General features: G+C 43.6%; 1 protein-coding gene and 1 non-coding gene across 3 annotated transcripts; both read right to left on the bottom strand.

Moving 5' to 3' along the window:
- Positions 1–3985: 3985 nt before the first annotated feature.
- On the bottom strand, positions 3986–4111 carry LOC132892231 (small nucleolar RNA SNORA71). Its single transcript, XR_009655414.1, has one exon. It is a non-coding gene; the product is annotated as a small nucleolar RNA SNORA71 (small nucleolar RNA).
- Positions 4112–10256: 6145 nt separating this feature from the next.
- Positions 10257–50538, bottom strand: asb18 (ankyrin repeat and SOCS box containing 18). 2 transcript variants are annotated; one of them, XM_060928621.1, is made up of 5 exons: positions 50334–50538; positions 16205–16472; positions 13005–13518; positions 10533–10646; positions 10257–10442 (listed from the first exon to the last, which is right to left on the bottom strand). In XM_060928621.1, the coding sequence occupies exons 1-5, from the start codon at positions 50536–50538 to the stop codon at positions 10257–10259; spliced, it is 1287 nt and encodes a 428-aa protein (XP_060784604.1). The 2 variants fall into 2 exon arrangements, with proteins under 2 accessions (XP_060784604.1, XP_060784603.1); XM_060928620.1 differs by lacking the exon at positions 50334–50538 and adding an exon at positions 21494–21776.
- Between the last annotated feature and the right edge of the window lie 15624 nt (positions 50539–66162).

Raw genomic sequence — 66162 nt, 5'->3', positions numbered from 1 at the left:
AATACTGTTTAGCCTACTTCTTGTCCTTGGGCAAAAGCTTTTTCATCTGAAACACAGTACAGAAAAAGAATGACAGAAAGAACGGCTCCCCCAGCTCGAGACTCGGTTCTCATCGTTCATGCCTAGGAGCCGTTCAAAAGAATCGGTTCGTTCACGAACGTCACAACACTAGTAGACAGGAGTTCAAAATGCTTATCTGGTTCAAATACGGGATAGGCCTACTACCACTTGCCCCTGAAATGCTGTTTATCAAAATTTCGCCCGTATCCTCCATTATTCACTCCAGAAAAGTACAAGAGACGCACGTTTAATAATTACAAACACAGACATGCGCATTCACACGGGACTTGTATTACCACTGGACGTCTGTGTTTTGCCGAAACACAGTAGGTAATTCGCGGCGGAATTATTACTTGGCAAATTACGGACATGGCGCATTTGCATGGGACTAAGAACTCAGACATTCTCTGCAATTATTCCGAATTACCAGAGGTCCACAGGTAATACTTATCCCGTGCGAATAGGGCTTAAGACATCATTTATCAGCCACCTACAATGCAGTCCTTGGCACACTTCCCAGACAACTGAATGCACACCAAAACCCAGCTGTTTTCAGTGACTCACAGGAGGACAGAGAGAACCAACAATCCATTGATCACCCCAACGACTCTCTAGGCCTTTCACACCCAGCCCCCAGTGACCCACACCAACAGGATGACTCAACGACACCTTAGGATTACTTTTCATCCATGAGAGGATAAATACCTGATACTCCCTATTAGTCAGAGAGAACTGAAGAAGCCTTTCGAATGAGAGGTGAAACGTCTTCAAGAATCTTCAAGCAAGTCCAGTTGCTCTCTTTTACCACCCACACTTTACTATGACCTGGATAACTGAGAATCTTCATAGACAAAATTCCAACAATAAAGCATTATGCTATGACAGAATATATACATAGTACCAGTCAAAAGTTTGGACACACCTTCTAATTCAGTTTTTTTTTTTTTTTATTAATTAAAAGTCGGGCGGCACTGTAGTGGTTAGCACTGTCGCCTCACAGCAAGAAGGTCCTGGGTTTGAGTCCAGTGGCCGGCGAGGGCCTTTCTGTGCGGAGTTTGCATGTTCTCCCCGTGTCTGCATGGGTTTCCTCCGGGTGCTCCGGTTTCCCCCACAGTCCAAAGACATGCAGGTTAGGCTAATTGGTGGCTCCAAATTGACCGTAGGTGTGAATGTGAGTGTGAATGGTTGTTTGTGTCTGTGTCAGTCCTGTGATAACCTGGTGACTTTTCCAGGGTGTACGGGTACCCCGCCTCTCGCCCATAGTCAGCTGGGATAGGCTCTAGCTTGCCTGCGACCCTGTTGAATAGGATAAGTGGCTACAAATAATGGATGGATTAATTAAAAGTCGGGCGGCACTGTAGTGGTTAGCACTGTCGCCTCACAGCAAGAAGGTCCTGGGTTTGAGCCCAGCAGCCAGCAAGGGCCTTTCTGTGTGGAGTTTGCATGTTCTCCCCGTGTCTGCGTGGGTTTCCTCCGGGTGCTCCGGTTTCCCCCACAATCCAAAGACATGCAGGTTAGGTTAATTGGTGGCTCTAAATTGACCGTAGGTGTGAATGTGAGTGTGAATGGTTGTTTGTTTCTGTGTCAGCCCTGCGATGGTGTACCTCGCAGGGTGTACCCCGCCTTTCGCCCATAGTCAGCTGGGATAGGCTCCAGCTTGCCTGCGACCCTGTAGAACAGGATAAGTGGCTACAAATATGATCCATATGTTATGTCATAGTTTTGATGTCTTCAGTATTGTGATACAATGTAGAAAATAGTCAAAATACAGAAAACCTATGAATGAGTGGGGTGTACAAACATTTGACTGGTATTGTATATGGCAGTATACATATTGATGGATAATTAAAAGTCATTTCCTGTCTTAAAGTAACGATGGATGTCATTTCTCTTTACTTAGTCGAGCAGTTCTTGATATAATATGGATTACTACAGTTGTGGAATCGGGCTATTTACTGTATTTTTATTATTTACTATTTACTGTTTGATCTCAAATGCATTACGAAGGCAAGAAGTTGCACTAATTAACTTTTGATGAGGCATACCTGTTAATTGAAAAGCATTCCAGGTGACTACCTCATGAAGCTGGTTAAGATAATGCCAATAGTGTGCAAAGCGTCATCAAGGTAAACGCTGGCCACTTTGAATAATCTAAAATATCAAACATATTTTGTTTTTTTAACACTTTTTTGTTTCCCACATAATTCCATATATGATCCATATGTTATGTCATAGTTTTGATGTCTTCAGTATTGTGATACAATGTAGAAAATCATCAAAATACAGAAAACCTATGAATGAATGGGGGTGTACAAACTTTTGACTGGTCCTGTATATGGCACATTTTGCGTTCTCATACGGTATATGTATATCCATGTGCAGCTATTCTCCTGTCAGAAACACTTCATCATCATATTTATATTTATTAAGTTCAGGTAGTTTCTCATGCACATCCAGAAGTTTTCTATTTACTTTTCCTTTACACATGTCCCTTTAGGGCCTCTGTATTCTGGCACATCGGCAGCAGATTATCATTAATATTAGAACTTTGAAAATTTCTTAAGATAATCGAGAAGAAAGGAAATGGTCTCTTTTGTTGGAGAGGAAATTGCAGGCAGTGGTGGATGGCACAACACGGCATGTGGACTTGGCGTCAGGCTTCAGGGTTTTTTTTAAACATAATTCAGATCATTGTAATTGTCATTCTGTTATCAAAAAAGAAGGGGAGAAAACATGACGTGATTGGGGTTGAATGCACTAAGCTGAAGAACTAGCTTTTTATGCATGCCTATAGCTGCTTTATTGGGTCTTTCATTTTCTGATCCATCAGTGTTTTCCCATCATACCTCACAATGTCCATTGCCTTCACATTCCTCTGACACTTAGGAAGGAGGTTTTTGGTTTAGCTGCAGCTTGGGGAAATGTGTAGACATGGGAGTTTTATTTCTGCATTGTTTCAGAAAGTCACAATGCTGATGTGCCTTCCTCATGACTGGGAGGGTCTGTTACTGCCTGTGCCGGACTTTCAACATCGCTACTGGTACTGGCGATGGGCCCTGGGGGCTCACGTAGCTGTTGGCTTTATTCCTGCCATTTCTGTCATGCACTGACCCAGGTGTTCCCCACATCTGTCAGGAGGAGACAGAGATTAGGGATGCAAGGAGGGGACATGAATTAATGCTGTAGCTTTAGCTTGGTGAGTGTTCTCCACCTAGTAGGAGATGTACAGCACTGTTGCGTCCATGTGTGGGTTGCGGTATAGGGTCCAGTGCATAGTGTACCCCAGAGAGTTCCAGGGTATGAATCTTGGGACCCTTTGCATCCTCTGATCCTCTCTTATGGGTGCCTTGCTATACCTTCTTTTTGGCATGCAGCAACATGTAACCCTTCGATCAAGCTGTCAGCTGTCATTGATGATATCCTTTATAAGCTCCAGCTTGCTCCCTTCTGCCATAACCTAAATGTGCTAATGTTTGAGAATATTCCTGCGATTCCTTTTTGTATGGTGAAAGACATAACTTGGGAAGTTATCAAATGACAAATAAAAATAATTACTAGTTAGATCTAAATCCTGATCCAACATACTTTTTTTGGGGGGGTTGTTTGGTAACAGTGTCTGTATGTATTTTGTTTCATCACCCCTACAACCCACCCACTTTGAAGCCAACCCACAGCAAGTCCTGACCAGGCATTTGATTGGAACGGACACTTCCAAACTCCTGTCTATGTGAAATAGGAGCCAAAGCGATGTGTTGGATTTATGGTGGCCGCAGCAGACCACATTCCTCAAGTGTCAGGACCTTTTTCTCCACAGTCATTGGTCACAACTCCTGGCAAACAAGTTGCCCCATTTGTTGCCTTTTACAATCAGCAAGGGGTTTTAGTGGCCTATTCTGTCCTGGGTCCCTGGGGGGGCACTAATATATGTGTGAACAATACAGGGTTTGACAAGAACAAGCAATCCTCCAAACACAGGAGAGACTTTCAGCTTTCTTTTCCTGTTGTATCAATGACCTAGCAAACAGAGACCTTGGTCACTCTTGGTACAGGGGGATTTACCTCAGAAGTAGCATCCTGAACTTGTACAGGCGATTGTTTGGTGTCATAACTACGTAATGTCGCTGGTATGATTTCAATATGACTACCAACATATTCTTTTCACTGTCATAAGATTTTTCACTCAAAATTAACATGATGTAATTGTATTGCTAATTTATACAGTATTTAGGAGACAAAAGTAAAAAAATCATAAAAACTTTTTATTCAATCCAATTAAATCAAGGGTCAAGTTTCAGCCACTTTAAAATGGTCTTTTCATGTCAACACATAGCTATCAGTACAGAGTGTGCTGGACTTTGCTCACAGCAGAAATTACATGATCATGTTACTGATTTTTTTATTTTTTATTTTTATTTTTTACTGGGATATTTATTTTAACTGGGAACCAAAATCAAGTATAGGGCTACCTATTTGAAATTGGTAGTCCACCAACTGAATACATATCATTTAAAGTATATTACATTATGCTGACAATAAAATTATGAGATCAGTGTCACTGAGTTTTATAATTATTGGCTAATGGCCTTTACACACAGGATATGACATGAAATTGTGATCCAAAAATGCAAAAATTATGTGTGTGAAATTTTTGCACAGAAAGTATGCACAACTAAGTCCAATGTGATTTTTTTAATATGTCATGCTCTATTTCATGCTCGTTTCATGCTGGTTTCACGTCGTGATTTTCAGTATTGTCCTGAGTGAATGAGATCGTCATCTAGCAGTGATGAAAACAATAATTATTGACATGCCCTTGAGAAAGAGAACATTTTAAGTACAAATGGCAACAGGGAGAGTTTCATAATCTCATAAAAGAGAAGAAATTGAGAGACGGGATGTGGGACAACAAGAAAGAAAGAAATGCTCATGGTGTTGTGTGTTCATTGGGTGAAATAATATAGAGTTTTATTTCTATCTTTAATTGAGAGCATGGTCTTTCAATTTGAAAGCAGTATTTATTTATTTCATGTTCAGACTTTGGGGCAGCACGGTGGTGTAGTGGTTAGCACTGTCGCCTCACAGCAAGAAGGTCCTGGGTTCTAGCCCAGTGGCCAACAAGGGCCTTTCTGTGTGGAGTTTGCATGCTCTCCCTGTGTCCACGTGGGTTTCCTCCGGGTGCTCCGGTTTCCCCCACAGTCCAAAGGCATGCAGGTTAGGCTAACTGGTGGCTCTAAAGTGAGTGTGAATGGTTGTTTTTCTCTATGTGCTAGCCCTGCGATAACCTGGTGACTTGTCAAGTTTATTTGTATAGCGCTTTTAACAATAAACATTGTCGCAAAGCAGCTTTACAGAATTTGAACAACTTAAAACATGAGCTAATTTTATCCCTAATCTGTCCCCAATGAGCAAGCCTGTGGCGACGGTGGCAAGGAAAAACTCCCTCAGATGACATGAGGAAGAAACCTCAAGAGGAACCAGACTCAAAAGGGAACCCATCCTCATTTGGGCAACAACAGACAGCCTGGGGGCGTCGTGGCTCAGGTGGTTGGGGCGCCGTGCCATGGATGCGGGCGGCCCGGGTTCGGTTCCGGCCCGAGGTCGTTTCCCGATCCCTTCCCGTCTCTCTCTCCCGCTCGTTTCCTGTCTCTGCACTGTCCTATCCAATAAAGGTGCAAAAAGCCCAAAAAAATATCTAAAAAAAAAAAACAACAGACAGCCTGACTATAATATTAACAGTTTTAACATGAGGACAGTTTCGTTGATGTTATAACTCTTCATTGTTGGAAACTTGAGTGCAAAATTGATTCATGATAACTGCAGTCCTAAAGTTAGCAAGACAACTTTAGTCCTCAGTCATAAAAGCATTACTGTAAGAGTCAAGAGCATCCTCCAGGTATAACCCTCAACTATCCTCATGGGGCCGTCCTTCACAGGAGCGATGCGATAAAACTCCGACCAGACACAGGGCACCATGATGGATCAAGCAGGTCCGAGGGGCAGAAGAGGCCAGCATCTCAATCCCAGGACCAACATGTAACTCAGAGGGACAGATTGGGGGGGAAGAGAGAGAGAAAGAAAACACATGTTGTTAGGTATGCCCTAAAAATGACAAGTATTAAATCTGTGTGGTAGGCTCGCAGAGACGAGAGTCTTGACATCAGGCATAACACACAACAATGGCATGTTAATATGGTAAAAAATATATCATGACCTGCTCTGGCTGGATGCTTGATTGGGTGATGGGAGCACACTCCTCAGCAATGATGAGATGCAGATGGGACCCTTAGGGCTGGCCAAGGTGTACCCCACCTTTCACCCATAGTCAGCTGGGATAGGCTCCAGCTTGTCTGCGATCCTGTAGAACAGGATAAGTGGCTACAGATAATGTATGGCTGTTCAGATTTTGCAATGCCCCCCCCCCAATAGTCCCTACTCATGCTCAGACTGCTTTTATGCACTTGTGGAACTTCTGCTCACAGATTTCTGCATTCTCACAGATTTGGGTGAAACGACCCTATCACCATTCACCAACCAATAGAATGCAAGATATGACATTGACCACTGAAATTGTCACTGCCTCTTAATGTGTTCACTAGGAATAAAACTCCACAGAAATATAGCTGCTCAGCTCCCGGAGTGAGGCTGGAGCATAGCAGAGGCTCGCTGCTACATTTGAGGCTGTTTTGCTGTCTGTCTCCTATGTCAATCACATGATGTCTGTTCCACACAATGTGATTGGTTGATGCCTTTATTTTGCAGTGTGAAAGCTCAGAAAAATTGACCTCAGTGTGAAAAAAGTCACTTTTTCGCTGTGTAAAAATCACATTCTCTGTGGAAGTATTCATGACAAAAAAACAACAGTTTGAAAAAATATATATTGACATGTAAATTAACTGCACACACAAAAAAAAAAACACCCCAGGGTGTAAAGGCCTTTAAAGATTTTTGGACATACAGTGTGATGTGAATAAATGATGTGAAAGTGAGAAAAATCATTGAAGAATTTAATGCAACATTAATATTCATGTTAATTCTCAACATTTAGAGCAAGGGTGTCAAATATATCAGGGGTTCTCAACCTTTTTGCTTTGAGGCCCACCTATTCATACTCACGACAAAACTGAAATTTTTCTTCTTGGCACAAAATCCACACTATCCAAAGTTGACAGTTTCTCCATCACAATCAACAGCTCCTTAGTTTCCCCCTCCCCTCAGGTTAAGAGTCTGGGTGTCATCCTTGATAGCTCAATATCTTTTCAATCTCACATCAGTAATATAACCCGGTCTGCATATTTCCATCTTCGTAATATTAATCGTCTCCGCCCCTCCCTCACCCCCCATACCACATCTATCCTTGTTCATAGCCTTGTCACCTCCCGTATTGATTATCGTAATTCTCTCCTTTTTGGCCTCCCTCACAAATCCCTCCATAAGCTTCAACTGGTCCAGAATGCAGCCGCTCGCATTATCTCCAAAACTCCCTCATTCCACCACATTACCCCTGTCCAACAACAATTCCACTGGCTCCCAGTTAAGTACAGAATTGATTTAAAATTTCTCCTTTACACATTCAAGGCCATCCACAATCTTGCCCCCCCCTTATCTGTCAAATCTCCTCCATATCGCAACTTCCACCCGTTCACTCAGATCCTCCTCTTCCACTCATCTCACCGTGCCCTCTGCCCGCCTTAGCACCATGGGGAGCAGAGCTTTCAGACGCTCTGCTCCCAAACTCTGGAACTCCCTCCCACCCGATATCCATAACATTGACTCTCTTCCTCTTTTCAAATCTAGACTCAAAACTCACCTGTTCAAAATAACCTATTCTTTGTAATTTGCATTGTTTTTCTCTGTTTTTTCTCATTTTTGCTGTTTAGTTTCTATCTGCTGTTTAGCTTATTCCCTGTAAATTGCATTTTTTCTCTTCTTTCCATTTAATATTGTGTAGTTTTTATCTGTTCTTTATTTTATCTGTTTTATTCTTGTAAAGTGTCCTTGAGTGTCATGAAAGGCGCTTATAAAGAAAATGTATTATTATTGTTATGAGTTGGTAAATTATCCATCCGTTGATTTCCCCAACATCTCAAACTACCTGGTGCTGCAGACATCATTCTACATGGACACACAGATGAAAACCTGGAAGATCATGGAGGCGTACAACTTTTTATATGTGGCTGGGCTAAAGATATGGGGATCAAAACACGACAAGATAAATCCTGGATTGTTTTTGCCTGGGTAAATAGGAGTTTCTGGGCTTTTTGTACCTGTCTTTGTTATTGTTGCTAGGACGCTACAAGTTTTAGTATCAGGTGTAAACAAACCACAGCTGTTCGATTCTCAATCCTCCCTGCTCTTCTCTTCCAGTAGGCATCACAGATCCATATAATTTACCCACAAACTTATTTATTTATTCTGCGTGTGCGTTCTGTGTGTGTATGTGTGCGTACGTGCAGAAAGGTTAAATGCAAAGGAGGAATGTGACAATAATAAAGACTCGTTCTTAATTTACCCACAAATGTATTTATTCCACTTGAAAGGCGTACGTCAAACCAGCTACCGGATTTGGGACACTATGACATCCTGAACTATTTAGTATTTGACTTCAAATTTGAAAAAAATTCGTGGCCCACTAGATGGTGCCCAGTGGTTGAGAAACACTGAAATATATGACATGCAGGCCTGGACTGCTTCAGTAAAGGCTCTAATCTGGCCCACAAAATGAATTTCCAACCTCTCTTCTACAAGGCACTTCCAATGTTGTCATCTTTCTGTGTGTGTTTGTAGATACTATTAGCATTAACACACTTGGAGTGAGCAGTTTTCCATGTTAGCAAAGGTGACTACAATGTAAAAGGCCTTATGTCATCCTGCAGAGTCCATCTGCAATAGCTGTACAAAAATTAGTCTAAGATAAAGCATGCACATAGAACCACAAACATATCCACTGACTGGCAGTTTGCTTTATTTCTGTGCAGGCAAGATAAGAAATACAGAAATAAATGAAATAAATGCAATGTGCTTACATTTTTACACACATTTTACAGTTTACTCAAAAGTCGCTTCTAATTGAAGTCATCACTGGGGCAGTTATCAAGTGCCCCAACAACTTTCTATAATTTCTTTTCTCATTACAGGTAAACATGACAAAATTCTTGTCTCTGATAATCATACCAAAGCTATGTGGTGGATAAGCACTACAATATTGATTCAATTGTAATTTTAACGAGAATCCTAATAGCCAACTGTGATAATTTCATCAGAAATATTATTACAGCCATATTATTTGGTATACCTATCAGATTTTGCAGGTCAACAATTGCTAACTGTAGAATGTAATAAATAAATAAATGTGAAAAAGGGTATAGGGCTGTACGGTGGTGTAGTGGTTAGCATTGTCACCTCACAGCAAGAAGGTCCTGGGTTCGAGCTCAGTGGTCAACAAGGGCCCTTCTGTGTGGAGTTTGTATGTTCTCCCCTTGTCTGCGTGGGTTTCCTCCGGATGCTCCGGTTTCCCCCACAGTCGAAAGACATGCAGGTTAGGTTAACTGGTGGCTCTAAATTGACCGTAGGTGCGAATGGTTGTTTGTCTCTGTGTCAGCTCTGCAATAACCTGGTGACTTGTCCAGGGTGTACCCTGCCTCTTGCCCATAGTCAGCTGGGATAGGCTCCAGCTTGCCTGCGACCCTGTAGAACAGGATAAGTGGCTACAGATAATGGATGGAAAAAGGGTATTCAAAAATCTAATCCAAAAGACAAAACAGAAAACAGAGATGTCACAGTTTTAATTTTATGGTACCCTTAAGATATTTTAAGTGTTAACCCCCACTTTAAGTTCATTTTCAGAATCTTATCCTGCTTTTTACAAATGTCACGCATTGTTAGAGGAAAATCTCAAATAGATTTATTGATCAGAACAGTCATCTGTTTAGCAGTAAACAAGCTGTGGCTCAAAAAAGACATCTTCCACTCCAGCACAATCTTAAAAATGAACAGTCTTATGCATACAGAATTAGTATTAAATGATGTGACAAATCCACTATAAAAACAAACTCTATTATATACAGAGTCAGAAAGAGAAATAATCATAGTTCTTGGTTGGCTGGTTAAAGTAAAGGCATGACAACAGTTTTATGATAAAAATACAATTTTAATCAGTATCAGTGAATGATTTTGGATTTTTGTTAACCTTCATTCTTCTAGTTGATGTAGCCTTCAGGTTTCAAAAGGAGATAGTCTTGTAGCCTCTTTGGGACAGGAAGCTGAGGGATAAGTAGGTAACAGTATTTCCCAAACTGCTTTCTTAGTGCAGATCGACACAGGTGCTGCAGGCAGCGTGGTTTATATTCCAGAGCAAAAAGAGAGTCGTAAAATGACCTGTGAAGCTAGAGACATTCATAAAAGTGTTTAATTTAGTGGCAGAATCAACTCAATAATACATACTGAAGAGTTCTTGAATTCTGGAAAGTACCTACTTTGAAAATGTCTTCAGGTATAGCTTCAGCCCATTTATATGTTATGGGAACAAGCGTGTAAGAGTTGAACAGAATTTCCACAGTTTTTGGAGCAGCTGCACAGGCTGTTAATACCTTTAAAAGCAAGATAAACACAAATAAAGCATGTCTAGTATTAATTATATATTTAAAAGTGCTGACTGCAAAGTCATCTGAAAATTTTCAAAAATTTTTTATTGTGCATGACATTTTCCTATGTCTCACAAGAACAATATCATGTGAACGAAATACATTTATTTTGATGTCCTGAGGGTCGCTTTTCTCCATTTTGGGACTGAATATCCTACCTCTTGAGGTAAACAGTATGGCCCTATGGAAACAGCCGAACGTGAGGATCTTTAACTAATTAGCGTAACTATGGAACTGCGTCACGCCAAGATGGCGACACACAGAAAACACTGTGACTCTGCATTGACCTCGGAGAGTTCTGAGTCGCAGGTACGTAATTTGTGGTTGACATTTGCAAATAGATCCATGAAACAAAAGACGAATATATCTTTTCTCTGCTTCTGCTTTTGTGTTATTGTTTCTTTCTCTGTAAGATCAAAACATTAGGTGTATAACGCCATACTTGCTACCGTGGAGTCGCACCCATGCATTCTAAGGCTAAGAGAGCTAAGTGCTAGCTAGAACGATTTAGTTATCTGTCCAGAAAAATGACATGTCATCGAACCTTGCTCTATCTTGCAGTTGCACTCACTGGGCAGGCTTTCCTTTTCTTTTCTGCTGGGTTTTAGCTGGTGGGAGAGCAGAGTCCACCATGTTTGCCCACACCGACTTGTTTTGGTTAAAAGTAGGTCAAACACGACCCACGGTGGTCGCATGCTACTGTTGCTCGCTTGCTTTAGCAATCTCCAGAATTGTAAAATGCAGGACACTTTTTATCTCAGCAAAACATTTACACATAAGATACATGGTGTGTGTAGCAGTGAAACATCTCGAAACCCCAACAGCTATCGACATTGAACATTTTGCCCAGAATTCAACTTTGCAGTCAGAACCTTTAACCATTATTCACCAAAGACGAGGTGAATATTAGTGAATAATAACTGAGATTAAGTTGAGGTTATTATTCACCGATATTCACTGAGCCTGAAGTGGATAATTGCTTTTGTATAAATACACAGGTGATTAGTTTTTAAAAATCATATAAAAAAAATTTATTTCAAACTTCAAAAGCGGCATGCAAATGTAATAACGGTGTGGCGCAGACTTGTATCCAGAGCATTTTTTAAGGATTTTCCACTAGGAGACCAACTGGTCTGGGCAATACAATCACAGGCCCCAGAGTCCATGCGGCTGCACCGCTGCGGCATATTCTGTGATGCAAAATGGTTCACCAATCACCATACAGACAAACACACTACAGTGACTACACAGCTATCAAGAGCAATTATCAAGCACAAATGTTATGTCAAAGACACTCAAAGTTACACAGTAATGACATCGGATTCTGACATCAGCCATCTCAGTAACCAAATTTTAGTTTTGTTTTTCTTAACCAACATGATCTTGTGTGTATATCTTATAACATAGATCTTCGTTTTCCTTGTTAAATGTATACTTACATGGCACTTGGTTAATTAATTGCAACTGATTGAACCAAATGATAAGACATAACTTGGTTTAACTTTGGTGACTGACCCCTTGAAAATGGTTCCTCCAGGAACCATGACGTTTCAGTTGTCAAGACAACAGAAAAACTAAAATACAAATACAAATACAAGAGCATTTTGTTTTGTGCACAAGAGCATTGTGACGTATCTTTCTGTTTTTGTATTTTAGTTTTTCCGTTGTCTTGACAACTGAAACGTCATCGTTCCTGGAGGAACCATTTTCAAGGGGTCAGTCACCAAAGGGTTAAAATTTGGTCTCCCAGTGAAGCTGGTTTGGCATTGACTAGGAGACCAAATCTGGCCACTGGGAGACCAAATGGTCTCCCAGTAACTATGTTAAAAAATGCTCTGCTTGTATCACTTATCTATGCAGAATCACATAAAATGCTTTGTTTTGAAAATAACACAAAACAAGTAATAAATTACAAAATTGTGATTAATTCAATTTAATTCATAAATCACATAAATTCCACCTTACCTTTGAATAGTTTTATACCACATGTTATAGCATCTTTAGTGCTTTTAGGAACAGCATTTTCTTTCATAATTTGTAATTCTTCCTCACTTACAGTGACAAAGCTATTGGCTGCCATTTTGCCGAGTCACTCGAGGTGATTATCAAGAAACAGTGAAATTTCTTGACCAATCAATGTGTGCAATTTTCTATAATCACCTGTGTATTTATAATAATAACTATTATAGTGAAAACTATTTATTTTTTGAAAGTTTCAGGAAGGAAGAGAATCTTTGTTCACAAATGAAGTAGATGCAGAAACAAGTATTGTATTAAATACCATCTGAATTACAGGGTACCAACCTTGTGCAATGCCTGTGGCCATAGTTTAATGGATCCGCGGTTTAACAGGGTCTGAACCACAACGTCTGGCTGCCATTCTTGATGTAATATAGCATTTTGGAGCACATTTGATAATGGTGAAGAACCATTGTAATCAATGGCATTGATATCCGCCCCATGGTCCAGAAGAAGCTGTACCAAGCTGATCTGGGCATTACGGGCTGCCTTATGAAGAGGAGTGCGTCTTTCATTGTCAGCTATATGCACATTAGCTCCATAACTCAAAAGAAATCTGCAGACTTGAAAGTGTTCCTCATGCTGATCTTCTACAAGCTTTTGCTGATCAGCCAAACAGGCAGCACCTAATGCCGTTTCTCCTGAGCTGCTGGTGTGGTTGACGTTTGCTCCGTATCGCAGGAACAGCTGGACATGGTGTAGCAGGCCATGTCTTGCAGCCACAAGTAATGGAGTTTCCTCTTCTTCCTCAGAAGGAAGGTCTACGTTGGCACCATGACGCACCAGGGCCTTGGCACAGCTGTTTTAGATGAATGATCATATCAGTTTGATCATGGTCAGTAAGTCATTCCAATATGTAGTACTGTGTAACAAAAAATAGTGTGTCTTCTGGTCTAAAATGTTTGCAGTCATGTATTGACCAAAAATAACGACATTTTAGATGCATGCTTTAATTTCTCTACATGAAGCCAAGAGTATTCTGTGCAATTAATTGAGTATTAAAACAGTTTTGAGGTCCCCCTGAAGTTGGGTGCAGAATGTACCATGTGTGAAAGCAACATGTTCCTGGGACTGAGCCTCAGAAATGCATTTTGTTCAATTTGTCACTTCTTTTTTCAAATTGTCTGGTATATTGTGTTTCAAGTTTTTCTAAATGGGTAGGTGGGATTAATGGACCTGATGACATGCTTCCTTGATTTCTGGGCTGAAGAAAGCATTAAAACATAAGTGATTACGGTGATTATTTCATAAAAATATGAAGGAGTTTTGAATACAAGTGAGCAACTTCAACAAGTTGAAAAAGTTGAAGTTACATACAATTCACCTGACCCAGAAACTAATATTCAACAAAAAACACTAATAAAATAACATATGATAGACACACTAACATGAACAATAAAGTTGTGTCCTGTTTTGCAAAGATTTTGTGCACAGTAGAAGTGATAAATCACAACTGATAAATCATTTTAAACATTTTTTTTTTGAGAAACACAAAACTTTGATAAAGACACAGGACATGAGTTCAGACTCCATTTCAGCTAAAGATTTGAGCATTCAGGTCAAGTACACTGCATGGCCAAAAAAGGGTCACCACTTGGATTTAAATAAGCAAATACATAAGAGCCTTTGACTGGATAGCTACTGCAGTGATTAATGTGTTTTAGCTGCAACAATTCTTTTAACCCTAACTGATGCAGTGGAGCAGCTTCTCATTTCTTAAACAAACATGTCGGAAGACGGATCCTGTGGTCATGGAAAAGATTTTACGGTGTTTCAGAAGGTCAAATTATTGGCCTGCATCAAGCAAAGAAAACAACTAAGGAGATTTGAGCTGAAATGACTGGAATTGGGTTAAGAGCTGTCCAACTCATTATTAAAACTTGGAAGGATTGTGGTGAACTGTCAACTCTGTGGAAAAAAAAAATGTGGTTGGGAAAAGATCCTGACTGACCATGATCAGAGATCAGTTAAACACTTAGTGAAGTCTCATCTCATCTCATTATCTCTAGCCACTTTATCCTGTTCTACAGGGTTGCAGGCAAGCTGGAGCCTATCCCAGCTGACTACGGGCGAAAGGCGGGGTACACCCTGGACAAGTCGCCAGGTCATCACAGGGCTGACACATAGACACAGACAACCATTCACACTCACATTCACACATACGGTCAATTTAGAGTCACCAGTTAACCTAACCTGCATGTCTTTGGACTGTGGGGGAAACCGGAGCACCCGGAGGAAACCCACGCGGACATGGGGAGAACATGCAAACTCCGCACAGAAAGGCCCTCACCGGCCACGGGGCTTGAACCCGGACCTTCTTGCTGTGAGGCGACAGCGCTAACCACTACACCACCGTGCCGCCCCTTAGTGAAGTCAAATCATTAAAAAAAATCAACAGTAGAACTCATGGCTATGTTTAATTGTGAAATTAAGAGCATTTCCACACTCACAATGTGATGAGAACTCACAGGATTGGGACTAGACAGCTGTGTGTCCATAAGAAAACCACTTGTTAGTGAGATTCATCAGGATAAAAGGCTTCAATTTGCTAGAGAGGATAAAGATTAGACTCTGAAGCAATGGAAAAAGGTCATGTGGTCTGATGTATCCACATTGACTCTATTCCTGAATGATGGGTGTGTCAGGGTAAGAAGGGAAGCTCATGAAGCGATACATCATCATGCATAGTGGCCACTGTACAAGCCTCTGGAGACAGTGTTATGATCTGGGGTTGCTTCAGTTGGTCAGGTCGAGGCTCAGCAACATTATGGGGCAATAAAATGAAGTCAGCTGATGACCTGAATGTACTGAATGAGCAGGTTATCATCACATCAATGAATTTTTTCTTCCCTGATGGGCTGGGCATAAAATTAGGCCTCAGACTGTGAAAGAGTGCTTCAGGAAGCATGAGGAATCATTTACACACATGAATTAACCACCACAGACTCCTGACCTTAACCCCATTGAGAATCTTTGGGATGTGTTGGAGAAGACTTTACGCAGTGGTTCGACTCTCCCATCCTCAACACAAGATCTCGGTAAAACATTCATATGACTCTGGACTGAAATAAATGTTGTGACATTGCATACGTTTATCGAAAAAATGCCACAGAGAATGCATGCTGTAATCAAAGCAAAAGGCGGTCCAACAAAATATTAGAGTGCGCAACCTTTTTTTTTGGCAGGTCAGTGTATGTAAACTCACTGAGAAATTATTTTTATGAACATTAAATAGCATGAGGAAGTTAGTTAATAATGACTCTTAAACTTTATAAATTAGTAGATGTAGTACATTAGAAAAAGTTATGGAGTACTTTGTGCTTTAAGTGGAATATGATATCTATGGCTGCTTAAATAGATAGATGAGGTATAAAGAAACTCTGCATCAGACCACTGTACAAGATTATACCACAATGACCTGTTAAATGCTTAAAAGATGAATTGAAAGCAAATTTTTGAATGCTTAGAAATGAATGAACTCATACCGGAGTGATTGAGGTGTCCTGCACATATGTAAAGGTGCCAGCCCATCCTCTGACAGCTGATTGGGATTGGCTCCATGCTCCAGGAGTAGCTCTGTACATTCAGTGTTGCTATTTGTGCATGCCTCATGAAGTGCTGCCTTTCCTCCTGCACTGAGATTAGGATGTGCCCCATGCTCAAGCAGGTACAGTAGGCAGGCAGTAAAACCCTGTGCTGCAGCAATGCACAGTGGACTCGTCAGCTCCCGCTTGTATTCCAAAGACCAGAGGCCTATAAAGGGGTGTAATTATTTTCTGTCAGTTCATGTGTCTCAGTTATGCAAGATTCTGAACTTGGACTTCGGTGCAATTTTGTTGCATGATATAAACGTAAGCAAGGAGCAGGACTGAGTCAATTTGATTACGATTGCAGCTTTGCCCTCGTTTGCATGACTTTAAGAACATGCCCTGCATCTAGACCTCTGCCTCATACACGACACCTGAGTTATGCAGCAGTGTATGAAATATAATATGGGCAGAAATAATCATATAATCATGATGAAAGAAGTGAATTTTATAGGGGCATGAGAGTGTGCAAGCATTGAGTGTTAGCTTCCAGATAAGATGTGGGTGGTAAAAGAGAGCAACTGGACTTGCTTGAAGATTCTTGAAGACGTTTCACCTCTCATCCGAAAGGCTTCTTCAGTTCTGTCTGACTGGTAGGGAGCATCAGGTATTTATCCTCTCATAGATGCAAAGCTCATCTAAGGTGTCATTGAGTCATCCTGTTGGTGTGGGTCACTGGGGGCTGGTTGTGAACGGCCTCGAGAGTCGTTAGGATGATTGCCCGTTAAGGTGATCAGTGGAATGCTGATTCTCTCTGTCCTCCTGTGGGTCACTGAAAACAACTGGGTTTTGGTGTGCATTCAGTTGTCTGGGAAGTGTGCCAAGGACTGCATTGTAGGTGGCTGATAAATGATGTCTTAGTCCCCCACCTCTGTTCAGTGATGGCTATTCCAGGTTGACAAAAATGGCTTCTTTAACTCCTCGCTCATACCAACGATCCTCTCTGGCTAAAATGCGTACGTTGCAATCCTGAAATGAGTGTCCTTTGTTGTTAAGATGAAGGTAGACAGCAGAGTCCTGGCCTGAGGAACTGGCTCTCCTATGTTGAGCCATGCGCCTGTGAAGCAGTTGTTTTGTCTCCCCAATATATGAGTCCGTGCATTCCTCACTGCACTGAATGGCATACACTATGTTGTCCTGTTTGTGTCTGGGTATTCTGTCCTTAGGGTGGACCAGTTTCTGCTTCAGAGTGTTACTGGGTCTGAAATGTACCGGAATGTTGTGTTTGTAGAAGATCCTCCTGAGTTTCTCAGATAGACCAGAAATGTAGGGAATGGCAATGTTTTTGCGTTTGTTCCTGTTATCCTCCTTGTCCGTTCTGTTCCTACAGATTGCACCCTGGGGAAGCCGTTCCTCTCATATACGGACTCCCCAAGATTCACAAGGAAGGAGCTTCACTCAGACCTATCATCATCAGTATAAACTCTGTTACTTACAACATTGCCAAACACCTAGCCACCATCCTGGCTCCTCTCATTGGGAATACGCCACATCACATCAAAAACTCCCAAGATTTTGCTACTAAAGTTGCAGACCTCAAACTAGACGCAGATGAAACCATGGTTTCCTACAACGTCACTTCTCTGTTCACCTGCATTCCCACCACAGAAGCAGTTGAATCTGTTAGAAAACAACTCCTTCAAGACAGCACCTTATTGGATAGAACCAGATTTGCACCCTGCTTGACCTCTGCCTGACTACCACTTATTTCCAGTTTAATGAAAGTTTCTACAGACAGAAGCATGGATGTGCCATGGGCTCACCAGTATCCCCTATTGTAGCCAATCTTTACATGGAGGAAGTGGAACATAAAGCTTTGACCACTTTTTCAGGAGTTGCTCCCAGCCACTGGTTCAGATATGTGGATGACACCTGGGTTAAAATCAAAACCCATGAGGTGGAAGCCTTCTCTAAGCACATCAATGCAGTGGATATTAACATCAACTTCATTCGGGAGGACGTCAGTGGGAATAATCTAGCCTTCTTGGATTGTGATGTACACATTACACAAGACAGAAGCCTGAGCATCGAGGTCTACCGGAAACCCACACACACAGACCAGTACCTACTCTTTGATTCTCACCACCCACTGGAACACAAATTGGGGGTCATTAGGACCTTGCAACACAGGGCTCAGAATATCCCTACAACAATAGAGGGAAAAGAGAAGGAGCAGAATCACATCAAGAAAGCACTTCAGAACTGCGGGTATCCCAACTGGTCTTTCCTCAAGAGCAGAAAAAGGAACAGAATGGACAAGGAGGATAACAGGAACAAACGCAAGAACATTGTCATTTCCTACATTTCTGGTCTGTCTGAGAAACTCAGGAGGATCTTCTACAAACACAACATTCCGGTACATTTCAGACCCAGTAACACTCTGAAGCAGAAACTGGTCCACCCTAAGGACAGAATACCCAGACACAAACAGGACAACGTAGTGTATGCCATTCAGTGCAGTGAGGAATGCACGGACTCGTATATTGGAGAGACAAAATAACTGCTTCACAGGCGCATGGGTCAACACAAGAGAGCCAGTTCCTCAGGCCAGGACTCTGCTGTCTACCTTCATCTTAACAACAAAGGACACTCATTTCAGGATTGCAACATATGCATTTTAGCCAGAGAGGATCGTTGGTATGAGCGAGGAGTTAAAGAAGCCATTTTTGTCAACCTGGAACGACCATCACTGAACAGAGGTGGGGGTCTAAGACATCATTTATCAGCCACCTACAATGCAGTCCTTGGCACACTTCCCAGACAACTGAATGCACACCAAAACCCAGCTGTTTTCAGTGACCCACAGGAGGACAGAGAGAATCAGCATTCCATTGATCACCTTAACGGGCAATCCATTGATCATCCTAATGACTCTCGAGGCCGTTCACAACCAGCCCCCAGTGATCCACACCAACAGGATGACTCAGGCTACGTTTACATTAGACCGTATCTGTCTCGTTTTCTTCGCGGATGCACTGTCCGTTTACATTAAACCGCCTGGAAACGCCGGGAAACGGGAATCCGCCAGCGTCCACGTATTCAATCCAGATCGTGTCAGCTCCGGTGCTGTGTAGACATTGAGAATACGCGGATACGCGGATACGCTGTGCTGAGCTCTAGCTGGCGTCTCATTGGACAACATCACTGTGACATCCACCTTCCTGATTCGCTGGCATTGGTCATGTGACGCGACTGCTGAAAAATGGCGCGGACTTCCGCCTTGTATCACCTTTCATTAAAGAGTATAAAAGTATGAAAATACTGCAAATACTGATGCAAATACTGCCCATTGTGTAGTTATGATTGTCTTTAGGCTTGCCATCCTTCCACTTGCAAGTGGTAAGTGATGTGCGCTGGGATCACACACACAGCGGCTCAGTCCCGAAAACACTGCTAGTGTGCTTCACTCGCGTGCTCTGTGAGCTGCGCAAGGCCAGAGTGCGCACCCTCCAGAGGGCACTCGCTGTTCAGGGTGGAGTGATTTGGAGCGCAGGATGCCTGCGGAGCCGAGCGTATCCGTGTATTGGTATTGCTGTGTGCACACAAATCGTGTATTGGCATTGCTGTGTGCACACTAATTGTTTTAAAAACGTTAATCTGATGATCCGCTGATATGGTTTAATGTAAACATGGGCTCAATGACACCTTAGATGAGCTTTTCATCCATGAGAGGATAAATACCTGATGCTCCCTACCAGTCAGACAAAACTAAAGAAGCCTTTCGGATGAGAGGTGAAACGTCTTCAAGAATCTTCAAGCAAGTCCAGTTGCTCTCTTTTACTACCCACAGTTTACCATGACCTGGATGACTGAGAATCTTCACAGACATGTTTCCAGATAAGATCTATAAGAACTATTAAAGATGCTATGCCATTTGAATTTTTACGCAATTATAATAAAAGGAAGTGAAAGTTTGTATTCAGGAAGCAGTATGATTGAAAAGAAAAAGTATGTAATTGATTCATTGTGACTTCAGTGATGCACACTTTCCAGATAAAGGGCTTCCACTATCTTCTAATCTATTCCATAATTAATCTTTGCACCAGTAATGATTTCACATTTGATCACCTTGTTATCACATTTTACTTCAATATCAATTGATTAACCCTTTTATGCATAAATTATTTAAAAACATATCCAGATTTTTTTTAGATGTTTTTATTTACTTAAACTTTCATGTATTTTTAAAATGTTTCTTATATGTAATGGATTGTCCACAGTAGACCTGAAAAAAATCTTTCAGTGTGTTTAGAAAAAAAAATTAACATTTAGTAAACAGTAAATGTTAATGAATAAAATGACATAAAATATTGTTTTCACAAAGGGATTTCATAAAGAAATTGGACACAACTTTATTTTTATTTAAATTGGAAACTTGTACAGAAAGTTTGTCTTATATTTTCTTATATTGTCTGATATTTTCCTTAAATCAGCCTTAAATTGACTCTCCATAAAAGTGGACACTGTGTATGAAAGGGTTAACCAGACCATGGGAACACCATCACCCTCTTGCTTCAAAAGTTATACTGGCTCATTGGTAGTTTCTGTATACAGTAAAAATAATACTTCTGATGTCTTATTGAAATCTTGCTCCCAAGCAACTTCCTAGTCTCCTTCCTTGTCATTTTTTCATGCTTACTGTACTTGCATGCACTCATAGAGTAGATACTCAGCTGCTCACACCCAGTGACACCCAGTGGCTGTATACTGCCTGCGTCGGAGGACGTAGGGCTTTTAATGTCACTACCCCAAAATCTGTTGAACACTCTTCCTCCACACCTGCACCTGCTTTCCCATTTTAAAACACAACCATTCAAAAAAAGAAGTCTTTTCTGCCTTGCTCTTCCATCCACCCAATGCATTCTGTCAATGTATTGTTTGTTATACATTTCATCTCATAATTATATAGTACATTTTCTTTTCTAATTTTATTATTGTTTATTCATTTTTCCATTATTTAAAATAAAAAAATTAAATATTCTAATAATGAGCCTTATAGCCCTGTGATGACCTGGTGACTTGTCCAGGGTGTACCCCGCTTTTCGCCCGCAGTCAGCTGGGATAGGCTCCAGCTTGCCTGTGACCCTGTAGAACAGGATAAAGTGGCTAGAGATGATGAGATGAGATAATGAGCCTTATTATTATTACTATCACCATCTTTTTCATCATCATCCAGCTCAAACTTACCACGTTTCTGTGCAGTCCACCTCAGCTCGTCACTTTGGAACACTAGAATCTTATTGAGCTCAGCAGGGTCAGAGAAACCATCCTGTAGGTCCCTCCAGTGGTGACTGAGCATGTCGAGCAGCACAGGGGGACACAGAAAGTCCATCCCTGGCTGCTTGTTGCTTCTCTTCTCTTTGTCACTTTTAGCATTTATACGGTTTAAAGCACACAATTTTGTGTCTGTGAGGCATGTAGGTGCAGCTACATGACTCATAATATATGTCTCTCCATCCTGTGAGATCATATTTACTAAAGAGCAGTCTGTGATTTTTACTTGCTTGTCTGCATGGTTATTTATATTCCCACTGTTGTCCTGCAAGTATTTTTAGTTCACATGATGTGACTGTAGGAAGGTCAAACAATTCCAATGACAGACATAGACGATCATTTTTAGCCCCCAGTGCTTTGTATTGGAAACAATATTAAAGTGAGTAGGGCATAGTTGTAAACATGTAAGGTTAAATGGAGTGCACTGGTGATGATATCAGCCCTGCATCGTTCTAGAATAGTAACACACACATGAAAAAAATGCCACTGGGACAGACATGTCCTCCAATCAGATCAGCCAGACAGTTGCTGAGGAATCTGGATTGTAATCCTGGCACATATGCAACATTCTGACCTCTCACGTAACAGCCCTCGAAATAGTCAAAATCTCATTCCAGTGGAAAGTGAAAACCAGCATTAGATTTCTAATTGAGATAGATAAGTAAAACTATTAACAAATGTTGAATTTTAGACAGAGGTTCCATTACAGTAAATCATTACCCATGATCTTGATGGACAGAGTTATACAAAATTCATAATATTCTAATTTCATCCAGCATTTTCTTTATTTTGCCAATGAAACAATTGAGACCTTTCTTGCATTGACTGTGTCATCATATCCTGTAATGAATAGTAGCATTCCCTTTCCCACTGTGAACATTTCAGGACGGAAATATAGGCGTGACAGTGAATCTGAACCATCTATTAACAGTATAATCAGATTAAGGTAAATTAACATGCTATAGACCCCTTCGCAGTAAACGTCATTCATACGTAAGCGGAAATTGCACGCGCAGCCTGGACTCAAAAAAGACTCAGCGAATGCCTAGTTGTTGTGTTGTCGGGTGTCAGAATCGTAGCAGTGATGGGGTTAAAATGTACAGAATTCCAGCAGGATCTCACCCATTCCAAAAAAATCGCCGACGTCTATGACTACAAGCCATCAAACGTGTAGATTGGGATGAAAGCACTATCAAAAATGTGCGGGTTTGCAGCGCCCACTTCATCACAGGTAAGATCAGGCTATTTATTAAATCTTTCTTTTTTATTCTTTCTAGTCTTCGTTTACTGATGTAGCAAAATACTTTGGTAATGTTTGTCTGATTAGCTGGGTCATAGTTACACAATGTAATGTATATTGTTAGCATGTTAGCTTTGCATGCAATTTTGTTTGTAGGAGAGGTCTCGCTTGACTCAAGCAGTCCAGATTTTGTGCCATCATTATTTGTGTATGCCGAAAATCACAATTTTAAAGCAAGGATGGAAAGGTCAAATTGTGTGCCCTCACTCTAAATGCCAACTTACATTGACTGCTCTAACCTAGCTCCTGCCTCGTTCAGTTTCATTTCTGGTCTCTGCCTCTCGCTTTTTATGCAGCTCTGATTTCTCTTAGCTGCACTCTTTACACTATCATTCCTTTCATGCCATTACCTCCTGCAAATTGCTGTTTATTGTTGGTATTTGCTGTTGTAGCTAAAGCTAAAGGTACGAGTATATATCTGGCCATTGTATACCAGGGAACTTACTAACATCGTCCGTCCACTCTTTAATTAAATACGGATCTGGTAGGCGATGTCCACTTGTTAGAGTTAACTTATTTATGTAGCATTCTCGATCTTGTAGCGACAATTGTTTTGCATAATCTGACAGCTCATAATGCCGGTCTATGGGCAGTGCCATTGTTTCTGAGTCCAGGCTGCGCGCGCATCCTGGCAACGGTTGGTTTGTTTACAAACATGCGAAGGGGTCTATATGGCCACTTTTTGCACTTGTTGAACATCCCATTCCAGAATTATTCCTCCTTTATGGTTCTAATAAGCTCCACTCTTCTGGGAATGCTTTCCACTAGATTTTGGAGCATGGCTGTAGGGATTTGCCCATTTAGCCACAAGAGCATTAGTGAAGTCAGGTACTGATGTTGGGAAAAGAGGCCTGGAATGTAGTCAGCATGCCAATTCATCCCAAATTTGTTCAGTGAGGTTTGAGGTCAGTAGAGCTTGTAGGACTTGATGGTACAATCTCTTGAATAATCAGCACTGCTTCTTGCCTGTTGTCTTGAGTGGGAGAGCGGTAAAACTTCATTGGGGTTAGGGCACCCTCCTTCCTTGATGTTTCATTGATTTAGGCCCACAACACCTCCAGAGGGCTCAACGGCAACACCTGGTGTCCCAGGTGTGCCCCCCTCTGTTTTTACCTCTCAATGGTCATCTCCCCCTCAATGGTCATCTCACAGCCCAGCTGGAGTCTCCTCTTGATCCACAGCCAGTTGCTGCTTCGCTCCGCAGCCTCTGAGAGTGATTTCACTGCTTGTTGGAAGACCTGTCCTTTCACTCTCATTCTGTTCAGGAGCCTAGTTGTAGTCTTGGCAACAAACCCTCTACACCCAACTTCTACTGGGAACACCTTGGTATGCCAGTTGCGTTGTTCTGCCTGGGCTGCTATTTCAGCATACTTCAGGCTTTTCTGCTCATATGCCTCTTCAACAGCAGCTTCCCATGGTACCGTCAGTTCCAGGATGTATAGAATTTTCTGGGAAGTTGACCACAGGATGAGGTCTGGCCTGAGAGTAGTTGTTACTATCTCTGTCAGAAAGACAAGTTTACGGTCAAGATCGATCTGCATTTCCCAGTCACGGGCCGGGTCTAGGAGGGTTGTGTTCACGCTTGCCAGTGATTTCACCAGACGTTCGCCTGCTTTCACGAAAGGAGTGATGCTTGATAATCCAGGCATTGGAGGAGGGAGGGCATTGGTGGTGGTTCTCCTTTCTTCTAGGGTGATTGCCAGCTGCCACAAGACCTGGTTGTGCCTCCAGGTGTAGCGACCTTGGGACAGGCTGGTTTTGCAGCTGGTAAGGATGTACCTCAATGTTGCAGGTGTTTGGCAGAGAGCACATGTGGGATCTTCTCCTATCCACTGCTGTAGGTTTTTGGGAGTAGGAAGAACATCATAGGTGGCTCTGATGATGAAGCTGAGTCTGCTTCCTTCCATTTCTCAAAGATCCCTCTATGTGAGCTTGCAATGTTCTACATTGTCCCAGCTGGTCCACTGTCCCTGTTTGGACTGTGAGACTGCCTTTGTACATCGCTCTGCCTCCTCTTGGTGCCAAACCTGCTCAACCACCAGCTTTCTTCTCTCTGTGGATGGAGCCTTGTGCCACATTGGTCGACTTGCACCAAAACCAAGCCCTGCTCTTCCCTGTTGAACATGTCCCATTTGAACATGCCCCACTATGTCTCCATGCTTGAGAGCAGATTGTGCTTGCTGTACAGCTTCTGATGGGGTCCATTTCCTCCCAGTTGCCAGTCTGGGGGCAGCTGCTCATATTGCTGCATCATGAGACTCAGTCAAAGTCATCTCCAGCCTCACTTTAGTACAGTTGTACTCTTCAGTGAGGCTGGAGACAGGCAGTTCCAGAGCTCCCCGTCCATACAACCTGATACTGCTGAGACAACGCGGGAGTCCAAGCCACTTCTTAATGTAAGAACTGACTGTCCTCTCCAGTTTCTCAACCTTGGTGATAGGGACCTTGTAGACCGTAAGGGGCCACATCAGACGAGGGAGTAGTCCAAAATGCAGACACCACAGTTTCAGCTTGCCAGGAAGTGGGGTCTTGTCTATGGTGGTAAGGCCTTTGATGGTTTCCTTCCTCAGCTGGTTACTCTGGTCTGAGTCTTTGAGGCCTTCATTGTACCACCATCCCAAGCTCTTAACTGGCTGCTCTGATACCATTGGAATGGGTGGTTTGCCAATGTGGAACCTCTGGTCTACGAGTTTTCCTCTGATGATGGAAACGCTTCTGGATTTGCTGGGTTTAAACTTCATACCAGCCCATGTTATATTGTCATGAAGCTTTTCCAGCAAACACTTGGTGCATGGGATGGTGGAGGTCAGGGTGGTCAGTTCATCCATGTAGGCATGAATAGGAGGTAATTGCTGTCCATCCTGCAGACGTTCTCCTTCGGCAACCCATTTGGAAGCCCGGATGATCACTTCCATCACCATGGTGAAGGCTAGTGGGGAGATCTACATCCTGCCATTATCCCCATTTCCAGTAATTGCCATGATGTTGTGTATTCTGTAGTTGTTATGCAGAATTGCAAATCTTGGAAGTAGTTTCTGACCAGGTTTGTGATGTTCTTTGGCACATGAAAGAAGTCAAAGGCTAACCAGATGACAGAATGAGGGACAGATCCAAAAGCATTGGCTAGGTCTAGGAATAAGATGTGCAGGTCTCTTCCTTCCCATTTTGCAGACTGGATTTGATGCCATATGATGCTTGTGTGTTCTAAGCATCCTGAGAAGCCTGGTATCCCAGCCTTCTGCACTAACGTGTCAATCAGGCCATTCTGTTTCAGGTAGGTTGTCAGTCTTTGAGCAACAATGCTATAGATTCAGTGGTTCCCAAACTTTTTTGGCCACGCACCCCCTTCTATACTCCAACCAGGTTGACGCACCCCCAGTTCCCCAGTTTCCAAAACACACGCTTTCTTATAAAGGCAGCATCTTTAATCATGCTAAAATGATAACAAACATCATTTGCCACACCTGCAGGAAACCACAAAAGTGAAAAAAAAAACCACCAAAGCTTTCTTACAAAGGCAGCACGTCGTGCTCGAATGAGAACATCGAATCACATTAACATATTATGCACTCTCGTATTTGAATTAGATAGAATTTGATTGAAATGTAACAGTTTTAAAATGTTGCAACACGGTAAATGCACAAATTCATTACAAAGGGAGATCACATCGAGGCATGTAGTCTACCAGCCAGATATGGGTAAAATATATGATTTTCATCTGTGTTTAAAACACTAGCAACACAACCCTGTCATTACAAGGTTATGAAAATGAATTGAGGATTAATTTAATTTGCAAAAAAGTTAACATATAATAACAGTAAAAATAGCAATGATAATTATGAACATATGCATTTTAAAGAGATACAACAATTAAGGAGCATATCAGGAACAGATAAAGAAGAGGATCCATCTGATTGTGAAGTGCAGCGCTGGCGGCTCAGTCTGCAGCGAGAGAGAGACAGACAGACAGATGGTGGGTGGGTCAGTAGGCTATATAGGTCCTATTTTCAGTAGCAGTACGTATATATTTTTAGCAAGATCAATGCCATTTGGCCAAATACATACCAATATTAATGCGACGGATGGGCCTGCATCTTGGCACAGAGCTCTCCAATGTTTGGGGTAATTGAAGACAGTCTCAGCCTCAAATCTTTCTCAACATCTCCCAGTCTATCTGTTGGGGTTTCTCCTCCTTCATCCCTGATTTGTGGTGGCGCATTTAGTTTTGCCGATTTCAACCAGTTGAGCATCGCGAATGAATGAATGAATGAATGAATGAAGCCACAAACTACTGCAGAACCGTTACGGCGTAGAAGAAGAGTTAAAAATCGCCATTACATTTTTTATCTTGCCCCGGGGGTGCGCGCACCACACTTTGGGAAACCCTGCTATAGAAGATCTTGCCCTGGGGGTGTCGTGGCTCAGGTGGATAAGGCGCCATACCATAAATCCGGGTTTGATTCCGACCTGAGGTCATTTCCCGATCCCTCCCCGTCTCTCTATCCCGCTCATTTCCTGTCTCTACACTGTCCTATCCAATAAAGGTGAAAAAAGCCGCCCCTCCCCCCAAAAAAGAAGATCTTGCCTTCAACATTAAGGAGACTGATCTGCCAGAATTGGTTGATGTTAGAGGCATCCTTTTCCTTGGGTATCATTACACCCCCTGCTCTCCACCAAGCTTTTGGTATAGTTTGCTTTATCCAAACCACCTTCATCTGCTTCCAGAGAAACTGCAAAATGTCAGGAGCATTTTTGTACAGCCGGTATGGAACTCCATTTGGTCCAGGAGCTGAAGCTGCCCTTGCCTTCTTAATTGCCTTCTCAACCTCACTCCACCGTGGGGGACTGTCATCCAGTTGATGTTCTGGCTGAGGTACTGGTGGCATGTCTGAGGGTATCTCCCTTTGTTCAAGTATCTGGATGTCTGTGTTTGTTTCTTTCAGGTAGTCCTCCAGCTCCGTCTTTGGCACCTTAAGAGACCCGCTCTTCTCCTTTGTGAACAGACCTTTTACAAACCTGAAGGGATCTTTGTAGAAGGAAGTTCTTACCTTCTCCTTCCTCTTGTGTCAAGTTCTGAGGTTTTCAGCTCTTTGCAGGCTTGCCAATCGACCCTTAAGATCCTCATGCAGGAGGTCAGTGGCTGCTCTCTCCTCCACTGAAGCTTTCCTCCATTTTTTCCTCAGCTGTCTTCTTTCATTGACAAGTTGATCAATCTCTCTTGTGCAGGATACTTGAGTGCTCCCAAACCAACCTTCACAAATCAAGGTCAAGGTCTTTTTATTTGTCATTTCAACCATATACAGTTGGTACACTACACAGTTAAAATGAAACAACGTTTCTCCAGGACCATAGTGCTACATTAAATATCACATGACTACAAGTCTGCATATAACAACATAAAGTGCAAGAGTACAACACTGCAGACAGTAAATGACACAATAGACAGAAAATAAATGGACAATAAATTACATAAACAACATAAAATACAGACGCAAGCAACATAAGGTGCAGAGTTGAGTGTGCATATTGAGATAGTATATGAAAGGAAATAAATAAACGGAAACTTTGTGTGCATGAGAGACATTGTAAACATTGTAAGGCAATAGTGCATTATTGTCCACTGTGCAAAGATTGTAGTGTGAGTGGTGTGTTCAACAGTCTGTGAGAATCAGTCTGAGTTGAGGAGTCTGATGGCACAAGGAATTGAAGTAGTGTATGAAAATGGAATGAATAAATGTAAACCTTGTGTGTGTGAGAGAGAGAGAAACATTATAACCACTGTAAGCAATACTGCAATATTGTCCTCTGTGCAGATACTGCAGTGTGAGTGATGTGATCAACAATCCATGAGAATCAGTCCAGTCCCTTAGAGTTGAGGAGTCAGATAGCATGTGAGAAGAAACTGTTACAGAGTCTGGCTATGAAGGCCTGAAAGCTTCGATACCTTTTCCCAGATGGCAGGAGGGTGAAGAGGTTGTGTGAGGGGTGTGTGGAGTTGGCCACAATGCTGGTGGCTTTCCGGATGCAGCGTGTGGTGTAAATGTCTGTGATAGAGGGAAGAGAGAATCCGATGATCTTCTCAGCTGTCCTCAGTATACGTTGTAGGGTCTTGTGATCTGAGACGGTGCAATTCCCAAACCAGACCATGATGCAGCTGCTCAGAATGCTCTCAATAGTCCCTCTGTAGAATATTGTGAGGATGGGTGATGGGAGATGGGGTTTCCTCAGCCTCCATAGGAAGTAGAGGTGTTGCTGGGCTTTCTTGACTATGGAGCTGGTGTTGAGGGACCAGGTGAGGTTCTCCGCCAAATGAACACAGAGGAATTTGGAACTCTTGATGTTCTCCACGAATGAGTCAGCAGAGAGTGGTCACTCCGTGTTCTTCTGAAGTCAACAACCATCTCTTTTGTTTTGTCCACGTTCAGAGACAGGTTGTTGACTCTACACCAGTCTGATAGCTGTTGCACCTCCTCTCTGTATGCTGACTCATCGTTCTTATTGATGAGACCCACCACAGTCATGTCATCAGCAAACTTGATGACATGGTTCAAGCTGTGAGTTGCTGCACAGTCATGAGTCAGCAGAGTGAACAGCAGTGGACTGAGCACACAGCCCTGGGGTCCCCAGTGCTCAGTATGGTGGTGCTGGAAGTTCTGCTCCCAGTCCAGACTGACTAAGGTCTCTCAGTCAGGAAAGCCAGGATCCAGTTGCAGAGGAAGGTGTTCAGGCCCAACAGGTTCAGCTTTCCAATTAACTGCTGAGGGATGATTGTGTTGAATGCTCAACTGAAGTCTATGAACAGCATTCAAACGTATGTGTCCTTGTTGTCCAGGTGGCTAAGGGCCAGATGAAGGGTGGTGGCTATGGTGTCATCTGTGGACCAGTTATGGCGATATGCAAACTGCAGGGGGTCCAGTGAGGGAGGCAGCAGGGTCTTTATGCGCCTCATGACGAGCCTCTTGAAGCACTTCATAATGGTGGGTATGAGTGCAACAGGATGGTAGTCATTGAGGCAGGACTCTGAAGACTTCTTTAGCATGGGGATGATGGTAGTGGTCTTGAAGTATTTAGAAATGATGCTGTTGCTCAGGGAGATGTTGAAGATGTTCTCACTGACATCTGCCAGCTGATCCGCACATCCTCTGAGCACTTTACCAGGGATGTTGTTTGGGCCAGCAGCCTTCCATGGGTTGACTCTGTGTAGAGTTTTCCTCATGTCGGCTGTGGTCAGACACAGCATCTAGTCGTTGGGAGGAGGGATGATCTTCCTCACTGCCACACCATTCTGTGCTTCAAACCGTGCTGTTCAAGCTGTGTGTAGAAGCTGCTCAGCGCATCTGGAAGGGAGGCATCACTGTCACAGGCAGGCGGTGTTGTCCTATAGCTTCTTGATTGCCTGGATGACCTGCCATATGTGCCGTGTGTCACCACTGTTCTGGAGGTAGCTGTGGATTCTCTGGGCATGTGTGCACTTTGCTGCTCTGATGGCCCGAGACAGTTTGGCCTTAACTACTCTCAGGGCCACTTTGTCGCTCACTCTGAAGGCAGCAGTAGTGAGTGGGTCCTCAGTAGTGCACACACCTCTGCAGTAATCCATGGCTTCTGGTTGGGGCGAGTGGTGATAGTCTTAGAGACAGTAACATCATCAATGCACTTGCTGATGTAGCTGGTCACTGATGCTGTGTACTCCTCCAAGTTAGTGCAGTTGCCATTGGTTGCAGCCTCCCTAAACATGTCCTAGTCAGTTCTCTCAAAACACTCCTGGAAAGCAGAGGTGGCTCCTTCTGGCCAGGTTTTCACCTGTCTTAGAACTGGTTTGGAGCATCTGACAAGTGGTCTGTATGCTGGAATTAGCATAAGAGAGATGTGGTCTGAGTAGCTGAGGTGGGGGCGGCGCTCCACTCGGTATGCACCAGGAATGTTTGTGTAAACAAGATCCAGCGTGTTCGCCCCTCTCGTTGCAAAGTCCACTGTGGCAGCGGGGGCGTGATCAAGCATCGGTCTGTGACAGGAGGGCGGAGTCAGGGAAGGTAAGTGGCAGAATCACTACACCTGTCGTTAATTAATGTGCTTGTGTCTTCCCAGTGACCGCGCCCTATTTAAGGAGAGAGAGTGAGAGCAGAGGGAGCTCTCTCCCGAACCAGACGACTGGAATGTGTGTGCGTGCGTATGTGGCTGAGAGAGAAAGATTTGCACTGAAAAGTGGAAATAAAAGAGTTTTGTGAACTCAGTTCTGTCCTGCCGTCCTTCTGTGCTCCACCCACTTACACGAACTGTCACAGTGGTGCCGAAACCCGGGAATGAGCACAGAAGAGCACAGCTCCATGGAGTCCTCCACTTTCGCCGACCTGATCCACGCCATCACCATGGCCCAACAGAGCCAGCACCAGGCGCTGCTCGCCCTCTGAAAGGAGCAAGAACAACGGTTTGAGGCCCTGGTGCTGGCGCAACAGGAAGATCGTCGGGTGTTCCAGCACCTCCTCGCGTCGGCGGGGTCCACCATCTCCACCACCGCGGGCCCTTCCCCCCTCACCCTCATGAAGATGGGCCCACAGGACGACCCCGAGGCATTCCTCACACTCTTTCAGCAGGTAGCGGAGACCTCGGGGTGGCCGGTGGAACAGCAAGCAGCACACCTCCTCCCCCTGCTAATGGGAGAGGCACAGCTGGCCACACTACAGCTCCTCGCCGACCGCCGGCTGGCCTACGCGGACCTTCGCCGGGCCGTCCTCCAGCAGGTGGGACGCACCCCGGAGCAACAGCGTCAGCCGGCCCGCCGCACCCGCGGTGCCCTCCCGTGTCTCCCTTCTGTGTCCGTCTCTCTCCTCCCCCAGATGAGTGAGCCCCAGAGCACTAGTGCAGAGAGGAAGCCCGGGCCGGTTCGCTGGCACGGCGGGGAGCCGGGCCACCTCCAACAGCAGTGCTCGGTAATGGAGGTGGGCGCGGTGGTTCAGATCCCTGATGCACCAGGAGCCGCCCTCGATCGGGCCAGAGCGTATCGCATACCGTTGAGTATCCAAGGGGATACATATCAGGCGTTGGTGGATTCTGGCTGTAATCAGACCTCAATCCACCAAAACCTGGTGCAGGACGAGGCATTGGGGGGAGCACAATTGGTGAAGGTGTTGTGTGTGCACGGGGATGTTCACAACTACCCTTTAGTGTCGGTCCACATTTTTTTCGAGGGGAAAAATTTGTAGTGAAGGCGGCGGTTAATCTTCGCCTTACCCACTCTCTAATTTTGGGGACTGATTGGCCTGGATTTCGGGATTTAATGACACATTTAGTGAAGAGTGGATCCTGTCATTTAACAAGGGGAGGTCCTGGTGTCGCATTGGTGGGAGCAGCTGTCACAGAACCGTCTATGTCATCTCCGCATCAGAGTGAGGAGCCGCTGGCTCCTCCTCCCTCTCTCGAGGAATCCCTCGTGGATTTCCTGTTAGAGCAGTTGCGAGATGAGACTCTGCGGCACGCGTTTGACCAAGTGAGAGTAATCGATGGACAAATGCTCCCGCCGATCGCCACCCCATCCTTCCCCTACTTCGCGATTATGAAGGATAGATTATACTGAGTGACGCAGGACACTCAAACTAAAGAGCGAGTCACACAGCTTTTAATTCCGAAGAGCCACCGGGAATTGGTATTCCAGGCGGCTCACTTTAATCCCATGGCTGGACACTTAGGGCAGGATAAAACTCTAGCCCGAATAATGGCCCGGTTCTATTGGCCAGGAATTCACGGCGATGTCCGTAGGTGGTGTACGGCATGCCGCGAATGCCAGTTAGTAAATCCAGTGGCAATTCCAAAAGCGCCTTTGCGCCCTCTACCGTTAATCGAGACCCCGTTCGAAAGAATTGGGATGGATCTCGTCAGGCCATTAGATCGGTCAACATGAGGGTACCATTTTATATTAGTTCTAGTGGACTATGCAATGTGATACCCGGAAGCAGTGCCTCTTCGCAATATCTCAGCACGCAGTATTGCAGAGGCACTCTTCCGCATTATCTCCCGAGTTGGAATCCCGAAAGAGATTCTGACTGACCAAGGCACCTCGTTTATGTCACGTACACTGAATGAACTGTATGGGTTGTTGGGTATTAAGCTGATCCGCACCAGCGTGTATCACCCACAAACGGACGGTTTAGTTGAACGGTTCAATCGCACCCTCAAGAACATAATTAAAAAATTCGTAAGTGAGGACGCACATAATTGGGATAGATGGCTCGAACCCTTGCTCTTTGCAGTGCGAGAGGTCCCCCAAGCCTCCACGGGGTTCTCCCTGTTTGAATTGTTATACGGGCGTAAGCCGCGCGGCATCCTAGATGTGCTGTGGGAAAATTGGGAGGAGGGACCTTCACCAAGTAAAAATGAAATCCAATACGTTATGGACCTGCATGCAAAACTCCACACACTCACGCACCTAACTCAGGAGAATTCGCGGCAGGCCCAAGAACGACAGACCCGCCTGTATGACAAGGGTACGCGCCTTAGGGAGTTCGCACCGGGAGAGAAAGTACTCGTACTGTTGCCCACATCGAGTTCCAAATTAGTCGCCAAGTGGCAAGGACCCTTTGAGGTCACACGGCGAGTCGGGGACATTGACTATGAGGTGAGGCGAATGGATAGGGGTGGGGCGCTACAGATTTACCACCTCAACCTGCTCAAACTCTGGAACGAGGAGGTCCCCGTGGCATTGGTGTCGGTGGTTCCAGAGAAGGCGGAGCTGGGGCCGGAGGTGCAAAAGGGAACATTGGCATCGCGTACCTCTCCGGTCCCCTGTGGAGACCACCTCTCCCCGACCCAACTTGCGGAGGTTGCCCAGTTGCAGACCGAGTTTTCGGACGTGTTCTCGCCCCTGCCCGGCCGCACCAACCTCATAGAGCACCACATCGAGACGCCCCCGGGGGTGGTAGTGCATAGCCGCCCTTACAGGTTACCCGAGCACAAGAAAAAAGTGGTTCGGGAAGAACTCGAGGCCATGCTCGAAATGGGCATCGTCGAGGAGTCCCACAGTGACTGGAGCAGCCCGGTGGTCTTGGTACCCAAGGCCGACGGATCGGTCCGGTTCTGTGTAGACTATAGAAAAGTCAACGCGGTGTCTAAATTCGATGCGTACCCAATGCCTCGTATTGATGAGTTGCTCGATCAGCTAGGCACGGCTCGTTTTTACTCGACACTGGATTTAACAAAGGGTTATTGGCAGATCCCCTTGACTCCATTATCCCGGGAAAAGACGGCCTTTTCCACACCGTTCGGCTTACACCAATTCGTCACACTTCCTTTTGGGCTGTTTGGGGCGCCCGCTACGTTTCAGCGGCTGATGGACAGGGTCCTCCGCCCCCATGCCACCTATGCGGCCGCATACCTTGACGATATCATTATTTATAATAATGACTGGCAGCGACACTTACAACACCTGAGGGCCGTCCTTAAGTCGCTGAGGCGAGCGGGTCTCACAGCCTACCCAAAGAAGTGTGAGATTGGGCGGGTGGAAGTATGGTATCTGGGCTTCCACTTCGGCAACGGGCAGGTGCGTCCCCAAATTAACAAGACAGCAGCAATTGCGGCCTGCCCGAGGCCCAAGACCAAAAAGGGGGTGAGACAGTTCCTGGGGCTGGCTGGCTACTATCGTAGGTTTATACCTAATTATTCAGACGTCACCAGCCCGCTGACTGATCTGACTAAAAAGGGGGCACCAGATCCGGTCCAGTGGACGGAGCAATGCCAGCGGGCTTTCTCTAAGGTAAAGGCTGCACTGTGTGGGGGGCCACTTTTACACTCCCCTGACTTTTCTCTCCCCTTTATGTTGCAGACGGATGCGTCGGACAGAGGGCTGGGGGCTGTTTTGTCCCAGCAGGTGAAGGGGGAGGATCGCCCAGTCTTGTACATTAGTCGTAAGCTGTCGGTGCGTGAGGGGCGCTACAGCACCATCGAGAAGGAGTGCCTGGCGATCAAATGGGCGGTCCTTGCCCTCCGGTACTACCTGCTGGGACGCCCTTTCACCCTCTGTTCGGACCATGCACCCCTCCAGTGGCTCCACCGCATGAAGGATGCCAACGCGCGGATCACCCGTTGGTATCTGGCACTCCAGCCCTTTAACTTCAAGGTGATCCACAGGCCAGGGGCGCAGATGGTCATGGCGGATTTCCTCTCCCGGCAAGGGGGGGGGGGGGGGGGGGAGTTGGCTGCAGGCCGGACAGCCGCCCGGCCTGAGTCAGGCGGTGGGGGTACGTGGCAGTGGGGGCGTGGTCAAGCATCAGTCTGTGACAGGAAGGCGGAGTCAGGGAAGGTAAGTGGCAGAATCACTACACCTGTCGTTAATTAATGTGTTTGTGTCTTCCCAGTGACCGCGCCCTATTTAAGGAGAGAGAGCGAGAGCAGAGGGAGCTCTCTCCCGAACCAGACGACTGGAATGTGTGTGTGTGCGTGTGTGGCTGAGAGAGAAAGATTTGCACTGAAAAGTGGAAATAAAAGAGTTTTGTGAACTCAGTTCTGTCCTGCCATCCTTCTGTGCTCCACCCACTTACACGAACTGTCACATCCACATTCTGATGGAATTTAGGGAGCATTGACCTGAGATTTGCATGGTTGAAATTTCTGGCGATGATAAACAATCCATCTGGGTGTGCATTCTGCAGTTTGCTGATAGCACCATACAAAATCATGTCTTTATGGACTCTGATGTGCTTTCAGGGGCAAAGGTTTGGTTGAGGTCAACAGATGAAGGTTATGTTCAGGTGTCCACATACTTCTGGCCATATAGTGTACTTCTATCTTGTTGGAATTAAGTAGGACAAAGTTACTCAGCATCCAGTGTCTAAAGCAGGGGTCACCAAACTTTTTTCTCTGGGGGCCACATTGTCGTTCCTGACTGTGATGGGGGGCTGGGGTCGGGTCAGCTATATAACATAGAATTATATGACCCAGACAAATATGACCACCAGCAGGCCTCATTGTGTAGTAGAGATTACTAGCCTGGCACAGCCATCCCCACTACTATATCCACACTACTATATCAACACTTGATTCCTGGCACATATTTGTTTATCTTTACTAGTGGTTTGCAAAAGTAGTAATCGAGTCTTCACACTTTGTTTTAATTTGAAATACCACAGATATTCCATTTATTTATTTTCTAATAAAAATAACATAAAAGCTGTCAAGGTAAGAAACATCTGCCTAGTTGAGGTGAGTGACACTGGCAAAGGTGAGTGAAAAATTATAAATTGTAGGTAGGCCTGTTGATATTATTAATAATATTAATAATAATAATTGTGTGCAGCACTTAATAAAGGTTAAATAAATAGGCCTATAAAATAAATACATTAAAAAACAGTGAATTTATAATAATATGAGCAATAGATCAATAAATCACAGCAGTTGTGCTGTGTCCTGCACGTCATTGCTCTCATCCATGGCCAAAGCAAAAAACTCGAATTCTGACGCTTTCTCATTCAGCTGGTCATACATGTTGTCCCCCAGATCTTCGGTTCACCTGGTCATAGTAGGTGCAGAGAGACTGCATTGAGCGCATCCTTCTTGTCGGGACACACCTCCTCGGCCACAGCAAGCATGCATACTTTAACAAAGTCCCCATCAGTAAATGGCTTTCCATGGGTAGCTAGTAGGTGAGCTATCTTATAGCTAGCTCGGACAGTAGCCTGGTTGATCTGGGTTTGGCGAAGGAGTACATTCTGTTGTGCAGCCAGTCTGCATTTCATCCTCCGAATCCTGTCTTCTCGTTTGCCCTTGCAAACTAGTATACTCTTTGTGGCGGGTTTCATAGTGACGACGCAGATTATATTCTTTGAAAACCGACACACTTTCTTTACATACAAGACAAACTGCACGGTCCTTACACTAAACGAAAAAATACTCGGTGGTCCACTGTTCTTTAAAAACTCTGCACTCTCTGTCAACTTTTCACTTACCGCTAGCCATTTTGCTGTCCTGAACACTGACAGTTCTCTGCACGTGCGCTGCCTGTCACTGCTTGATCGCGAGCATATGACAAAAATTCGGAAAATATGAATAGTTCATTTTATAACTAAATATCAATTTTAATTGATAAAATCAACAAAATACAAGATGCAGACATGTTATTATTTGCCAAAAAGGAATTTAAAAAAATAGGCCATGACCACTTTTGGGGATTGCCTCATAGGGCCGGTTCAAGTGGTGGGGGGCAGAGGGGCTGGGGGGCCGGTCAAAGGGGGGTGGCGGGCCGTAGTCGGCCCGCGGGCCGTAGTTTGATGACCCCTGGTCTAAAGTCTTTTACACATTCACATTTCTCAACTTTATTGAGCTGGTGCTCATCATTTGGCTTTGATGGAAGCTAATATGTTTACAAATAACTCTACCCAGTTAGCATATATAAGGAAAAAGCAGTAGTCTAGGACTTTTCTAGTCTGTCTAGAAGAATATTGTGATTTATGGTATCAAAAGCTGCACTGAGATCAAGTAACATAAGCAGAGAGACACAACCCTGATCAGAAGCCAACATGAGGTCATTTACTATTTTGATCAGTATTGTCTCAGTACAATTACTGAAAAAATTATGTACTATCTGTGATTCCTTTGTACGTACATGTTTGCTTATGTAAACACACCCCATGAACTTTTCCACATTTTGTAGTGTTACATCCTGGAAATGAAACAGACTTAATTGGGATTTTATGCCACAAATCTGGACAAAATAGGCCATAATATAGAAGTTGGAGGAAATATCTATCTACTACAGCAGCCTCCAAGTGATTCCGACTGCCACAAATATGTTAAAGTTTGAAATGTCAGTCATGATCATTTCCATTTTACTGATTGGCAGCTAGTTATGAGGTTATGTCCCTTTAAGAGGTTTACTAATCATAATAAGGAGAAGCCATGTATCCAGGCAGAACAAATGAAGCAGGCATTGTCCAACAAATGTCAAGATGTTTTTTTTTTCTGTGCAAAACCCACCCATCTCCACAGTCTATTCAGTCCCAGTTAAGCCTGTGCATCCACTCACCATGCAGGACTCAAAATCATGTATTAAAAGACTGTTGCCCAAGGAGTATCTTCCATCCCATTAAAAAAGTGAGTACATGAATATGTAACAGATATTCACTGATGCAGCAGCTTCAGTATATGTATATTAGATCTGTGTCAGGGGCTTCAGAGGAAATTTTATACATCAACTCATCACTATAGGCATTCAGTGATAAAAAATGCTATCATCCATAGCATTATAACACTAAACACTAAATTGTTAATAGCAGTGGACAAATTTGTACTTTGATGAGATTTGCAGTTTATCTGCATTGCATTACTGTACTTTTCAATTTGGTTAAACTCGTAAGATGATTTCAATTCAGAACACAGATTCTAAATTAACTTGGCAGGTCAGATTAGGCTGGTTCTCCCATGCGCTATGAGTTTGACACTTAGACTACACCATTAAATCACTGACAACTAGTCTGGTTAACACCAGACCATATCACAAGTGAATATGATCTGGAATCCGCCTATTGAATTTCTCGTAGGGGAGGTGTGGTTTACGATTGTCAACGGCCGTTTATTGGACGTTGCGAATGTCTATCATTTGGTGTATACGTAGCCCATGGCCAATCATGGCAGTTGTACCCGGTGACGTAGTTAGAGCGACAAAGAGGCGAAGAAGAGAAGGAAAGAGAAAGAGAAGGCAAAACAAAAATTGGAAAACAATGGCACCGAACAATTACTGCCGTTTGTGCAAGACAAATAAAAAAGTTATATATAATAAAATAATAAAAGTTTGGTTCGTATCGCTCGCCGCCATGTTAAATGTGATCCGTAAACAGTCCCAAATAAACTACAAGCTTCCGTTTGTCGAGTAGTACGCGTCACCGTCTTTCCACCCCTCCCCACTCTCTGATTGGCTCCCTAACTCAGGCGAGCCTTTAGACCATAGTTTCCATGCTGTCTTTTCAGATCGGAACGATTGTGCAAAGCAGCATGGGATTTCCCAGGCTAACTGACAACAGCTGTTTAGGATTGTTTTTGATTTGTTCTTAGGAATCTTAGTAAATTAGGAAACCTTGATTGCCTTAGGAATCAGGTTTTCACAGGTTTAGGACCTGCTTGTTGTATTAAAATCCTTTATGAACAGATAATAATAATAATAATAATAATAATAATAATAATAATGGTGGTGGTAGTGTAGTGGTTAGCAGTGTTGCCTCACAGCAAGAAGGCTCTGGGTTTGAGCCCAGTGGCCAATGGGGGCCTTTCTGTGTGGAGTTTGCATGTTCTCCCCGTGTTTGTGTGGGTTTCCTTTGGGTGCTTTGGTTTCCCCCACAGTCCAAAGACATGCAGGTTAGGCTAATTGGTGGCTCTAAATTGACCATAGGTGTGAATGTGAGTGTGAATGGTTGTTTGTGCCTATGTGTCAGCCCTGTGATGATCTGGTGACTTGTCCAGGGTGTACCCCACCTCTCGCCCATAGTCAGCTGGGATAGGCTCCAGCTTGCATGCGACCCTGCACAGGATAAGCGGTAATGGATGGATGGATGGATGGATGGATGGAATAATAACAATAAGTTCAACTTATATAGCACCTTTCTCACATCTAAGTTCACTTTACAATTACAAAAAAGCAAAAAAAAAAAGTCTTAATATTAGCATTCACACAGTGAAAGTGGCTAATTTAGAGCTACAGTACTTTTAACCTTATGATTCTATGTCAGTATGACTCCTGGGACACAAACAATCCAAAATGGCTGCTACTGACAATTAATAACACAATTCAGTTCATGTGTTTTATATGTAGTATTATAACAATAATAATAATAATAATAATAATAATAATAATAATAGTGGTGGCATGGTGGTGTAGTGGTTAGCGCTGTCGCCTCACAGCAAGAAGGTCCGGGTCAAGCCCCGTGGCCAACGAGGGCCTTTCTGTGCGGAGTTTGCATGTTCTCCCCGTGTCCGCATGGGTTTCCTCCAGGTGCTCCGATTTCCCCCACAGTCCAAAGACATGCAGGTTAGGCTAATTGGTGGTTCTAACTAAATTGACCGTAGGTGTGAATGTGAGTGTGAATGGTTGTCTGTGTCTATGTGTCAGCCCTGTGATGACCTGGCGACTTGTGTGTACGGGTGTACCCCGCCTTTCGCCCGTAGTCAGCTGGGATAAGCTCCAGCTTGCCTGCAACCCTGTAAGTGGCTACAGATCATATTACAAAATATGATAGATAGATAGATAGATAGATAGATAGATAGATAGATAGATAGATAGATAGATAGATAGATAGATAGATGCTTTCTTGTAGATGTTTACAAACTACAAAGCCATGGACACACTTGATGTAGATACTGTACATAGATACACCTAATTAGGCACTTCATCATGTTTTCTCATCTGTAGGAATACCCTATACAGTACTGCATCCCATTTTCTCTACTGGAAAGGGCACCCTTTTGGACACAGTCATGTACGGGTAGCATAAAGGGCACTTCATAAAGGTTCCCTTTTCAATTGGAAGGGCACCTATAGGGAGCACCAAGTTTAGACCATTGTAAGGGCATCTTATAGGGTGCCTATAAGATCACATTTTTCTCCGCTAGAAGGGCACTCATTAAGACACGTTATCAAATTTTCTTGCACTAGAGGGCACATTATCATAATTTAAGGGCATTCTATCATTTTTCCCATGTGAAAAATAGCCAATAGGGCACTTCCTCTTGTTTTTGCCACTCTAGAAAGCATTTAAGAGACACTTTTTCAGTGGGTGTGTAATTGTGTGTATTGATCCTTGAGCGAGAAACACTTGTTTCCTTGAACGAGAAACACTCTTTCTACCTGGGCTGCAGAGTTCCTGTGTTCAAGCTATGCGTCAATGTTATCAGAATCAGAAACACTTTAATTGCCAGGTATGTGGACACACACGAGGAATTTGACTCCGGTTCACTTAGCTCTCATAGTACAAAACAGATAAAAAAAGCGTAGACACAAAAACAAACAAACAAGCAAACAACAACAACAAAAATAGGTGCATAGTGCAAAGTAATCCAGGTAAGTCAAGTATGGAATAGTTAAATAAATATAAAGTATACAGTGTGCACAGAATGACGGTATAAGTGTTCAGATATTTTACAAGTGATATTACTGATATATGAATCAGGATTTTAGCTGTTCATCACAGAAAGGATTTCCCTTTTGGTGCAATATGGTGCATAGTGCAAAGATGAATAGTAAATTTAAATAAGTATAAATATAAGTAACAGTGAGCAATGCTGCTGTCCACCTGTGTGACTGGGAAATGCACAGAATGAATGTGACTGTGTTGGAAATAGCACCAGCCTGGAAATGAATGGGCAGCTGGGCCTCACTAAATCTGAGAAGAATATGGAGCATCTGGAACTCTCTTCTTCATATAGCACATTTATTAGAGCCATACCAAATGTTTCTCTGGTGTCCATGCTTGTCTCCAATGTCTACATATGCTGTATGGATGTAACAGATGTCTCTGTTAGGACATACTCACTCTAGGTGATCCATACCGCACCCAAGCGCATTTGACCCCCAAAGTCCAGTTTGTTTGACTGCGTGATCAATGCATACTGCACTCAGGTGCGGTTGACTTGAACCACTTGGAAGAGGTGTGCTCAGGTGTGGTTCAATTAGGCTTGTGCACAGTGTGATTGCTAACCACATGGAACTCAAACAATTTCGCATGCACTTTTCAGTTCATTGGAGAATATTTGGGTTAATAACGGGTCTGGTTCTCACCTTATCAATGAACACGAATTGTAGTCAGTGAGTAAAGCTGCGTTGTGATGACATAAGCACACTCGAGACCAGAACATAAAGCGCAGTGTGAGCTCAGACCAGCAGGGGAGTGATGAGGGGGGAGAGTCGCTCTCTGCAGCAGTACAAGGCAATCATTCCTAGTGTGAGTATGTCCTTAGACATGGATGAGCCCAACACAAGCACAATGATCTCCTCTTTCATGCCTGTCCTGTAGTGGTCCCTCACCAGTGAAACACAAAATGTTTGCTGGACCAATCAGACAAAATGCCACAGAAACCTAGCTTAAGCTTAGCCCTGCAACCAAATGCCTTTAAAAAGAGACATTTTGAGCAATGTTGACTTATGAACCACATCATCTACATTGTCCAAAAAGCATACACTCCTCCTGGTAAAACCAACACTTACATTTCAAACCTGAGTTTTGTTCTGACAGATTCATTACATTCTCATGCCTCCAACAATAGGTAATGTATACACAATCACAGACATTGTAACTTGCTGTACACTTACATGAGACATTTGAAAAATCACTGTGCAACAACACAAACTACTGAGAAAGAGCAGTGTAACAGATTGTATATGTAAATATGTGACTGGCTCTTTGCAGCTAGAGGTCACATGCTTGGATGCCACATAGCAACACCATATTGGAGAGCAAGCTTCCAGGTAAATAAAGTCCTCGACAAGGTCAAGCACAAAAGTTTCCTTTTCTAGAAGAATTGTCAAAGTAGTTTTCTAAGTTTAGTTTAGGTTCATTTTTACAGAAAAAATATTTTATTTTGAAGGCACTGACTTGCAACAGACGGTGTTTGGATCTTCACAGCCAAACAACATGGTGACTTTGCAAGGTATGTACACCAAAAAAAAAAAAAAAAACTTGTAAAAGCATTTATTTTAATCCTAACAGCTGAAACAGCTCCATAATAAAAGTTTTCAAGGTATATGGTTGTTTTTGTAAGGTTTGACTACATCTTGAAGATATAAATGAACAATACCATGATGATAACACGAAGCTCGGCTTCCCTCCTTCTCTCAGCCAGGCTTGAAGTACTTGAGTCCAGGACTCAGACTCGAGTCTGACTCATGCCCTAATTTTAAGGACTTGTGACTTGATTTGGACTTGAGCACTGATGACTCGGACTCGGACTTGTGCATTAACTGCATTCAGACAGGATAAATTGGAGACGAGGACTCAGATTTTTTTTTTATTTGTTGTAACATGTCATAATAATTTGGCATAAGATATTTATATCTACATTAATTTTTATACTAATTTCGTGCAAGATAATGTACATTCACCTGTTCATGCGTCATGTTCAGGAACAAACTAACGTTAATGGTGCTAAAATGCCTGGAGATAATGCCCCTAGAATTGTCCACTTTGCTTATACAAACTTCTCATGCAGTGGGAAAAAATGCACTGTTATGTGTTCCATATGTAGAAGAACTATCGAGGAGACGACGGGGACAACCTCCAACTTCAATCGTCATTTGGCAAGACTACACCCAGAGAAGTAAGTGACACACTATGCTCATTGCTCTGTTGATAGTGGGGCTTGCTTGCTGACTGATGCACTAGCTAGTGTTAACCCTCTCTCAAGTTATTTGCCCTGTTGATAGCGGGGCTTGTGTTGGACTCGACTTGGATCAGGAGGGGACTCTATTTGGATTCAATTCGAAATTTTCTTTAATGACTTGGACTTGAACACTGGGGACTCGAGACTGGGCTCAGACTCGAGGTTTAGTGACTGCTCTCAGCTCTTTCCTCTTATCAGCTGCATGTGTATATGTGACAAATAAGGGCTTCAAATTCTTAAAAATCTAATCAGAAATTTTCTGTAACCATGTGATTTTTACTGGCAACAAAATCTGCGAATCAACAGACTTCACTTTTGTGAAGTTTAAATCTCATTCGGCTAGATAACGCACATGCAATATTGACATGGATACTAGCAATCTAACAATCCCATTGCCATAGCAACATGATTCCTGCCATCTAAAAAGATCACTTTTCTCAGTGAATATAAAGATACAAAAGCATGTTATATAAAATGATCAACAAGCACTTGATGCTCTGTAATAAATGTGTTATCATCACAGTAAATTGTTTATTTATATCTTCAAGATGTAGTCAAACCTTAAAAAAAACCCAACAACTATATACCTTGAAAACTTTTAGTATAGAGCTGTTTGAGCTCTTAGAATTAAAATAAATGCATTTACAAGGATTTTTTTTGGTGTACGTACCTTGCAAAGTTGCCATGTTGTTTTGGCTGCAAAGATCCAAATGCTGTCTGTTGTAAATCACAAATAACAAATAACAAATAACAAAAGCATGTTATATAAAATGATCAACAAGCACTTGATGCGCTGTAATAAATGTGTTATCATCACAGTAAATTGTTTATTTATATCTTCAAGATGTAGTCAAACCTTAAAAAACAACAACAACTATAAACCTTGAAAACTTTTAGTATGGAGCTGTTTGAGCTCTTAGAATTAAAATAAATGCATTTACAAGGATTTTTTTTGGTGTACGTACCTTGCAAAGTTGCCATGTTGTTTTGTCTGCAAAGATCCAAATGCTGTCTGTTGTAAATCAGTGCCTTTGCAATAAAATATTTTTTTCCTGTAAAAATGAGCCGAAATCAAACTTAGAAAACTACTTTGACAATTCTTAAAGAAAAGGAAATATATTAAACGCTATAAACTGCTAAAACTTTTGTGCTTGACCTTGTCAAGGATTTTGTTTACCTGAAAGCTTGCTCTCCAGTATGGCATTGCAATGTGGTATCCAAGAATGTGACTGCTAGCTGCAAAGAGCCGATTCTTTTTAAACAAAAGGCAATGACATTCTGCAACTTAAGTCCTTCCTGTCCTATCAAAGGCTGACTAGGTGCTCAAAGTCATTGTTGTCATGATCCGCCCCGGACTTCCACTCCGGAGATTTACTATCTCCCAGTTCAGCGCAATCCGGATCTGGGACAGGACTTCCATCTTGCCGGCATTCACTTCCTTGTCTGCTCTGCTGTGTATAAATAGGCTGTTCTCAGAAGGGGACTTTGCCAGAATGTCTTGTCTGTTTCTCACGTCATCTCTGTGCCATTTTTTTTTTTGCTTCCTGGATTTTTTTCTCTGTTTTGCCTAGTCTTAGCCACAGTTTTTTGCACTCATGTTTTGTCAGTTTTTCATGTTTTTTTCATTACGTTTTTTTGTCTCCAGTTTTTGTCAGAACTATTTTTCATGTTTTTTCATATTAGCACTTTGTCTTTGTCTACCTCACTGTTGTCTGGATTATTTTTGCTATTTTTGTTTGTTGACTCTTTTTGGACTTTAATTAAATCATTTTTTATTCATTAGATTTTCTGGTTTGTGTTCTGCTATTGGATCCTAACTCACCACATCTCGCCACCCCTAACAGTACGTTCTGGCCAACATGGATCCAGCGGAACTTAACCATCTGAGAACAGCTATGCAGCAGCAAGGAGCCCTCCTCGGGACCCACCAACAGGAACTCGGGCAGATCACTCAGAACCTGGCTATCCTGTCCGACTCACTCAACCTCCTAGCCACACAACTCCAGCACTCCCAAGCTGTGCCTACCCCTGCCCAGCCATCTCTTTCTTCATCTCCTGCCACTACCGCTCTCCACGAACCAAGACTCCCTTCGCCTCAGCCCTACAGTGGAGAACCAGGTACCTGCAGATCTTTTTTTGTCACAGTGTTCACTGATCTTGGAGCTTCAAGCTCTGGCTTTCCCCACAGAATGCTCCCACGTAGCCTATACCATCACGCTCCTCACCGGTAAGGCCAGTGATGGGGACAGCGGTCTGGGACGCCAATGCACCCTGTTCCAGCTTCAAGGAATTCTCTGAGGAAATGAGGCAAACATTCAACCGCTCTCTGTCTGGCCAGGAGGCGGCAAGAGAGCTCATGGAGCTGCGGCAGGGGTCCCGATCTACCTCGGATTATGCCATCGAGTTCCGGACGTTGGCAGCGTCATGTGGTTGGAACGAGAGTGCTCTGGTCAACGCGTTCCTACATGGCTTATCTGACACCATCAAGGATGAACTCATATTGTGGGAACTGCCATTGGACCTCTCCAGCCTGATGGACCTTGCCAATCATATTGATGCGTGGGTCCAACAATGGAGGAGAGAGAGGAGCCACCGCAACTTCAACCCCTCTCCACCACCCGCCTCATCCATTGAACCCATACAGGTAGATCGGGTACAGGTGTCAGCGGAGGAACGACTGCACTGATGGAGCATGGGGGCTTGCTTCTACTGCAGTCAGCAGGGACACATCTGCTGAGCCTGCCCGCTAAAAGGACAAGCCCACCAGTGACTCAAGGGGCCTTGCTGGGCAATGCTCGGAACCAGTCCCCTGCCGACTGACTGTTGCTCCCCATCATCATCACTCTCAATAATCGGCATCACCATCTTCAGGCGCTTGTCAGCTTGGGGGCGGACAGGAACCTGATCTGCTCCACCACCGCCAAGGATCTTGGAATCCTGTTACTCGCCCTCGAGGTCCCTCTCACCGTCCTGACACTCAGTGCACTGGCTTGACCACCATCACTCACCCTGCTCACCCTAAGGATTTCAGGCAATCACTCCAAAACTATACAACTTCACATCATGAACAGCCCTCACGTTCCCGTTATTCTTGGATTACCCTGGTTGATGCAGCACAACCCCCACTTAAACTGGACTGACCACACCATCTTAAGCTGGAGTCCTTCCTGCCTGGTCTCCTGCCTGAACTCTGCTCTGCCTCCCGCCAAACCACCTCAGCCCTCAGCCAGCGAGTTTCCCAACCTTTCTCATGTGCCTCCGGAATATCTGGAGCTCAAACCTCTCTTCAGTAAGACCCGAGCATTGTCCCTTCCCCCTCATAGGCCCTATGACTGCAGTATTGACCTCCTGCCAGGGACAGCACCACCCAAGGGATGTCTCTACTCTCTTTCCCCAGCTGAGAGACAAGCCATGGAGAAATACATCATTGAGTCTCTGGCAGCTGGGATCATCTGCCCTTCCTCCTCCCCAGCAAGGGCAGGATTCTTCTTCGTGGAGAAGAAAGACAAGTCGCTCCGCCCCTGCATTGACTATCAAGGTCTCAATGCCATCACAGTCAAGAACCGCTACCCACTACCACTCATGACTACAGTCTTTGAACTACTCCAGGGAGCTAAGGTGTTCACTAAACTGGACTTATGCAATGCCTATCACCTAGTTAAGATCAGGGAAGGGGATGAGTGGAAGACGGCCTTCAACACCACCACAGGCCACTATGAGTACCTTGTTGTCCCTTTCGGCCTGACCAATGTGCCCACGGTATTCCAGGCATTGGTTAATGATGTCTTGAGGGACTTTCTTAACACCTTTTGTCTTTGTTTACCTGGATGATATCTTGATTTTCTCTCGCTCCCTGGAGGGACATTGGGGTCACATCCGGCAGGTTCTTCAACGCCTGCTGGAGAATAAGCTGTTTGTTAAGGCAGAGAAGAGCAAGTTCCACCAAGGCTCTGTCTCGTTCCTGGGGTTCATTTCACCAGCCAAGATCCAGATGGACCCCCTCAAGCTGGAAGCAGTCGCTGACTGGCCCATCCCATCTTCGAGACGAAAGCTCCAGCACTTCCTGGGGTTTGCCAACTTTTACAGGCATTTCATCTTCAACTTCAGCACGGTGGCCAGAGCTCTCTCAGCCCTGACCTCAACAAAGACCAAGTTCAAGTGGGGGGAAGAAGCAGAGAAAGGCTTTTCCAGTCTCAAGCACAGGTTTACCACAGCACCCACTCTCACCATACCCGATTCTACCAAGCAGTTTATTGTCGAGGTCGACACCTCTGAGTCAGGGGTTGGAGTCATCCTATCCCAGAGGGCCAACGACAGTAAGGTCCACCCATGCTCCTTCTCCCACAGGCTATCCCCAGCTGAACGAAACTACAACATCGGCGACTGAGAACTACTGGCCATGAAACTAGCCTTGGAGGAGCGGAGGCACTGGCTCAAGGGGTCTGACCTACTGTTCCTAGTCTGGACCGACCATAAAAACCTGGAGTACCTCAAGTCTTCCAAACGTCTCAACTCTCGTCAAGCCCGTTTGTCTCTCTACTTCTCCCAGTTCAACTTCACGCTCTCCTACTGCCCAAGCTCCAAGAACGGCAAACCCGACGCCTTGTCCAGGATGTTCTCTTCCCACCAAGAGGAGTTCAAGCCACCCGAGACCATCCTTCCTCCATGCTGCCTGGTGGGAGCCGCCATTCTAGAGGTTGAGACGCTCATGCAGAAGGCCCTGGAGCAGGACCCCAGTGAAGGTAACTCCAACAACATTCCTCATAACCATCTGTTTGTTCCCGGTCCTGTGCGAACCCAGGTGCTGCAGTGGGGTCATGGCTCCAAGCTGGCCTGTCATCTGGGAGCTGCCCGAACCCTGGCTCTCATCCAGCAGCGCTTTTGGTGGCCATCCATCAAGGAGGACGTCCAGGAGTTCGTGGCAGCCTGCGACACATGATCCCAGAACAAGACAGCCAATTGACCCCCTACCGGCTTACGAAGACCTTTTCCTATGCCACATCGACCTTGGTCTCACATCGCCCTGGACTTCATCACAGGACTCCCCAACTCAGGTGGCAATACATGCATCCTCACTCTCATTGACCATTTTTCTAAGACCGTCCATTTCATTCTTCTGCCCAAGCTCCCCTCAGCCAAAGAGACCGCAGAACTACTCATCCACCACGTTTTCCGCCTACATGGTCTGCCTACCAACGTAGTTTCTGACCGGGGTCCTCAGTTCACTGCACAGTTCTGGAGAGCCTTCTGCAAACTCATCGGGGCCACCTGTAGTCTCTCCTCAGGCTTCCACCCACAGGCCAACGGCCAGGCAGAACGGACTAACCAGGCTTTGGAGGTTGCACTCAGGTGCATGGCGTCCAGGGATGCCAGTTCTTGGAGCAAGTACCTACCTTGGATTGAATATGCACATAACACTCTCCCTTCCTCTGCCACAGGTCTCTCTCCATTCCAGTGTTCACTAGGGTACCAACCACCACTGTTCCCCAGCCAGGAGGAGGAGGTCACCATACCATCAGCCCAGGCCTTTATATACCATTGCAGGAGAATGTGGGCATTGGCCCAGAGAAGACTCATTCGCTCTGCACTCACATCCAAGAAGCAGGCCGACAAACGTCGCTCCAAGGCACCCACCTACCAAGTGGGTCAATGAGTTATGCTCTCCACACACCACCTACCACTTGGGGCTGTCTCTCGCAAGCTGGCACCCAGGTTCCTTGGACCCTTTCTCATCAAGAAGGTAATCAACCCATATTCTGTTAGACTGGTATTACCACTCACCATGCGACGTGTTCACCCCACTTTTCATGTATCACAGCTTAAACCTCTGGTTTCCAGTCCTTTGCCAGGTTCATACTGGACCCAACACTTATCACGGAGTTCCACCGGCAACACCCTGACGCTCCTCCTAAAGCGCCTGGAGGCGCTCGTTTGGGGGGGAGGGGTACTGTCATGATCCGCCCCGGACTTCCACTCTGGAGATTTACTGTCTCCCAGTTCAGCACAATCCGGATCCAGGACGGGACTTCCATCTTGCCGGCATTCACTTCCTGGTCTGCTCTGCTGTGTATAAATAGGCCGTTCTGAGAAGGGGACTTTGCCATAATGTCTTGTCTGTTTCTCACGTCGTCTTTGTGCCATTTTTTGCTTCCTGGATTTTTTTCTCTGTTTTGCCTAGTCTTACCCACAGTATTTTGCACTCATGTTTTGTCAGTTTTTCATGTTTTTTTGCATTACGTTTTTTGTCTCCAGTTTTTGTTAAAACTATTTTTCATGTTTTTTCATATTAGCTCTTTGTTTACCTCGTTGTTGTCTGGATTATTTTTGTTCATTGACTCTTTTTGGACTTTAATTTTTTTTATTCATTGGATTTTCTGGTTTGTGTTCTGCTATTGGATCCTAACTCACCACATCTCGCCACCCCTAACAATTGTTTAATCATTGTATGATTTGTCATTCTGTATTTGTTTTTTAATCAACTAGTATGTATGTATGTATGTATGTATGGTGCATTTAGCACTGGGGAAGTCTTCAGTCTCCTCTGTCTAACAGGAGGCTGAATGCTGTTTAAAAAAAATAAAGGTGGTTGTAATAAATATTAACTACTTCGAAAACTAGTACTAATAATAATTTAATTATATTATCAGCCGTAACCTCATTTAGAAACATATAGGTGAGTTTCTGAAGGTCTTAGTATTTGGGATTTCTCCCTTTTCCTGGAATGACAGCATATTTGAGCTAGCATAGACTCCACTTGTTTGTAAAACTTGATTCGTGTAATATCAGATCCGTTGGAGTACTTTTTATTTGCATTGAAGATGTTTCAAGCAGAAAAATATATATTTATGGAGCTCAAAGTTTTGTGGCTATGTCCATTTTTGATATAAGGTGCAATATTTTCAAAGTTTTATTTTGAAGTAAACCAAAAGTATTCTGATTAGATGACATTTTTGTAATCCAGTGTATTATGATACTAATTCCAAAAATGACCATGCAATTTATATTCAGGAACTGACTACATTTCAAAGTAATCTGTCCCAACCCTATGCGTGCGTGCGCGCGCGCACACACACATCCATACATATACATATGTATTCTAGGACTCACCCATCAACACAGCTGGTGGAAGCTGAACACTGGGGTCCTTCATCCAGTCATCATTGGACAATTCAATAACCGCATCTGGGTTTTCTTTGGTCAGATCTTTGAGGAGTCTTTCTAAACATTTGAAGTCCTTCTTCTCCTGGGCACCTTTTAGTGTCTGTACAATTTCTGAGTGAAGCGGGTAATCCACTTTTATTCCTGAAGACATTATTTCACAGATATACTTTACAGTACCTTTAATACTTAAATTTTGGAAATGGTTTTTCACATTGTGAAAGTTTGTTTTCATTCTCTAGACATGCAGCTAAGAATAGAGCAAGCAGACTGTCAGCTGAGCAGATGTCTTAAAATATCACTGGTCTGGTTTAGACTACACACATGCTACAAAGTGCTGATTACAAATGCAACATACACAAGGTGCATATAATCTTCAACTCTGTCTAATAAGTTGCTTTTCACAAAATCATGGCACAACTGTACCCAGAACTGATCACCTTGCTCAGTTGCAGTACATTTACTTGAATCTCCTTTTCCAAAAACAATTTGGATAAACAGGATTACCTAAAAAATTAAATAAAGTTTACTCATACATATACTGTTGGTGCATTTCTTCTTTTTTTATTTCATAGTAGTGCAAATAGCCTAGAAAATATGTCCAACCCCAAAACAGGAAAAGTTGGGACGGTATGTTGAAATTGAAATTAAAACAGAAAACAATGATTTGTAAATAATCTTTGACCTGTATTGCACTCAAAATAATACAACAGCACATTATTTGATGTTTCATCTCATGAATTTTATTGTTTTTTCAAAATAAACACATTTCAATTTTAATTCTTGCAACACATTAAAAAAAAAGTTGGGACAGTAAAGCATTTACCACTTTATAATGTTTCCATTACTTCTCACAACACTTAAAAGATGTTTAGGGACTGAAGACACCAAGTGATGAAGTGTTTCAGGTGTTATTTTGTCCCATTCTTCCTGCAACCAGGTCTTAAGATGTGTAACAGTACAGGGTCATCGATGTCTAATTTTTCATTTCAAAATGCTCCACACATTCTTTATTGGGGACAGAGGGGACAGGCACCCTCTTTTTCCGCAGCCATGCCTTTGAATGTGGTTTTGCATTGTCTTGTTGAAATCTCCCTGGAAAATATGTCATGTTGAATGCAGCATATGTTGCCCCAAAATCTCAGTGTACTTTTCTGCATTAATGCTCCATCACAGAAATTACCTTTGCCAAGGGCACTGACACAACCCCATACCATGACACACCCTTGCTTTTTTATTTGCTCCTGGTAACAGCCTGGATGGTCCTTTTTGTCTTTGGTCCGGAGCACACGGTGTCCATTTCTTCCAAAAAAAAAAGACCTGTAATACTGATTCGTCTGACCACAATACACGTTTCCACTGTGTGATGGTTCATTCCAGATGCCTCCAAGCCCAGAGAAGTCAACGGTGCTTCTGGACACAGTTAACATAAAGCTTCTTTTTTGCACAGTAAAGTTTTAACTGGCATTTGTGGATGCAACTCTGTATTGTAGTGGTTATATCAGCTATAGATGAATGATGGTTCTTGATGCAGTGCCATCTGAGGGATCGGAGATCATGGGTGTTCAGCTTAGGCTTGAGCCCTTGCCCTGTACAGATTGAAAGTCCTCCAAATTTCTTGAATTGTTTAATGATCTTATGCAGGGTGCGATTTGGCAAAAAACCAGAAGGGGGGATTTTTTTTTTTTAATCATGAAACGTCACAAAATTAAGGTAACAATAGGCTAACAGCTCAATAACATCCTATGATATCAAATGAATAACACTAAATGAAAACGAACACTAAACCAGAGATAGTAAATTCATCTTCCTATCTCTCTGACTAAATACACGAACACTAACACACAACAAAGTTCGCATTGCTTGTCGCGTTGCTGTGATGTTTCTCTCCCTCTGGATTAAATGGACAGTGAGTCAAAAATCACTAAAATACATGAATACTAAATGAACAGTTTGCTCTGATGGCACAGTTCATGTGGCCTTTTCTGCTTTCCCGTCGGTGCGCTATCCGCCGCGTTTCGCCCTTCTTTAATCCACATTTCTGCGAATTTCTCAGCAGGGAAGGAACGCACATCTGGCCCATTGACAGCGAGGAAAAGAAGGCTGTTCAGTGTGGATACATTCATTCTGTTGCGCTCATCAGTAAGGATGTGATTCATGGCACTAAATCCACGTTCACACTCTGGATATTGTTATTATCTACAATGTATCTATTTGCTGGGGACATTCGTGAACATCAAAGCTGCCACTTCGGGTCATTTTGAAAGTGAGTGCAATGTAGACCATAGAAAACTGTGTCATAACATGCCTGTCATGTCAACTTTTTTTTTGGTTTGTTTGTTTTATTGACGGGGTTGTCCCCGAGGATTTTTTTTCAGGAGAGATAAAAACCAGAGGGGGGGATGATCCCCCCATCCCCCCCAGCAAATCGCACCCAGATCTTATGCATCATAGAGGGTGAAATATCCAAATCCCTTCCTATATTTCTTTGAGGAACATTATTTTTAAACATTTCAATAATTTTCTCATGCATTTGTTGACAAACTGGAGATTCTTGACCCATCTAGTCTCAAAGACTAGGCATTTCCTTGACACTAATTTTGTACTAAATCATGATTGCAGTCAGCTGTTGACATCACCTGTTTCAAATCACATCATTATTTAATTGTTTTACGTCATTCCTAGCCCAAAATTGCCCCATTCCAACTTTTGTTGGAATGTGTTACAGGCCTGAAACACAGGAATGGATGTATATTAACAAATTAAATTAAGTTGACCAACAAAACATAAATATCTTGGGTTCATTCTGTCTGCAATGAAATACAAGTCACGGTCAATTTAGAAATCAGTGCTTTCTTTATTTGCATATTCTATATTCCATACACAGTTACACTGAAAAAGTTAATAATTGTTTTATGTACACCTACAACTGGGGTGAAGATTTGGACAGGTATGTAATTTATTATGATTCTTAAGTTCAGATTTGAAGACTCAGATTCTTTTTTGTTTTAGGTTTAGATTAATTTGAAGCAATTTGTGACATGCTTAGCTCTTACATGGGTGTTAAACCACCCCAGCTTTTATTCTAGACTCACTAAAATGGCCCTTTCTCTCCTAGGTTTTGATTTTAAGATATTACATAGAAAACTCACTGCAGTATTGCAACTGGTATCTACAGTGTTTTGCAAAAGGGGGATGCACAAGCATCCCCCTAGTGTTTGTCCTGTCTTGTCGTATTACAAGCTGGAATTAAAATGGATTTTTGGGGGGTTAACATCATTTGATTTACACAACATGCCTACAACTTTAAAGGTGAAAATTGTTGTTTTACCATGACACAAACAATAATTAAGGTGAAAAAAACAGAAATCTGGAGTGTACATAGGCAGGGGTTAAATTGGGATTGGTTATGTGGGGGGGCTCTGCCTCGTACCCGCCCCTGCCCCCGCCGCCCTGCCCCAATATACTTTTTGGAAAATAACCCTCTAATTTGATAACCATATCATATTGCACAGAGATATACACCTTATCTGTGTGTTGTAGGCCTATGTGTGTCTTGTAGTGCCCCCCTACACATTATGGCAGTTTGAATGTAGATTGGTTGGCCAATGTAACAGATTGTACAGGTTGTTGTACATTGGTTTGAAGGAAATGATTAGTGGGGGGTCTGGGGGTCCTCCCCCAGAAGTTTTTTATTATCATACATTTTATTTGCTGAATTCTGGTGCATTTTAATAAGTTGTTAGCTGACTTTACAGAGGTAGGTTGAGCAATATCATGTTAAATCTTGTCACATGCCTACAGGTGAAAAATGTGAAGGAGAAATGTTCAGTGAGAAAATTTGAAGGTTTGCACAATCTTAAACCAAAACAGTTGATTTATTTTGGAGGATAAATGTTAAATATGCCAAAACACTGTCAGTCAAACTGTCAATCAAATATATTCATGCAGTGAATGCAACCAAATACAAACAACACTATAACATTGGAAGCACTTATTATTATTGTTATGCATTCAATTATTTATTTGGCATGTGGTGCTTTTTGTATTGTCTAGAACATACATAAGATGAGCATATTATAGCAGCAAAATAGAAGCACAATCATTTGAATGCAGCAAAACTTTTGCTGCATTCAAATGATTGTGCTTCTATTTTGCTGCTATAATATGCTCATCTTATGTATGTTCTAGACAATACAAAAAGCACCACATGCCAAATAAATAATTGAATACATAATAATAACAATAATAATTACACTAATAATACACTAATAATATTAACAATAAATAATAATAAATTAACATTAAATTAAATATTAACAATAAATAATAAAACTAATAATATTAACAATACAGTGAACATAATCATTATCATATTTTTTATTATTAAAAACAAAATATCAAATAATACTGAAGAGGGGAAAAAATAATACTGATCTAAATATGTTGTGTTTTTATTTTTAGACAGTATGTGTTTTGCTAAACACATACTGTCTAAAAATAAAAACACAACATATTTAGATCAGTATTATTTTTTTCCCTCTTCAGTATTATTTGATATTTTGTTTTTAATAATAAAAAATATGATAATGATTATCTCCCCCTTCCCCTTGGCTAATTTCTGTCGATAACTGGGGACTATGGAAATTGAACTCGCCAAATGCACAGACAGTTCGTTCAAGCACCTCTGATGGATTAGGATCGTATGCAGGTAAAAGGGGAGACGGTGTACGGAGAAAATTATAAACAAGTCACAACGCTGAAACACAAGCCCAAAAACCTGCAAACCACGACTTCTGATTTTTTTTTAAAGCGAGCTCACAAAAAAAAGAAACCCCAAAGTCGCTTATAAAAAGCGGAATTGGCAACCCACGCAGTGTTCCAGAAACCAGAATCTCTGATCGCAAGTTCTGTTCTAAATAGCTTTGACAGGTCGTCTTGTTATCAGGAAAACTATGATCTATCTCATAAAAGTCATGGGTTTATTGATTAATAAAACGATATTTAATTATTCAGAACTGAAAATCGTGAAAAGGGTTTGTTGATTTTGATGTGTGCGATCATATGCCATCCGCTCCGAGCTTATGTGCCGGGGCTCAGCCCCGGACAGCCCCGGCCCAATTTAACCCCTGTACATAGGTATCCCCCCCCCCGAAAAAAAAGTCAATACTGTGTAGAGCCACTTTTTGCTGCAATTACAGCTGCAATTCTCTTGTGGTATTTTTTCCCATTCCTCAAGGCAAAACTGCTCCAACTCCTTCAAGTGGTGTACAGCAATTTTCAAGTTATGCCACAGATTTTCAATTGGATTGAGGTCTGGGCTTTGATTAGGCCATTCCAAGACATTTAAATGTTTCCCTTTAAAGCACTCCAGTGAAGATTTAGCAGTATGTTTAGGGTCATTGTCCTGCTGGAATGTGAACCTTCATCCCAGTCTCAAACCTCTGGCTGACTCAAACAGGTTTTCCTCCAGAACTGCCCTGTATTTAGTACCATTCATCTTTCCTTCAATCCTGACCAGCTTTCCTGTCCCTGCAGATGAAAAATATCCCCACAGCATGATGCTGCCACCACCATGCTTCACTGTAGGAATGGTGTTCTCAGGGTGCTGGGTTTGCGCCACACATGGCCTTTCCCATGATAGCCAAAAAATATCAATTCTAGTCTCATTTGACCAGAGAATCTTCCATGTGTTTGGAGAGTCTGCCACATGCTGTTGGGCAAACTCCAAATGTGTTTTCATAAGCAATGACTTTTTTCTGGTCACTCTTCTATAAAGCCCTGCTCTGTGGAGTGTATGGCTTAAAGTGCACATCTTGGGTATATTTAGGAGCAAGATCAATGTAATTCTCTTATTTTATATTAAACTTTGGTCAAATATCTGTCACATTTTGTGCAATTTTTTTTTTACTTTGCACAATACCAGAAAAATTCAGTTGAAATCAAGCCATTTGAGGCGAATTCGTCTGCCTCTGAAAAAACTTGGCATTTGGATTTCCCGGCAAACATTAATTTTGTGACATCACATGTGGGACGCCTCCTTCTGAATCCCATGTCAGCATTGGCTTGTTTATGAGAATACGACCTGGTGGTTTTCTACAAATTTCTTCAATGTTATCATGTAATTATTAAAATGGTTAACAGATGTATCATAGAAGGGTGTAGCAACACCAATCATGATGGGATTAGTACTCATCGTTTTCCAAAAGACCGGACAATGAGAGAGAAATGGGAGCGCTTCATGCGAGGCACCCAGAAAAAGCAGAGGACCAAGCAGAGCCAAGAAAAAGACCAAGAAAATCGGCAATTCACAAGTTGACTGTTGCCAGGGTAAGAAATAAGAGAGACTATACTCTAAATTAGGTGTTCCTGTGTTTGTGTGATACATGGATAATGTTATTTATTGACACACACAAAAGTAAACAACACGAAAGTGCTGGGCGATAATACACTTACTTCACATGTATCAAGGGATATGCGTGTCAGGGCTTGAGATCTTGGGACCTGTCAAACACATTACATGTATATACAATCCTGCTTAGCCGATTCCATGTGTGTAGCTTATGAAATCTTTCCCCTACAGTAGCCAGTATTCTTCTAAATGAAGAAATATATAAATACATAATAGTAATTAGAAAAAATATGATTTATGTAACAATAGATAGATGAGCATTGATACATGAATCCATGGGTTTAGAAGCTCAGGTGACAATTCCATATTTCAATGCAAAATCGCTAGCTGCTAAACTTGGTCTACACAGACTGTGCACTGAATCCATGCAGGGTCTTTCAGCCTGCTGGCGGATCCGCACGTGACATCACAAATCTGGCTCCAGACTCCCTTGGGATTTTTCCAGACGCGTTTTGTTATTTTATTTTTTTCTGCTGTAGACAGATGGCCTTGTGCAAAATTACCCTTCTGGATGAGTGTGTAAAGGGACATACTTTCATATAAAAAAACCCACTAAATTGGTCCAGAATATGCACTTTAAAGTTGTCCTATGGACAGATACTCTCAAAAATCCATTTTAATTCCAGCTTGTAAGGCAACAAAACAGGACAACCACCAAGGGGATGAATACTTTTGCAAGACACTGCACAAGTGATTAGGATCATTCACCTGCTCTCTACAAAATGACATGATTAAAAATAGATTTTTGTTTCGAGGTGTATTCTGTCATCAAAGCTACATGCCAACAATTTGACAGTAGACCTTCCAACAGTATGACCTCCCACTCATAGTGTGCTTTGGAAGGTTAGATGCCATCCGTAACTTCCATCTATGTAAAGTGTAAGTTTGTAGAGGAAATTGCTTTAATTTTATTCTCACTATGGATTAAATTAATTAATTAAGCTTGTGTCATGCTACACTTGAGCCTAGAAGAAAAGAGGATTGCTGGCACAGTTCACAAATGGAGCTTAGAGCTCGGAAACACTAACTGGACACAATGTGATGAGCAGATGAGCCAATCGACACATGAATCTGGAATGAGTGATAGTTTTGAACTCTCAGATATTTACCAACACTGCCTGAAAGCCCTGCCCCTCCCTCCAGCTCATGTGCTTTCAGCTAGATTGGTGGGGTTCTCTTGATTTCTGTCAAGCTAAAAGGAGAATATTTTGAATTTATTTATGTAAAATTAAATCCATCAATGTACAGTTGAGGCCAAAAGTTTATATAAACACTGATTAAAGGCAGTCAACCTAAGTTTTCCACAATTTTCACACATTTCATGTGTCAAGTCAATTAGTGTATCTACTTTATTTAGGGTAGCCTTCAACAAGCTTCTCACAATACTTTTTCCAAAACTTTCTGCCAATTTCTCCTGACAGAACTGATGTAACTCTGTCAGATTTATGGGCTTCCTTGCTCAGACATGCTTTTTCAGTTCAGTCCATAAATTATCAATGGGACTCAGGTAAGGGCTTTGTGATGGCCACTACAATACTTTCACTTTGCCTGCTTTAATCCATTTTGTTATACTTTGAAGGTTTGCTTCAGATATCTCACCTGCTGGAAAACCCAGTCGCTATCAGGTTTTAACTTTCTGACTGTCTTAAGGTTTTGCTGTAATATTTCTAGAAAATCCTCCTTCCTCATGATGCCTCATGATGATCTAATTTCTGAAGTGCACCAGTCCTTTTTCCAGTAAAACATCCACACAGCATGATTCTGCCACCACCATGCTACACAGTTAGGATGGTGTTCTTTGGATTAAAAACCTCACCCTTTTTTCTCCACACATAGTGCTGTTCATGAGGGAAAAGCATGCTGGAGATGGAGTTGCCAGGTAGAGGGAAAAGAGGAAGACCAAAGATCAGATTTATGGATGTGGTGAAGGAGGACATGAGTATGGTTGGTGCAACAGAAGAAAATATAGAGAACAGGAGGAGATAGAAGGACATTATCCACTGTGGCAACCCCTAATGGGAACAGCCAAAAGAAGAAGAAGATGACATAATGCTGATCATTATAGCCAATTAAGGTTCAATTTTTTGTTTAATCTGTCCAGAGAACACTTTTCTAAAAGGCTATTGAAAAAAGGCTTTTTTATGCTTATCTTGGAGTAGGAGCTTCTTTCTTGCATGACACCTGTAGAACTTTGAGCGGGTGGGTGGAGCACAGAAGTATGGCAGGCCAGGACGGAGTTTACAAATTCTCTTTATTGTAGCACTTTTCAGTGTACACACTCTCCCAGACATTCAGACACGCACACACACATCGTTTGTCTGGCTGGGGAGAGAGCTCCCTTCCTCCTCTCTCTCCCTCCTTATATAGGGCGCGGTCACTGGGGAAGACACACAAACACAGGTTAATTGACATCAGTGCACACAGTGCAGCCTTCACCTCAGAGAAAGCCCGCTGGCATTGCTCCGTCCACTGGACCAGATCTGGTGCCCCCTTTTTAGTGAGATCAGTCAGCGGGCTGGTGACATCCGAATAATTAGGTATAAACCTACGATAGTAGCCAGCCAGCCCCAGGAACTGTCTCACCCCCTTTTTGGTCTTGGGCCTCGGGCAGGCCGCAATTGTTGCCATCTTATTAATTTGGGGATGCATCTGCCCATTGCCCAAGTGGAAGCCCAGATACCATACTTCCACCCACCCAATCTCACACTTCTTCGGGTTGGCCGTGAGACCCGCTTGCCTCAGCGACCCAAGGACGGCCCTCAGGTGTTGTAGATGCCATGGCCAATCATTACTATAGATTATTATGTTATCCAAGTATGTGGCCACGTAGGTGGCGTGGGGGTGGAGGACCCTATCCATCAGCCGCTGGAACGTAGCGGGCGCCCCAAACAGCCCAAAAGGAAGTGTGACGAATTGGTGTAAGCTAAATGGTGTGGAAAAGGCTGTTTTTTTCTCGGGATAGTGGAGTCAAGGGGATCTGCCAATAACCCTTTGTCAAATCCAGTGTCGAATAAAAGTGAGCTGTGCCTAGTTGATCCAGCAACTCATCAATACGAGGCATTGGGTACGCATCGAATTTAGACACCGAGATGACTTTTCTATAGTCCACACCGAACCGGCTCCAGTCACTGTGGGACTCCTTGACGATGCCCATTTCGAGCATGGCCTCGAGTTCTTCCCAAACCATCTTTGTTTTGTGTACGGGTAGCCTGTTAGGGCGGCTGCACACTACCACCCTCGGGGGCGTCTCAATGTGGTGTTCTATGAGGTGGGTGCGGCCAGGCAGGGGCGAGAACACGTCCGAAAATTCGGTCTGCAACTGGGCAACCTCCGTGAGTTGGGTCAGGGAGAGGTGGTCTCCACAGGGGACTGGAGAGGTACGCAATGTCAATGTTCCCTTTTGAACCTCCGGTCCCAGCTCTGCCTTCTCCGGAACCAATGACACCAACACCACGAGGACCTCCTCGTTCCAGAGTTTGAGTAGATTGAGGTGGTAAATCTGTAGCGCCCCACCCCTGTCCGTTTGCCTCACCTCATAGTCGATGTCCCCGACTCGCCGTATGACCTCAAAGGGTCCTTGTAACTTGGCGATCAATTTGGAGCTCAATGTGGGCAACAGTACGCGTACTTCATCTCCCGGTGCAAACTCCTTAAGGCGCGTACCCCTGTTGTACAGGCAGATTTGCCATTCTTGGGCCTGCTGCAAATTCTCTTGGGTTAGGTGTGTGAGTGTGTGGAGTTTTGCGTGCAGGTCAATAACGTATTGGATTTCATTTTTGCTCAGTGAAGGTCCCTCCTCCCAATTTTCCCGCAGTACATCTAGGATGCTGCGCGGCTAATGCCCATATAATAATTCGAATGGGGAGAACCCTGTGGAGGCTTGTGGAACCTCTCGCACTGCGAATAACAGGGGTTCGAGCCACTTATCCCAATTGCGTGCGTCCTCGCATACAAACTTTTTAATTATATTCTTAAGGGTGCGATTGAACCCTTCGACTAAACCATCCATTTGTGGGTGATAAACGCTGGTGCGGATCGGCTTAATTCCCAGTAACCCATACAGTTCGCGTAGTGTGCGTGACATAAATGAAGTGTCTTGATCGGTCAGAATCTCTTTGGGGATTCCGACTCAGGAGATGACTGTGGCAGTTTGTAGGAGTGGGAGGAGCATAGAAGATGGCAGGCCAGAACTGAGTTTCATAACTCTTTATTTTTACACTTTTCAGTGGTCTCTCATACACACACACACACACACACACACACACACACACACACACACACACACACACACACACACACATCAGGTGTCTGGTTGGGGAGAGCTCTCCTCTGCTCTCGATCTCTCCTTACATAGGGCACGGTCACTGGGGAAGACACACAAACACATGTTAATCAACATCAGGTGCAGTGATTCTGCCACTTACCTTCCCTGACTCCACCCTCCCGTCACAGACCGACGCTTGACCACGCCCCTGCTGCCACAATGACGTAGATGGCTCTGTGACAGCTGCTCCTGCCAATGCCACACCGGGACCTCCCCCTGCTGAACTACGGCAGGACGCACTCTTCACTAAACGAGTCATTAAGTCCCGAAATCCCAGCCAATCAGTCCCCAAAATTATTGAGTGGGTAAGGCGAGGATTAACCGCCGCCTTTACACTAGATTTCTCCCCTCAAAATAGAATGTGGACTGACACTAAAGGGTAGTTGTGAACATCCCCATGCACACACAACACCTTCACCAATTGTGCTCCCCCCAATGCCTCATCTTACACCAGGCTTTGGTGGATTAAGGTCTGATTACAGCCAGAGTCCACCAAAGCCTGATACGTATCCCCTTGGACACTCACCGGTATGCAATACGCTCCGGCCCGATCGAGGGCGGTTCCTGGCACGTCGGGGATCCGGACCACCGCGCCCACCTCCATTACTGAGCACTGATGCTGGAGGTGCCCCGGCTCCCCGCAGCGCCAGCAAAACGGCCCAGGCTCTCTCTCTGCACTGGCGCTCTGGGGGTCACTCACCTGAGGGGGGAGACAGATAGACACGGAAGCGGGAAACGGGAGGGCACCGCGGGTGCGGCGGGCCGGCTGTGAGGGAGCTGGCCCCCACCTCTGCAGTGGGGGAACGGGGCGAGGACGAGACACTTGGGGGGGGAAGAGAGAGAGAGAGAGGAGAGAAGTGAAGAGGGGATCTATGATCCTGCTGTGGGAACAGCCGCCAAATGATCCTCCGCCAACTCGATGGCCTGATCCAGTGACACTGGGCGATGGCACTGGACCCACTCCGCGGTCCCTTTGGGAAGTTGTGCGATGAACTGCTCCAGCGCCACCAGATCGATGATTACCACCGCGTCGCAGTTGTCAGCCCTCAGCCACCGCCGGCAGGCGTCCCAGAGTTGCTGGCCAAACGTGAATGGGCGGCCGACCTCCTCTAAGTGCAGAGCATAGAAGCGCTGTCGATGTTGCTCTGGAGTGCACCCCACATGCTGGAGGACATGTCGGCGGGGAGCTGTAGCACGGCCAGCTGCACCTAGCCCGTTAGCAGGGGGAGGAGGCGCGCCGCCCGCTGTCCCACCGGCCAGCCCCAGGCCTCTGCTGCTTGTTTGAATAGCGTAAGGAAGGCCTTGGGGTCATCGTGTGGGCCCATCTTTATTAGGGTGAGGTGGGGAGGGTCCGCGGTGGTGGAGGTGGTGGACCCCACCGATGCGAGGAGGTGCCGGAACGCCTGACGATCTTCCTGTTGCGCCAGCACCAGGGCCTCAAACCTTTGCTCTTGCCCCTTTCGGAGGGCAACCAGCGCCAGGTGCTGGCTCTGTTGGGCCGTGGCGAGGGCGTGGACCAGGTCTGCGAAGGGGGAGGACTCCATGGGGCTGTTCTCCTCTGTGCTCCAGGATCCCGGGTTTCGGCACCACTGTAGAACTTTGAGCGGGTGGGTGGAGCACAGAAGTACGGCAGGCCAGTACGGAGTTTACAAATTCTCTTTATTGTAGCACTTTTCAGTGTACACACTCTCCCAGACATTTGGACATGCATACACACATCGTTTGTCTGGCTGGGGAGAGAGCTCCCTTCCTCCTCTCTCTCCCTCCTTATATAGGGTGCGGTCACTGGGGAAGACACACAAACACAGGTTAATTGACATCAGGTGCAGTGATTCTGCCACTTACCTTCCCTGACTCCGCCCTCTGGTCCCAGACCGACGCTTGACCACGCCCCCGCTGCCACAACACTCTTTAGGTCATGGTCACACAGGACTCTTTTAATGGTCATTGTAGATACTTTGGTACCTGATACCTCAAACTCTTTCACCAGTATGTGTGTTGTTATTTTGGGGTTCAACTGAATTTCATTTTTTGGACCAAAGTTCTTATTTTTTTTTAACCCTGGGAGTTAATTTATACATCTTTCCTGAACAATGCAGTGTCTGTGCAGTTCCAAGTGTGATCTGTGTGGGATTTGTATATTTGCATACCATTGTTTGTACAGATACTTGTGGTACCTTTACTGTAGTTGTCTGAAAATTGCACCTAAGGAGCAACTGGACTTGTAGAGGGCCAGTGTTGTTTTTCTAAGGCTTTGGCTGAGTTGCTTTGATTTTTCATTGGCATCAAGAACAAAAAGGCACAGTCATTAAAGTTAGGCCCTATTACAGCCACAGGTGCACTCCAATTAACTCTTAATTATGAACATTCATACTAAGATTACATTGAAAATGTGATACTCCGTCAGAGTTACACGAGCCAATTGTGGGTGACTGTGAGCTCATGTATGCTGAGGAGGGCAGATAAGGAGAGTGCTCTCCTCTGAGTGTGGTATGCTGCCCTGTGACACAGCATGGGCAGTAGTTTGAAAAAGATGCAGTTGGCTGGCTTCATATGTTTCAGAGGAAGCACATGTTAGCCTTCACGAGGGATGGGAACTGAAATTCAGTTCCAAATTAAAACCAAATCCAAAATGCCAAGTATGGGGTACCTGTAAAAACTATTGAATTTTAGTTCTGCAATAACCTTTTATTATGGCAAACAAAACCTATACAGTGTCTTGCAAAAGTATTCATCCCCCTTGGTGTTTGTCCTGTTTTGTCACATTACAAGCTGGAATTAAAATGGATTTCTGGAGGGTTAGCACCATTTGATTTACACAACATGCCTACCACTTTAAAGGTGCAAATTGTTGTTTTTATTGTGACACAAACAATAATTAAGATGAAAAAACAGAAATCTGGAGTGTGCATAGGTATTCATCCCTTTTGTATGAAACCCCTATATAAGAACTGGTCCAACCAATTCACTTCATAAGTCACACAATTAGTTGATTAAGATCCACCTGTGTGCAATCAAAGTGTCACATGATCTGTCACATGATGTTGTTATAAATCAACCTGTTCTGGAAGGACCCTGACTCTGCAACACTACTAAGCAAGCAATATGAAAACCAAGGAGCACTCCAAACATGTCAGAGACTAAGTTGTGGAGAAGTATAGATCAGGGTCGGGTTATAAAAAATATCCCAAACTTTGAATATCCCAGGGAGCACAATTAAATTCATTCTAGCAAAATGGAAAGAATATGGTACCACTACAAACCTGACCAGAGAAGGCCGCCCACCAAAACTCACAGACCGGGCAAGGAGGGCATTGATCAGAGATGCAACAAAGACACCAAAGATAACACTGAAGGAGCTGCAAAGACCCACAGCAGAGATGGGAGTACCTGTCCATAGGACCACTTTAAGCCGTACACTTCACAGAGTGGGGCTTTATGGAAGAGTGGCCTGAAAAAAGCCATTAATTAAGAAAACACATTTGGAGTTTGCCCAACAGCATGTGGAGTTTTGAGTTTTGAGACCTGGATGAAAGTTCACATTCCAGCAGGACAATGACACTAAACATAGTATTAAAGCTACACTGCAGTGGTTTAAAGGGAAACATCTAAATGTCTTGGAATGGCCTAATCAAAGCCCAGACCTCAATCCAATTGAGAATCTGTGGCATAAATTGAAGATTGCTGTACACCAACACAACTCATCTAACTTGAAGGAGCTGGAACAGTTTTGCCTTAAGGAATGGACAAAAATCCCAGTGGCTAGATGTGCTAAGCTGATAGAAACATACCACAAGAGACTTGCAGCTGTAATTGCAGCAAAAGGTGGCTCTATAAAGTATTGACTTTGGGTGTGTATGTGTGAATAACTATGCACATTTCGTATTTCTGTTTTTTTATCTTAATTATTGTTTGCGTCACAATAAAACAACAATTTTCACCTTTAAAGGTGTAGGCATGCTGTGTATATTAAATGGTGCTCACCCCCCCAAAAATCAATTTTAATTCCAGCTTGTAATGTGACAAAACAGGACAAACATCAAGGGGGATGAATACTTTTGCAAGACACTGTATATCTGCCAGGACCTGTCTGCGTGCCACCACCAGACCGCATGACAGAGGCAGTCAAATTACTCAACACACTGTTGCCCCTTACACCCAGCTGGACTAATCGTCATTTACTTATCACCACACACCTATACATTATTAAGCTGTTATGAGACACTTTTCACTACTGATAAGATTATCATTGAGGTGCACCTGTTTCTCTGTTTTTCATAGCACACAGAATGTTCCAACTAGCACACAAACTCTCATCGTGTATTCTTCTGCACCCAAGGTCAACTTCTTACTTGGCAGCACTCTGAACTCCTGTAACCGTTTCTACGGTATGCACGTCATGTCTTAATCAACTGTAGAAGAATATATGCATTTCTTTATTCAAATTGACCAATCATGTTTTCCTCATCACATCCTTATGTGTGAATATATACTCATGTTTGGTTTTGAATAAATCAAGAAACATCTCTGAATGTGGTTTCTGTGTCAGCAAAGTCAGTCCCAGGCCTGTGAAGAAACTAATCAATGAGCGGCAGACACACAAGGGTTATTAATTCAATCTTTTATTCTCAAAACTTGGATACACACAATCACAGTATCTAACAACTACTGATCTCGCTGCTACATTTTTCTCCATCTACCCAATGGAATGACTGCGAGCTGTCCTAGTGGTCAGCATGTCCTCCTCTTGACTGGGAGATTGCGCGTTCTACTTGCGGTCGGGTCATACCAAAGACCATCCTAAAAATAGTACCTACTTCCATCTGGAAAGGCACGCTGCAATACAGATATGAGTGGGGAGTCAAGCTCTCGCAGTTACCAGAGGACCAGCCCCCACTGTAACCCTAGCTACAGTGAATATAAAAAGTGTACACACCCCGTTAAAATGATAGGTTTTTCTGATGTAAAAAAATGAGACCATGATAAATAATTTCAAAACTTTTCCCACCTTTAATGTGACCTATAGCCTGTACAATTCAATT

This window comes from Neoarius graeffei, chromosome 9, assembly GCF_027579695.1.
Source record: "Neoarius graeffei isolate fNeoGra1 chromosome 9, fNeoGra1.pri, whole genome shotgun sequence".
Taxonomy (NCBI): Eukaryota; Metazoa; Chordata; class Actinopteri; order Siluriformes; family Ariidae; genus Neoarius; species Neoarius graeffei.
This window is presented reverse-complemented; position numbering and strand designations above follow the sequence as displayed.

Excerpts from the sequence above, each read along its gene's own strand:
- asb18 (XM_060928620.1), bottom strand. The coding sequence starts at position 21,776 with ATGATCTCACAGGATGGAGAGACATATATTATGAGTCATGTAGCTGCA. Across the intron at positions 13,519-16,204 it reads AGGACACCTCAATCACTCCG|CTGTGCCAAGGCCCTGGTGC; the intron begins GTATGAGTTCAT and ends CATCTAAAACAG. Across the intron at positions 10,443-10,532 it reads TACCTGAAGACATTTTCAAA|CTTCACAGGTCATTTTACGA; the intron begins GTAGGTACTTTC and ends GAATGTCTCTAG.